Source organism: Physcomitrium patens, chromosome 9, assembly GCF_059467195.1.
Source record: "Physcomitrium patens ecotype Gransden chromosome 9, ASM5946719v1, whole genome shotgun sequence".
In the NCBI taxonomy this organism is placed as follows: Eukaryota; Viridiplantae; Streptophyta; class Bryopsida; order Funariales; family Funariaceae; genus Physcomitrium; species Physcomitrium patens.
Window position 1 is genome coordinate 11,382,991 of NC_143418.1, and position 71,421 is coordinate 11,454,411.

General features: G+C 38.0%; 4 protein-coding genes and 4 long non-coding RNA genes across 14 annotated transcripts; 5 read left to right on the top strand and 3 right to left on the bottom strand.

Moving 5' to 3' along the window:
- Positions 1-10,443: 10,443 nt before the first annotated feature.
- On the bottom strand, positions 10,444-12,943 carry LOC112287122 (serine/threonine-protein kinase STY13). Its single transcript, XM_024529840.3, has one exon. The coding sequence runs from the start codon at positions 12,396-12,398 to the stop codon at positions 11,037-11,039; it is 1,362 nt and encodes a 453-aa protein (XP_024385608.1). The 5' UTR covers positions 12,399-12,943; the 3' UTR covers positions 10,444-11,036.
- A 7,988-nt stretch (positions 12,944-20,931) lies between these two features.
- On the top strand, positions 20,932-22,494 carry LOC149988372 (uncharacterized). The gene is made up of 2 exons (XR_016504764.1): positions 20,932-21,132; positions 21,543-22,494. It is a non-coding gene; the product is annotated as an uncharacterized LOC149988372 (long non-coding RNA).
- Positions 22,495-24,994: 2,500 nt separating this feature from the next.
- LOC141045800 (uncharacterized) lies at positions 24,995-28,193 on the top strand. 2 transcript variants are annotated; one of them, XR_012218234.2, is made up of 4 exons: positions 24,995-25,345; positions 25,675-25,929; positions 26,426-26,746; positions 27,143-28,193. It is a non-coding gene; the product is annotated as an uncharacterized LOC141045800 (long non-coding RNA). The 2 variants fall into 2 exon arrangements; XR_012218233.2 differs by lacking the exon at positions 24,995-25,345 and having other exon boundaries at positions 25,363-25,929.
- Positions 28,194-28,523: 330 nt separating this feature from the next.
- Positions 28,524-29,487, top strand: LOC149988373 (uncharacterized). Its single transcript, XR_016504907.1, has 2 exons — positions 28,524-29,005; positions 29,176-29,487. It is a non-coding gene; the product is annotated as an uncharacterized LOC149988373 (long non-coding RNA).
- Positions 29,488-31,842: 2,355 nt separating this feature from the next.
- LOC112286650 (calcium-transporting ATPase, endoplasmic reticulum-type) lies at positions 31,843-40,059 on the top strand. 4 transcript variants are annotated; one of them, XM_024528738.3, is made up of 10 exons: positions 31,843-32,134; positions 34,203-34,282; positions 34,404-35,865; positions 36,025-36,127; positions 36,420-36,538; positions 37,036-37,314; positions 37,583-37,966; positions 38,169-38,278; positions 38,368-38,596; positions 38,974-40,059. In XM_024528738.3, exons 3-10 carry the CDS (start codon positions 34,507-34,509, stop codon positions 39,544-39,546), a joined length of 3,156 nt encoding a protein of 1,051 aa, XP_024384506.1. In that variant the 5' UTR covers positions 31,843-32,134; positions 34,203-34,282; positions 34,404-34,506; the 3' UTR covers positions 39,547-40,059. The 4 variants fall into 4 exon arrangements, with proteins under 4 accessions (XP_024384506.1, XP_024384504.1, XP_024384505.1 ...); XM_024528736.3 differs by having other exon boundaries at positions 34,419-35,865; XM_024528737.3 differs by lacking the exon at positions 31,843-32,134 and adding an exon at positions 32,169-32,271 and having other exon boundaries at positions 34,419-35,865.
- A 1,510-nt stretch (positions 40,060-41,569) lies between these two features.
- On the bottom strand, positions 41,570-46,523 carry LOC112287017 (hyperosmolality-gated Ca2+ permeable channel 2.3). The gene is made up of 11 exons (XM_024529599.3): positions 46,297-46,523; positions 45,454-45,894; positions 44,937-45,098; positions 44,611-44,674; positions 44,281-44,496; positions 43,936-44,130; positions 43,451-43,755; positions 43,011-43,290; positions 42,622-42,900; positions 42,236-42,469; positions 41,570-42,093 (listed from the first exon to the last, which is right to left on the bottom strand). Exons 2-11 carry the CDS (start codon positions 45,750-45,752, stop codon positions 41,908-41,910), a joined length of 2,220 nt encoding a protein of 739 aa, XP_024385367.1. The 5' UTR covers positions 45,753-45,894; positions 46,297-46,523; the 3' UTR covers positions 41,570-41,907.
- A 913-nt stretch (positions 46,524-47,436) lies between these two features.
- LOC149988374 (uncharacterized) lies at positions 47,437-49,543 on the top strand. 3 transcript variants are annotated; one of them, XR_016504765.1, is made up of 5 exons: positions 47,437-48,021; positions 48,394-48,491; positions 48,703-48,768; positions 48,902-48,986; positions 49,178-49,543. It is a non-coding gene; the product is annotated as an uncharacterized LOC149988374 (long non-coding RNA). The 3 variants fall into 3 exon arrangements; XR_016504766.1 differs by having other exon boundaries at positions 47,722-47,861; XR_016504767.1 differs by lacking the exon at positions 47,437-48,021 and adding an exon at positions 48,033-48,299.
- Positions 49,544-49,724: 181 nt separating this feature from the next.
- On the bottom strand, positions 49,725-51,200 carry LOC112286444 (low molecular mass early light-inducible protein HV90, chloroplastic). The gene is made up of 3 exons (XM_024528335.3): positions 51,111-51,200; positions 50,403-50,827; positions 49,725-50,249 (listed from the first exon to the last, which is right to left on the bottom strand). The coding sequence occupies exons 1-3, from the start codon at positions 51,139-51,141 to the stop codon at positions 49,929-49,931; spliced, it is 777 nt and encodes a 258-aa protein (XP_024384103.2). The 5' UTR covers positions 51,142-51,200; the 3' UTR covers positions 49,725-49,928.
- Positions 51,201-71,421: the final 20,221 nt, after the last annotated feature.

The following is a 71,421-nucleotide window of genomic DNA, read 5'->3' on the forward strand; positions in this document are numbered from 1 at the left end:
ATCCTCAAACTTTGAGTCAAGCAATCGATTTTGCGGTAAAATGTGATAATCGACTTTTTGAATTTCGATCTGAGAATCATTCACGGGAACCTCAACGTTATTACTCAATGGCAATATCAACATCTTTGCCAAACGTACATTCGGAAGTAGAAGACATGCAAATTGACGCGGTACGTTTTAAACCTCTAACTGAGCAAGAAAAGATTCGTCGTCGTGAAGAAGGATTATGTTTATATTGCGGAGAACCTAAGCACACTGCTCAACATTGTCCAAAGAAACGACGCAACTATAAAATGAGGGGTACGACGGTCAAAGAAGACAACATGTCGGAAAACGGATTCGTCCAGCTACAATAGGGACCGTGCAGCTGGAACCTTGTACAATTCCTAATGAAGGTCCTATCTTCTCCTCAGAACCTTCTCCTTGTTTTATAATAGACTTATATTTAGGACCTAAGAATTACAAAGCCTCTGCTTTATTAGATTCGGGAGCCTCAGCATGTTTTTTAGATGAACAATTTGTTAAAAGTCGTAAAATACCCTTTGTACAGAAACCTAAACCAGTACATGTAGAAGTCATAGATGGTCGTCCCTTGTCTTCTGGAGATGTCACTCATGAAACTCATCCTATAAAAGTAACAATAGACAGTCATGATAGCTACATAGCTTTTAACATAATTAAATCCCCGTCCAATCCAGTTATTTTAGGTTTATCCTGGCTAGAAAAATATAACCCTCGAATAGATTGGAATTCGCGTAAACTTGACTTTTCCAAAAGCGTTATTAATAGTTCTACGAACCAAGTAAAAAATTATAAGTCTAGTACAGTAAAACCCATACTGATAGGTGCAAAAGCATTTATACACGCAGCAAAAGAAGGATCAACTTTTGCTATTTATGCTGCACCTATTTCTGAAAACGTAAAGACTTCAAGTGGCATTCCAAGTCAATATCAGGATTATCAAGACGTTTTTGAGAAAAAGAATGCAGATATTCTTCCTGAGCATCGTCCATATGATTGTTCAATCGACCTCAAGGAAGGAACTCAGCCACCATTTGGACCAATTTACAGTTTATCGCAAGATGAGATAGCTGAACTCAAGACATATATTGACGAGAATTTAGCGAAGAATTTCATACGCCATTCAAAATCTCCAGCAGGAGCTCCAATTCTATTCGTAAAGAAAAAAGATGGATCTTTACGAATGTGTGTTGATTATCGAGGACTCAACAAGATCACAATCAAGAACAGGTATCCATTACCTTTGATATCAGGACTCCTTGACCAGTTGAATCAAGCTCAGATCTATACAAAAATAGATCTAAGAGGAGCATATAATCTAGTACGGATCAAAGAAGGAGATGAATGGAAGACTGCGTTTCGAACCAGGTATGGACATTTCGTATATAATGTCATGCCCTTTGGACTCACGAATGCACCAGCTGCTTTTCAACATCTCATGAATGATGTATTTCGTGAATTCTTAGACAATTTTATCGTCTGCTATCTAGACGATATCCTGATCTATTCTAAGAACGTCGAAGAACATGAAATACATGTTCGTCAAGTATTACAAAAACTTAGAGATGCAGGATTGTACGCCAAGATGGAAAAGTGTGTATTTCACACTACTCAAGTTGACTTTTTAGGATACATCATTTCAAATGATGGTCTCATGATGGATTCTAAGAAAGTCCAAACAATCGTGGATTGGAAGATTCCAAGGACGGTAAGAGATGTCCAATGTTTCTTGGGATTTGCCAATTACTATCGAATCTTCATCAAAGATTTCTCACGAGTTGCAGCTCCACTTACACGCTTGACTAGTAAAGATAAATTTCAATGGAATCAAGAAGCGGAAGCAGCATTTGAAGCCTTGAAGACATCGTTTGTCTCTGCACCAGTCTTATATCGTGTTGACTTTTCCAAGGTATTTTTTATGGAAACAGATGCATCAGATTTTGCCTTAGGTGCAGTTTTATCACAAATGGGAACAGATGACAAACTCCATCCGATAGCTTTTCATTCAAGAAAATTCTCAGCAGCCGAGATCAATTATGAGATCCACGATAAAGAACTTCTTGCGATCGTGGATTCCTTTCAAGAATGGCGTCATTATCTAGAAGGCGCTTCTAGTCCAGTCACTGTGTATACAGATCACAAGAACCTCGAGTATTTCATGTCAGCACGCGTGTTGAATCGTCGTCAAGCTCGTTGGAGTATGTCTTTGTCAAGATTCGAGTTCATTATCACTTATCGGCCAGGAAAACAACAAGGTTTATCCGATGCCCTATCTAGGCGTTCTTATTTTGTACCAAAAGAAGGAGATGCAGCTTTTGAGCAACAAAGAACGGTCCTCTTGAAACCGGAGCAATTTCATCTCCGAGCAATGAAATCAACATTGACTGTTGATTCAACTTTTCTCAAGCAAATCCAGTCCAGTATGTCCTCAGACCCTCTTGTTTATGATATCGAGAATAATTCTTCCAAGTCTCATGATCCTTCTAAGTTTGAGTTCAAGAATAATCTATTATATTTTGAAGGACGCCTATATGTTCCAAAAGGAGAAGCACGTTTACGTGTTCTTCAAGCACGTCATGACTTTCCAGCAGCAGGGCACTTTGGATATAATAAGACTTTGGAACTCATATCAAGAGATTTTTGGTGGCCACAAATGTGGAAGTCAGTCAAAGACTTTGTACAATCATGTGATATTTGTTCAAGATCAAAAATTCCTCGTCATCGACCTTACGGACTTCTTCAGCCATTACCTATACCAGAACAACCATGGTCTTCTGTTTCTATGAATTTCATCACAGATCTTCCAAGCTCAAGATCTTATGATTCTATATTTGTGATAGTAGATCGTTTCACCAAGATGGCACATTTTGTGCTATGTACAAAATCTATCACAGGTGAAGAAACAGCTAAGCTTTTCATTGATAATATCTATCGCTATCATGGATTACCTAAAGATATCATATCGGATAAGGGAACTCAATTTGTGTCAAGATTTTGGAGGACCCTTTTCAAGATTTTAAAAGTGGACATAAAGCTATCTTCGGCTTTCCATCCTCAAACTGATGGACAAACAGAGCGCGTAAATCAAGTCTTCGAGCAATATTTAAGGTGTACTATCAACTACCAATAAGATGATTGGACAACCCTTCTGCCATTGGCAGAGTTTGCTTATAATAATACGGTACATTCTTCCACGCAACAAACACCTTTCTTTGCCAATTATGGCTATCATCCACGACTTGATACTTTTGATTTTTCAAAAGTTGATAATCTTGCAGCAGAAGATATGGCAAATCGGTTGTCAGAGTTACATGCAATAATGAAGACACAATTGAAGGAAGCTCAAGAACGACAAAAGATAAACGCAGATGTATATCGTAAGGAGCAACCACAAATCAACGTGGGTGATAAGGTATGGCTTCTTCGTCGCAATATCAAGACTACTCGACCTTGTGACAAGTTGGACTATCGTAGGCTTGGCCCCTTTTCTGTTTCTGAACAGATCAACCCAGTTGCATATCGGTTACATCTACCGGAGTCAATGAAGATCCATCCTGTATTCCACGTATCTCTTCTTGAACCATATAAGACAGTGGATATACAAGGAAGAAGACAAATGCCACCGCCTCCTATAGAAGTAGATAATAATGAAGAATTTGAGGTGGAAGAGATATTAGACTCAAGGCGGCGCCGAAATAAGCTGAAATATCTTGTTCATTGGCGCGGATATGATATTAGTGAGCGCACATGGGAGCCATCCAGGAATCTAGTAAATGCATCAGCTAAAGTCAAAGTTTTTCATCAACGACATCCATCAAAACCAAGATGAAAATCTCTCTTATAAAAGAGACAAGATTGAGGCAAGATAACATTCAATTTCCTATCCTTGTTTGTAACTTCTTTACATTTGTGACTCTAATTAGATGGAGAGCCAACAACCAGCGGATTTAACTCAAGAACCTTCGTTTGCTGACCTGCCGGATGATTGTCACAACCTTCAAGATGACGCAATCGAGATGAAGATCTTCAAGAACGACATGTTCTTCCTCGAACAGATGGTGAGATACAACGCGTTTGGTATCACGATTTGGGAAGGGACTCCCGATGTTTGGTGATTTTGCTAGAGGTAGGAACAACTCCTGATGGTGTTCCGAATATTCTATTCGAAGGAAGTTATGAAGGCCTCAATAATGATCAAATAACTGGGTGGTCTTCCCGCCCTGGTATGGGACACTACCGATGGTTGAGAGGCCCTATCAATCATCTTCGAAGAGAACAGAGATCAGAGTATGTGGCGAATATAATTCGTCGCATCATAGATTTCCTCAACATATGATGACCGCTCCTCGTGGAACTCGTCTCTAGAAGGGGGGGGTAATGTCACGGCCATAATCATATAAGCTAATAATTACATATAAAAATAGGTAGAAGTAAGTAAAAGTAGATAAAAGTAAGTTAATTGTATAATATTTAATAGAGAAGCTTCCTAAAAACTTCCTAGACGCTGCTTTGACTTCATAGGTGTCTTTAATTGACTTTTTGGATTAGAAACGTGGTCAACAAGTTGGCCATGTGCCACACATGTTGTTAGCTTGAAGATCAAGCTAACTATGTGGCCCACACGTAGGAAAACTTGCCTTGTAAGTCAAGGCATGTGTCCTACAAAGTCAACACATATTGGAGGTCCTATAGAACGTCGCCACGTAGCCCCTAGTTAGATAGTATATATAGAGACAAGAGTGAAGGCTTCTTCACTCTTGTCAACTCCTTTCTTGCTTCTAGTCCAGCTTCAAGAGTCTTTAATTTCTTGTCTTGTGGCAATAGCCATTCCAGTTTCCTTTTAATATACCTACTTGTTTATATTTTGACTTATTATATCGAAATAGCCTTTTGGTGTATATTTTCCCTCATCGAGTCTTTGTCCTTGACATTGTATTAATCAACAGATTGCTAATGATAATTCTTTGATAATATAAGTATTTTTAGGTCCATTAAAAATAGTAAAAATATTTATTGAAGCATCATATGTTATAACATCAATTAAAGTATCTATATCATTTTAAGTTTTTTATTTCTTAGGTTTTTATCCTGATTATTTAATTTTTATAAAGAAAAACTTAACAACCACCAAGTTTTATTAGAGCACAAGCACATTGATATCAAATTTTGACTATGATGTATAAAATAATCTTTGGAATAAGACAACACATATAACAATGAACAATGATTTTATGTAGTCTAAATTAGTATTTCTTCAAGCCTTCATGACATCATTTAGAGGAAGATATTTTTTTTGCACTATTACATCATTGCTAAGACTATTATTTACTTCAATATTTCCTTTAATATTAAAAATCAAATTAATTCAGTTAATCATATGTGATACTTTGAGATAGATACATATTTTATTTCGAAGTAACAAATAAGTGATTTACTATTGTAAGACATTATGAATCTAATTTTCTATAATAACATTCAAATCAATAAAATAAACTATGTCATTTTAGAATAATCAAAAGTAAGATATGTACTTCAAAGATACATCACCAAAATATAAAGATAAATGCTAAAAGAGTAACTATTTACTTGTCTTATTAGAACCACTATGAATTCTATTAATTTAACTTAATTGATAGATTGACAAATACTTTGATTTGATTTATTTTTATATATAAAATAGTATAACTTATATATTTACTAATTATTCTAATTAATCATAAAAAAAATATATACATATATTTAAAATTATAAAATTCTTATAAATTTATAAATATTAATAATAAAATTTTAAGAAGTCTTGGAAGATGCTTTTATTTTAACCATTAAAATTATTAAAAATATGAAAAAGTGACTTTATTTTCAAACTGATATTTTTTAAGTATTGATATACTTAAGAAAATTTATTCAAATTTTAAGGATGATTTTTATAATATATTTTTTATTTTCACAAGATAAAACTTTTTCAATTTCTGGATGCTATTATAGAGAATTAGAGCAAGCCTTATAGGTCTTCCAATATTCTAAAGTTATTTAGATCTTTTTAGTACCATTGTACAGTCAAATATAAAAATATAATAAAAGTTATTGTAAAAAAAATTGTTTGAAAAATAGCTTGTGTAGAAGTAAGTAAATAATTTATATATAGATTGTTGCACCTTGGTTTAAGATAGTAACGTATAACTAAGGCCTTAAGGCCTTTTAAGACACATTTTTACACTACTTATTAGAATTAGTAGAATCCAAATCTATAATCAGCTGAACTTACTCTTAGAATAAATTACCACTCTCTTCTATTTCTTTTTCTTGTATACTTTAAACCATTGTGATTTTCTACTATATAATTAAACTACAAGTCTTTAGTATCAATAACAAAATCCTAATTTAATATATTATTTTTAACTTTAAGGGCAACACTTAATTAATAGTACTTAAGTAATTTAAATCAAAGGGTGGATTTTACTCTCACATATATTCATTCATTAATATATTTTTTTAAATTATAAAATAAATAAATAAACTCTAATTTTTTATTTAAAATATCAAATATATATATATATATATATATATATATATATTTAATATAGTTTAATTTTATTGTTATTCAAATACCTATTAATAAAGCTGATGTCACAATTTTATTCAAGTTTATCTACATTTATGCATAACACCAAGGATAGCTTCTTTTTTTTAATAATATTTTTAAAAATCTCTCAGTTTTAATTTAAAACACGTATTTGCATGTTAAAAAATCCAGTTAAGAAGAAAATTATGTATTTTAAAATATTCAAAATATTTATTTTTAAAAAATCAAGAATTTAATATATATTCAAAACTCAAAAATTGTATCGTTCAAAAAAAAATTAAATCATAATACATTTTAATCCAATTTTTGAAGCATCGATTTAACATTCCCCTAAATTTATTTTTGATTGTTTGATTGACCTTCCACGTCCATTCATCGGAAGTAGGGATTTCAACCGGTGGTAGGGTATCACCGTGCATGAGTGCTCTCCGCCAGATCCACCCGCAATTTTGGCAATAACTAAGCGAAGCCATGGACATGATGGACCACACGATTTGCTTAATTTGTTGCTCATTTATGGCACCGACACAGCTGATGTGCCAAGGCTACCAGGAGCTGCGTGGTTGTGGACTTGATCTCCGCAATGGAGGGGGGGTTGCAAAATCACAAGCACAATCAGGAAAATAACACAGAAAGAAACAAAAAAAGACAAAAAAAGCAAGCGCCGGAGCAGTTGGAGGATTGACTCACCTGAACGTAACAGCGGCAACAGCGGGAGGAGCTGTTTCTGTCGTGTATCAACTGGTGATGATATTGACAATGCTTCGGTAGGTGCATGAGGTGAGTTTACTTTGCGTCGGTGCTGTTGCTCGACTTCGACTGAGGGTATTGTCGCTTGATTGCTTGCGAAATATGGAAGAAAATGAGCAAGACAATAAGTTTTTTACGTTGTATTTTGCAGCTCTTTCAGAATTTCTAGGGGACCCACCTCACTTTTTATTTTTAAAAAAATCACACTGACGTTGCTTTTTGGAATCCACGTAATCGTGACACCAACTGTTTCTCAGGATTGAATTGGAGCTTTTGTAATGAAGAATCGTACATAGTTTGGGTAATGGAGTTGCTGTGTGAATCTAGCAGGTTTGGCCACTACCTACATTTCAGATTTGAGAGCGTCGGAGTGGGAATGCAGGCTCAATGTGAAGGTTATGCATGCTCTCATGCGCTGTTTTCTAGGGTTTACAGGTATTCGCAAGCAGTTCGCCTCCAGGGTCGCTTCTCGAAATCTTCATCGACATTGTTGGTAAGAAATGCACTCAGCTGCCTGATGTGTACACGCCATATAATTGCTTAGTCAAAACCCGGGTAAAAGCCAAACTCAGCTTGTGAATGCATAGTGGCTTGAATTGAGAAGCTGAGACGCTTTTTCAACCCACAGACAAAGATCTGACTCATGCAAATAAATTGCGACTACGTTTCGAATGCTTCATCCATCGGTTATCACAGAAATAAACATTGTCTTGTATCACTGGTTTATCCGTTCTAGAATTCCGTGAAGTTGGAAGGAATCGTACTATACACCGCACTTGAAGGAACTCCAACGGAGCCACCTACTGCCTGAATTCACGGGTAGCGGTCGCAATTCCCCTCAGGTAACAAAGTCGGCATGACCCAAAGCAATTCCGGTACGGCAAAGAGTGCAATCAAAGTCAGCAAGAGCCCTCTGCATTGAACTCTGTGATGGGTAGTTGGGAGTCGAGTTTATGAGTAACGGTGAGAGATTAAATGCGGGCTCTGTATGCACAACATGCGGTGCTTACAGAACAACGAGCAACACAAAGCAGACGACATCTGGGAAGCCTTGCTTTTGGAGAAGAAGCAGGAATCAAAGCACCATCTGCTTTTAGGTTCCTGACCGAATCTTGTAGAGGAAAAACAAATGCCGGGGCATTACGTTCACCTTAGATGAAAGTGAGTGACGCGGTTGTCTGTTTTTCAGTCCACTTGTTCCTCCGAGATGCATCTACGGATACATTTAGGGCATTCATTGCAGCACAGCCCAATCGAAGAAAACAAATCGACTCAAGTTACCGCATGAAGATGGACGTGCTTGCAAACCTCAGGGGTAGGTTTCTTTTAATGTATGTTCAGACTTTATTGCAGCTGAAAACAGCGCACATTCTGAGGGACTCTGTACAGTTTCCTGTTGAGGTAACCACGCACATCTAGGTGCCGTTCATGTAAAAATAGCCAGGAATCAAGCTCGGAGTCACAAAGTTCATCTTATTCATGATGTGAAAAACTGCTGCATGACTGTTGTCAACTTTACCGCAGTGAGACCCCCCCCCCCCAAATCGTTACAGGCATCTACGAAACATGATTGTTTACAAGAGGCTTTCTGCAGGGACGTCAGAAGAAAACGACCGATCTTTTCAATTTGATGTAACTGAAACCTTTCTAAAATCGTAAGCAAGCAATGAGTATTTGCAACAGCCTTCAAAGATATTTGCAGTAAGCTGTGGTGACGTATCCCACTGCTTTAGTTTTCGTCCATTGACTCCCATGACTTTACTCTTCAGTGTTACGAAAGCTCTGCAAATCTGACAGTGGTCTGCGAATCTGTTCTGTAAAAAGCATAGCCTATTGGAAGGGTTATGAGAAGTCCACAACTAATGAATGGCGTCACCAGGGCACTAACTTGCAACTTGCAACAAATGTAGGATACTCAAAGCACAGAGCCCTAGAACGTCTTGGACTTCATTATGAATATGTGTTTTTCTTTGCCTCTGAAAAGGTTCGCCAATGCGTCAGAACATAGGCATGGGCAACACCTACATGAAAACCTACATGAGTGTGTCACACAGTATTCAAATTATCCATGGCAGTGCATATTCCCACTTGCAGATTTTCTCTTCAACAAAACACCAAGCTGTCGGTAACCTGCAATCCTAGGATTTTGAAGGATCAAGATCGAATCGTTGAAAATTTACAGTCAGGATTGAGGCCATAACATCGTTTCCTACAAGTTGTGCACGACTTACCGATTCTCTTTTAGAATGCAAAGAAAAACACGCATTTGTTAAATAAACAAAGGCAGTAAGAAGTTGCACAGAAAAATCAACAGATACAGCAGCATGATGGCACGCGAAAAACATTTACAGTATACATCTCTTTGCTGACGAGGCATTTGCTGGGAACTGAGGGGAAATTCTTTTCTTTATCGAAAGGCATAGTAATACCGCCAACGTTTTTTTCACCAGTGGGAAGGCTCTTAAAGAGGCTACGGTAGGTTTGCCCAATAATTCCGATAGAATTGACGACTAACAGCTGCTTTTCTGATCGAACGATATGCAAACCCTCTCAAAGTCAGCAGTGAGTCAGGATCTGCACTGACTCCCGGACTTTGAATCACGTTTCACAAAACAATTTGTGATTCTCAAGTCAAGGTTCCACTAAAAAGGTGATAAATAAACAGATTTTGTACACATGCCATGCACAGGATCAACGGAACAGCAAGCAACCTTCTGGCATACAGCCTTTTACAGTACAGAAGTAGCTTCCATTAAGGACTTGTATCAGTGCGCTGTCCTGTGACGCAGTTCATCTCCCAGTCAAACCTCACGAACCGGACACTACTGTCACCGGTCGAAACAATGTGTAACATACGACCAAATCCAACGACTACTCAGACGTAATTCCTTCTATAGGAAATTCACCAGCTTCAACAAAAACAAGAAAAAGTCTGGCAAAGGGACAAATCTGTACCCACAAATTCAGAGCCCGGAACATTAAAATACGCAGTTCCTAGTGTTGAAATTGTTCTTAGCAAAACAAGTAATAACCAGAAACGAAAGATAGTACAATGCGAATACGAAAATCGATATGCAATGCGCCAGTGCTTCATATAGAATGGTGGGACGACTTATAATTGTGAAAGATAGAAAACTACACAAGTATGAGGAAACCTGAACCAAAAAAATTGATATCCAAAAGGAGCACTGAAATGTATATATATATATATATATATATATCGGAAACATCCATGTCTGCCGACGAAGTAAGTCTAATACATGATCTACTGCTAGTACCTAATCTAAAAGCCTGCATGCTACGGTGCCATGAAGAGATGGCCATCACTTTGCGGCAAGTTTACCTCGTCTCCTCATATACTTGCTGCCGGATAGACAAGCATGGTAGAAACCAATGAAGCTCAAAGGAAGCACGTAACAAGGTGTGCACCCTGGCTTTGAAGTTTTTTTACAAACGTCTGCTTGGATTTGATTGAAATGGGACACAATTGCCTCATTATCAGAGGATCTAGTCGTCTCGTATCCTCACTTAACTGCTCGCATTCGACGCGCTGTACTCCTTCACACCCCCACGTAAGCTTCTCGCAACAGCGAAGGAACTCAACGAAATAGAAGGTGTTGAATCAAGAGGTCACAAGCGCCGCGAATGAGAAGGTTGGACGAATAAAAAAAGGATCATCACTTCAACACAATCCCCAGAATGAGCATGAACTGAAGCAGTGAAACATACTCTTTGGCTTCTCAGCTGCTGGTTCCGTATCAGAGAAGGGGTCATCTTTCCGCGACTTGGTATAGGTAGGGTCCTTTTTGGGGCTGTTGCCCTTGGTAGCCACCACAACTACTGGAGCTGTTTCCTGGAGAGGCTTGGACTTCGTCTTGGGCGAGTCCTTCCCCGACTTAGGCGACTCCTTGCCCGCCTTCGGAGGACTTTTTACCACCTTCGGGGAGACTTTCCCCGACTTCGAGGATTTCTTCTCTGTAGCCCCGGACTTCTTGTCACTACTAACATTTTTCTTCGGCGTACTAGGAAGCGCCTTCTCAGGATCGTGAAGAGTGCTTAGATAAGCGGTCAGCATTCTCACTATCTGCGCGAAATTAGGTCTCACTTCAGGATCCTCAGCCCAGCACGACTGGAGGATGAACACAAGGTCTTCAGGAATACCCTTAGGAATAACTGGCCTTGTGTTCTTGAAGGCTGCCGCGTAGGCTGCTTGCAAATTAGACATGCCTTCAAACGGCATCCTATTAGCTAGCAGCTCCCACAGCACAATTGCAAAACTGTACACGTCCACTTTGTGATTGTAGTGTTTCTTCTCGCCATGGCGGAGGGTGACAGTGCTGTAAAGCTCTGGCGCCATCCACCTATAAGTCCCCGTCTCCGCGGTCATCATTTCCGCGAGGGTTTCCTCCCTGGCAAGTCCAAAATCCACTAATTTCAGAGTTTTGTGATCTGCCGTCAACAGCAAGTTATCAGGCTTCAGGTCTCGGTGGATGATTCCATTCACATGTAAGCAGTCCATGGCCTGGGCGATGTCGAGAGCGAACTTCACCGAGCACCTCAAATCCAACAAAGTAGGCCGCAATGCAAGCATGTACTTCTTCAGTGATCGCCCTTCCATGAGCTCGGTAACAATAACCATCACAGGCTCCATGCATGCTCCCACAAACTTAACCAAGTTCCTGTGCTCAACTCTTGCCAACATCGCAACCTCCCGCACAAACCCCGCCACCATCTTAGCATGGTCGTCAGGATTTTCAGTCGGCTGTAAAATCTTAACTGCCACTTTCTGATCCAAGTACTTCCCCTCGTACACCTTCCCGTGCGCACCTTCTCCGATTTTAGGCCCAACAAAGAGCAACTTCGGATTGATCAGAAACCGCTCCTCCAAATAAAACTGCTTCCCTGTCCCTGATCTAATATTCATGCTTCTACCACCCACACCCTCTCCTCCCCAACCCCATTCTACCCCAGGATCCACCCTCGCACCCTGAAACACCATTGCCTCCCGCTGCTTCACACGATACCGATCATCCTCTAGCCTCATATTCTCTTCTCAAACCCTACTACCCCTACATCAAGACCTCGTACAAACCATCACCTCCACCTTCTCTCAGCAACATCTCCGCTGCAACATTCCTCCACGCTGCCATACGATCCAGCATCTCCATAACCCCCTCCCCTCCCCCCTCTCTCTCTCTCTCTCTCTCTCTCTCCCCTTCCTCTTCCCTCGCTCTTCCCTCCCTGTCACACTACTCTTTGCAATGCACATACCAACACCAGACGCATTGGAATAACTTCTCACACGTTACTAAGCCCAGAAAGTCATTTCTTTCAATGGCTCTCTACCCCGCCATCAAGGAAGGCGAGAGAGGCCGCGTCAACCAGTCAAACGTCCCGTGTTGAACCCCCCGGGGCCTCATTATCACTCACTCTCTCACTCACTCTCTTGCTCGGGACCTCCTCCTCTACCATTAGCAAAGGGCGGGATGACAGCGCCGGAATGGGGCTGGCTTTACGCGAGGAAGACGAAGTTCCCAATGCGATCCCATCTCCGTTCCCCACCGCGATGCCTACAGTTGTAAGAAGAAGCGGAGATGGTGTCTGTCTCTCTCCCCACAACGTTTTCTAATTCCAACCACCTGAATTTCGTTCGAACCCTAATTTGGCCTTGTCAAGGAAGCTTCACTCTTCACTCTTCACTCTTGCGCCCCATTGACAATCCTCTTCCTCCGCCCCTCACCCCCCCTCTTCCTCAGTTGACATTTTGGAGGACTATTCTTGTCATTTCCTCACCATCTTGTGCAAGCAAAGCTGTGGTTGTTGGGTGGCTGTTTGGTGCTGGTCACTTTAATCCTATTTTAACCACTCCCCCCTCTTGCCCTCTATTTTTATATGTGATTCTTTCCTTGTACAAAATTGCTCACTACAAGGTAATTCTAGCTCCCCCACCCCATCACATATGGTTCTGTTTCTCCTTCTTTCCTTTTTGGGGGTTCCTCTTTCAGTTGCATGGTTTTGAAAATAGACACCCAAACAACGAACATATGCTCAAACAAATCGTGTGCATGTGTGTGTGTATATGGGATAGTAGTAGAAGCATGAAAGAAATGTTGTGGGTCTTATGGTGTTTTGTATGAGCATATGGAACCCCATCATTCACAAATGTCTTCACCATCCCCTATTTTTGTCCAAGGACTGAAGGATGTAAAAGAAAAACACATGGGTCAGTTCACTAGGAAGGTATGGGATCTATGTGCCCAAGGACATGGTACCAACAAGGTGCTTGTACCAATGGTTCCCCATGTTGTGAATACACTTTGCAAAGCCCTTTCCTTGCATGCCCATTCTCTTTGATTTTTTTTTACTGTAAAAAATGGTGTGTTTCAGTTTGATTCTTTGCTAAGAGACACATGATATGATGATAATAATGATAACAATGATAAAATAAAGTGTTGAAGAACACATTCCTTTATTAGGATTGAGTGAGTGAAATCAGGTCAACCCATGCTACTTGGCATGTATCTATGCATGGTGAAACATTTAGGGGAACGGTCTTTCATGTGAACATTGGAACATTTTTGTTCATAGAACCCTCGTCCATGAATTTTATCTTATAGAACTCCATTATTGATTTTGATCTTGAATGTGTGATAAGGACATTCTTGCTAAAAACATACACTTGATTTATGTTGTAGAGCACAAATGATTCACAAAGTCTGTCATGTATGCAATGGATTGTATAAAGATCTGTGCATGTGACCTTTTGTGTAAGTCACCAGTGCATAACCAACATAAAATAGTATATTTAAGCTTGTCAAGTGTTGATAGTTTTCTGTTGTTTGCTTGATTGAAAATCATTTTGTCACAATTCCAAATAAATCAATAAGCACCATTTTTTATTTTTTATTTTTTTTTGCAATAGATATGCATGTAATTGCAACAATATCATTAGCACTAAAGAAGGGTCAACTAAATCCAACTCTTCTAAAGGATTGTTACATCATTTTAAAAATTGGTGCATTGTAATTGCACCAGATTATTTTTCATAACTATGTAAAGTGAGAATGCTCAAAAAATATTGATTGCAATTAGAATATATTTTCTCTTTTTCTTGGTAAATGTATCATGAGCTCTTTCTGTATATATATTTAAACATCAGATTTGAGATTCCTTGTTTTTTTCATTTTAAATGAACGATGTTTGAAATTTCCATAAAATCAATGGTATCAATAATAAACAAACTAGCTTTTAATCCAACCCATAGCATCCCACAAACAGTTTCAAAACAATATACACACTATGATGCACTGGAAAACCTCATCAAATCACAATACACAATATTTACTGTGCATGATAAAATAAAATAAAAAAATGTGGAAATGAAGAGAGAGAGAGAGAGAGAGAGAGATCCTAGAGGTACAAAAGTTAACTTTCAAATGTCCCAGGAATTCACTAAAGAGGAAAAATATATAAAAATAATTTGTGCCCTACCTAAAACCTGGTGGAAGCATCTATTGTTTGTGGCACATGCACAAATGAGTAGTCTCTCATTCAATCCCATGTTAGGTAACCCACTTTTACATGCACACAGGATTTGGTAGCCCCTCTTGTGCTATATATCGTACCAAACATATATCATCCATCCACCTGGATGACACCATTATCATCTACTTGAGTACATCCATCCTATGTGGTGTGCCCAAACTGCTTGATGAGCTTGGAGCACATGCATGATGGCCATGCTGGCACAAACTAAAAATCACAATCTACCTGTACTCAGCACTTTTTCCTTCTTCGGAAACATCCCATCTTGTGACTCTCATTGAATGATGCAACTAAACTTCCATCTTCTCCTGTTCTCCTGAACACAAGAACACAGTATATTACAAAAGGAAAAAAAAAAAAAAAAAAAAACGAAAAAAAAAGACAAAAAAAAAAGTGTGAAAGTAATATCTGACCATAAAACACACATACGATGTGAGGGATGAAAGTAAAAAGTTGCAGACCTTTTGAAGTGGATGTCTGTGCTGGTGGTCCTGATTTGTGGTTACTCTTTAAAATGAATAAAATGAGCTCAATAATATTAATAATAATAACAATAATAAAAATAAGAGATTGTCCTGATTTTGCTCTTGTCACTTGGTTGTTGAGGTGGCTGCAGGAGACAAGGACCAGTTTTTTATTTTTTATTTTTTATTTTTTAAGGATCCGACCTGGCAGCAACAAAAATCATGCATTGAACTAATTCCATATTCAGAGAGACTGAATTAGTGGCCAACTTGCAAAAGAGCTCCTCTAACCCACCTCACGATGAGAAGTGGGCTTGAAGATAGAGTGAAATAATAAAAAATATTTGTAATAATAAAAATATTTAATTATAGACAAAGGTTTGTTCCCTGGCAGGATTCTATATTCTTGTGCCATTATATCCACGGAGAGGATCCATTATATTTTATATTATTTTGTGGGGGGGGGGTGGGGTAAAGATGTGAGGCCTTGAGAGACAGAAACAGCCAGAATTGAGCCACGTCTTTGCAATCCCTACCGTTGGATCTGGTAATGCTGCCCAGGCTGTCAAAATGGAGCCCCAAAGGTGTAGGTGAGTGAGGGATGCATACCTCGTATATTCATCCAATTAGGGTTGTATTTTATCATTCGTTTGTAACCTCATCCATAAGGGAGGGACTTATTTAATGGGCAGAGTCTCATGGGAATGAATGTATGTGGTCTGCCACATCATCAATGATGCCCCATTGGAGCCCAAAGTATTGGCAAACATCAACAAAATAAAATCCATCAAAGGGTGGTCTCCTTTCACACTTGTTCCTTTTGGGTTCTTCTCCTTCTTCATTATTATTACTATTATTATTTATTTGGATATATTGGTAGTGAGGTTTTTATTAGTTATTTGCTGCATGATGATGATGATGATGATGAGGGTTTAGTGTGATACAGTTGTCTCTTCAATGAAGCGACAATCAAAATGATGCACTTCTTCAATCGTGTCCTTGTGAAACAGTCCTGCCATTCCTAAATAGCATTTGGTGCACGCTTTGTAATATATTATTATAATAATAAGTTTTTTCTTGTGTGTGTGTGTGTGTGTTTTTTTAAATTGGGCAATCAGTGTATATCATTCTCTTGCTTATCGCTCCATCATTTGTGTACAAGAGCATTGTTACATCAGAACCACATGGTAATAACAAACACAAAACAAAACAAAACAAAAACTGAATTCAATAAAATTTGAAGCCCAAGTATTGTGCCCACTTGAGCCTTCAATTTTTAGCATTTGTGCATGTATTGTGGGTTGAAAAGAGGGTTCTTACAGTAAACTGAATAAAAAAAAAAAAAAAAAAAAAATCACTGTAGAAAAATATATAATTCACCATGTTTCTTCCATTCATCATCTTTACAATTCCCATTCTCTCCACCCAAAGAAAGAAAAGAAAAGAAAAAACAGACAATGAAAGTTCATCATGGCAACTATCAACTACCATGTTCCTATAAATCACACATTTTATAAACTATGCTGTGTTGAAAAGTAATAATAAATGGAGCATCACTCTTTCGTTCTTAAAAACAAAAAATTAAAAAAAAATAAATAAATTAAGAAATGGTGAAAGTTGAGGAGTACTTTTGGGGAAACACCATCAATATGGATGCCTATCTTTGATTGTGCCCCATTCTCATGTTCAAGCAAGTTGTGTGGGGCAGGTGGTGACCACGACTGATCTGCCCCGTCCATTTACAGAGCCCCTATGGACGGAGCAGGATCTCCCCCCCCCCCATGCCTGCTCTTCCATTCATCCACACTGTACATCATCATGCTTTTTCTCATTCATCCACACTGGGGAAGGTGTGTGTGCTTTGCCATGATCAGTTTTATTGTTGGTTCCATGAGTTGGTAGTAGTAATAGTAGTGGCAGTAGTCATGTTTTGTTGTTCTTAGTATTATTATTACTATTACCATTATAATTGTTATTCATTGGTATCATTGCTTCATCATAGGAATAAAGGATAAAAGGTAGAGCCTCGTCAAGTGTATGAATGGTGCCATCATTTGAGCAATTCACCTATGAAAGGGTGTTTTCTTTATTCCCTTTTTGGAGGCATGAAGGATTTGCAACTCAACGACTGCCGAGTTGAACCCCAAGTGCATTGAAATGAAAAAAAAAAAAAACCAAAACAAAAGGGGAATGTCTTCACCCCCAAAGGTCTTTGAATGCACTTCCAACCCAAAAGCTTGTCTCTAGGTCCTGAATTTTCCTTAAACAAACCCTAAAAGGATGGTAGATTACATTTTATGTCTGTTGGTTCAAAACCCACTTCTGAAATGTCAAATTATGTCAAATGGATTGGCCTAGAATATCATCTATTTTTTTTATCAGATTGTATACTGGAAATATGTCTCCTATAGTGTCTATTTTTATCATATGGCCTAATGAAGATTGTCCTGGTGTAATGCCTATTTTAGTTCAGTTAAGAGGAAGAAAATGAACCCTACCCTATTTCCATGTGCTAATATTTGTTTTCTAAATACGTGGTGTATCTCTAATCTCATTCTTGATGATATTACTTTCTTTTACTTATCATGTGTGTTAAACCTCCATCTATATTTAGAAATACTACTTTAACTTGTCTGTAAGTTAATTTTTTTTATTGAAATATATATTTTAAAGTATAGTGTTTTATTTTCAAATTACAAAACCAAGTAGATTTTTTTTTTTTTTTTTTTTTTTTTTGTGCTTGCTATGGCTTGAGAAAACATGTGTGTGTGGGTTCTTTTGTTTTATACTCCATGAAAGATTGATAATTTAAGAGAACTCATATCTTCATCTATTCCACGCAATGATTATACAGTTAGATTATAATAAAATAATATTAAAATTTGAGTTTTTGTGTAGGGGTAACCACCAAATCTTCAGAAAAATGAGTGAAATGATTGCCCATGTCCAAATCCAGTTCGTATTTAAGGCAAAATTTAATCAATTAGAAAAAATAAAATAAAATGCCTGTTTAAAAATTAAAAACGAAATAATTACAAAAAATATGTTTTTTGTTAAAATAGAATTTAAATTTGGTAAGCTACAAAAAAAAAGTTTTGATATCAATAGGGAATTCTTCAATACAATCTATATTTGTGTACTAATTTCAAAGTTAGAAGCTTATAGTATGTGTTAATAATATTGTGTTATGCAAACTAGGGATTTTTTTCTAAAGCAACTTTTTAGAAGTACTTGATAACCACATTATTGAAGGAAATTTTAAAGAGATTGTCTAATTAGACTTAATTCTTAGACTTCTTACTGGATATTAATAAGAAGTTATTAAGTTATTTCAAGAAAACCTATTATGATGCAAGCTTGTAAGAATACAACTTGTTCAAATATCAAATTTCATAAGAAGAAAATAAAACTTATATCTCAATTAAATTGCATATATATATATATATATATATATATATATATAGTGAAATTATTAAATGAATATATATATACTTTTATTATAATTAAGAAAGATATAGGACTTCAAAATCAATATTAATGTCTAATATTGGTATGTGAAAATTACATGTAAATTAAGTAGGTGCTAATTATGATAATCTGCAAAGTTGGTCCAAGCTTATGGTCATATATAAATACATATAAACTCTAGAATTTTCCTGAATTGACTTCCATTTTATCTTGGTAGCTGATATGAAAAAAATTAAATTATTTTAATAAAAATCTTTGAACATTCAAAAATATTTAAAAATATTTAATTAGAATCAAATTATAGATTATAAATAAATCACACACACAGACACACACACACACACACACACACACATATATATATATATATATATATAAATTCATATTAAATGATGTCATATTCTATTTTAAAATAGTTATTACAATTTTATTTAATCTTATTGTAGATCATTGTGATTGCAATGCAATTATTTCAAATATTAATGTTTCTAATTTTGATGATTATAAATAAAAATTAATATTACATATGTATGTATATATGTGTGTGAATAAACATGACTAATAGTATAATAAAAATAGTATTGTTTTTATGAAATTTAAGAAGTTTTTAGGTACTTCAAGATTTGAAGCAGTTTATTAATAAGTCAAATATAACATCTATAAAAAATGAATATGTAATTAAGAAAAAATATAAATAAAATTATCATTTATTGTATCAATTAGAGATTATGGATGAAAGACGGAAATTAGAAAATAAACTAAGAAAACATATTACGATTTTATGAATTGCAAGACCTTGAGTTTGAAGCTTTTTAATCATCATTTAATGAAGAAAATATTTAAAACTACACTAAAATATTAAAAGAATTCATAAAATACTTTTAATACTGGAGGTTTGACAATAGAATTAAAAAGGTTTTGTAACAAAATTTGTTGTTTCTAGAAATTTTTGCTAAATTTATAAATTTTATATTGAAATGGATTTCTCTCTTCTTGAATTAGATAACAAAGCATTGGATTTCTAGTGGCTTGAGTTTCACTTGCAATTCTAAACCATGGCAATAAAACTATGTGAGAGACAATGTTGGAAGCTCAATAGGAAAAGAATAAACAACTTTGCAAATAAATTTGTGTTTTCACTTGTAGTAGGATTTTACTTTTCAAAATCAAGAATTGAAGATTATTTGCAATACACTAATTCAAACTTTAACATTCAATTTATGTGAAAAAGAAATTTAGAAGATAAAAATTACAAATATAATCAAATTAATTAACATATGATCCAAAATGACCTTAAATTACCAAAGGAAGATAAGTTGCATCCAAGATTACAAAACAACACTGAAAAAGTTAGCACATCAAATCCCAACCACAAAATTTACCATGAACTTGCATTGAATTCATTAAAGAAACAAACAAATGAGCAAAAACAACCAAGGAACCCATTGTTGTTATCCACTGTGTGGGGTTGCCCAGAATGTTGGCCCCTATCAAACATGGGATAGTTACCTTGTAATGAAGTAGTGATATCAATGAAGGAACATGCACTTGTAGCAGGTAAAGCTGTCAAGAGGGAGAACATCTTATGATATGTATTTGTGTGGATTCACAATACCACGTCGTAAGAGCTTCAGTTCGAGTGGAGTACTTAATGCAGTTGGGTTGTGATTCACTCCTCAATTAGTAGTAGACGGAGATTAGCCATCAGGTGCACCGAAGCTCATCTTACGGTCTAAATAGTGAGCAGTCATTTTCAGCAATTGGTAGTGTTTTTGCAGGTGTAAATCTGTTGCTGTTAGCCGTAGAGAAGTTATCTAAATGGTGCCTACAGCTACAGCTTGGTGGAAGCTTCCTTTCAGGTTGCACACGCTTTCCTGAAATCCGTTTCGCCAAACAACATTTACTGCTGAGTTGGGGAACAAGTTATACCTCATTGTTGCCTTTATTTCTAAATTGACAAGCTTGAAATATACGCGTTGGGCAGCAATTGAGCATCAGTATTTCATCTGCACATGATTTGACTTTAGTCTAGTCCCCAAGCTTCTAAAGCCGTGCAGAAACTCGCAGAACCTAGTTTTATGACTGGTGGGGATTTTGTAGACTTTGACAGTTCTTCGTGATCTTCTGCGACTGGAACCCTGACTTTCCAAGCTACAGGATGAAGGGTGTAGGAGGAATATGGGCAAGAGGCAGAAGAAGAAGAAACATGAGTGAATCTTTAGGAAGCGGCTGCATTGCCTACCTCGATTCTGACGTCTATACCACTGCCATCGTGACGAACTAGTGCAAATGATTCCGCCTGTGAGTTTCATCTTCTAAACTTTGAGGACACGAGTTACGGTGCTCATTTCGAGAATGATGGTAATATGGATGAAATTGCGTTCTCCGTTCGCTGTAAAACCTCAGATAGAGTGTCATGAAAGCAACTTGGGTAAATTAGATAGAATAGTGAAGGCACCAGCACCGGAGAAACCTCTGTGATTATGTCTCGCTTGCTGTTAGACTGATGTGGCGCTTGAAACATTCTGAAGCTAAGGGCGAAGGTCAGAACAATAGAGGCTTGACTGATGTCTCTCATTTAGAAACACACGCGAGTCAGTGGAAGCACTCCGTGGTCATTCAACGGAGAATATTTTTAGATTGCCATTGCATCGAGTGTAAATTGCAGCTCAAATACCTAAGTTTTCAGAGACAGAAAACTTTGTTGTCAGGGACGAGAATGGAGCAAGTCAACGTGATTTGTTACAAAAATGCAGCAGCATTATCGCATGAAAACTGGACTCGTCATTCAATTGCCTCAAAGGAGAAAGATATTTCAGTGAAGTGAGATCATGTTCCAGGTCATCCAGTAATCACACGATAGAAGTCGAACAACATAACGACGCTCAAAAAGAAGAACAGCATGCTCGTGGAGGTCATGAAGTTTAAGCAAAGAAAGTGAGGGTGCAAGATGTTGGAGCAACTTAGAACATCAGCAACTATGCTTGAAAACAACACGACAACGCAACAAGGACTTGTTTCCGGGACGAATGCGTCTTTTCACGACTCTACATCAACTGTCGTCGAGGCCATGATTGACCCAGTGCATAGCATTACATGTCATCTATGCGGTAGGCCTGCAGCGAGCAATCAAACATGAGACAAATGAGGATCTCTCGGAGACGAAAACACAAATCAGTAGGGTAAAAACCAACAAAGAGCGGGTGTGCACATTCAGAAGTGGATGAAGTGCAGTGTAGGACTTTCTCTACGATGTCTAGATCCGGTAGGGGTTGTTGCTAGTTGGGTTAAAGGCGAGCCAGGGGCAGCAATATAAGACTAGGAACGCAGGGATCTAGATTACAAAGCAGGGATCTGTCTAGAAGTGTCTGGATTTGGTTAAACACTCTAGAAACACAGTGATTTTGGTCTCTCCGAAAGCCGAAGGACAAGAATAGCATATCCATCCAGCTTATTACTATTGACGTCAAGCTCTGAAAACAGTGCCTGCAATTGGAAGCAGGGGATTCTCACCTTGTCGTGTGTATATGTTGTAGTCTGATGGACATGTCTGTTTGGATCAGAGTCGTTGCAAGGGTTATACAAAGCTCGGTGTGCTTAGTATTGGAAAGTTGTGTGGTTATCTAACTCTTTGAAGGATAATGGAAGCCCACATTCTAGTCAGCAGAGATTGCAAGACCTGGTATTAGTGAGATTCTTGACAGTTTAGAATGCCAAAGCCTTGTGTTTAGTTGGCGATGTCAATTTGAAACAACTACGAATGGTATGGATTTTTCAATCGTTTAGATGGTGTGTCTTGTCATAATTGTTTTTGAATATGTTTAGTAAAAATGTATTTGTGTATTATTGTAGTCAATTTTTTTTGTTTGAGGATGCATGTTTTTAACACTGAATTTTAAAGTTGTATGTTTTGCATTAGGGTTTAGAATCTAGAATATGATTAGAATTTAATTTTAGGTTTGGGATTTAGAATTTCAGAATTGACAAGAATTAGAATTTACAACTTAGGATTTGATTAGGATTCCACTAAGATTTTTTATTCTTTATCTTACATTTAAAATTATCTATCTATCTATCTATCTATCTATCTATATATAAACAAAACATACCAATATTTTGCATATTTGTTATAAATTACAGTTAGTAGAAGAATTTATTTGAAATGCATTACCAATACATAAGACATCTAAGCTTTTTCAATAAACAAATGGACAAAAAAACTCTATGGTAAAAACTTGTACTTATGTAGTATTTATATTTATTTAATTTTAAAAAATATTGAAACTTTGATAAATGTTTGATACAAATTATTTAAATATTTTTAGCAATGCTATAATTTTTAGAATTTTTTAATTTAAAAACATTAATAATATAAAATATTTCTAATTTTCATTTTATTTTTTTCAAAATCCACGTCAACCAATCAATAGATATTTAAATCCTTATAAACTTTTGTAATTTATATATATAGAATAAAAAAATATCGTAAATACTTTGAAATCTAAAAAAATAATTTATAAGATGAAAAATATTTCATTTACTAAATAATCACACCAATTATTTAATAATATCTAATACATAAAAATATAACCTTATATATATGAATTGGATATAATTTTATTAAAATATAAAAAATACCATTGCAAAAATTTAAAACTACTTATTCAATAAATAATTTCTATGAAGTAGTTATATTAATATGTCTCATAATGATAAATTTGGTGAAGAAAACAATAGTAAAAAATTGCATGTAAAAAATATCAAATTAATATTTTTAATATTAAATTGGTATTAAATGTAGTAAAAATATGTACAAAACTTATTTTGTAATCAACCTATTTATAGTCAATTTAGAATGTTAGATATTAATATTAAAATAAATAAATTAAATTAATAAAAGTATCAACCAAAAAACCAAATTTATTTCTTTATTGCTATTTGTTTTTAAGAACTATAGTGAAAATAGAAAATAATATAAAGAATTCAATTCTAACACTTAATAGAAGAAATATTGTACTAAATATCAAAAGAAAAAGATTCAATAAAATCATCATATATATTTGTGATTAATAATTTAAATTTAGAAAAAAATTATATAAATTTTCTAATTTATTTATATTTAAAAAATATATATTCTAGTTTATATTGATTATAAATCTATATCTCTTCTTTACTATCTTTCTTCTCAACAATTCATAAGTGTATTATTTATTTCAAAGTATGTCTAAATTTATATACTTGACAAGCAATGGTTAGAGTAGAAATAAATTATATTTGGAAATTTTTATTAGTAACAATCTTTTAAACTATTTTGATAGCAATTGCATCAAGTTATAATTTAATCAAAAGATTTGATAAAACTAATAATTTTAAACTTAATATTTAAAATAACTAGTGTCACATACATAAACCTTGATTTTTTTTATGCTTTTTTCACTAAAATAAAATGTACATCTTAAAGTTCAATTATATTTAATTTCACCATAAAAAGACATAGAAGATGCATTTTATTGATCAATTTGATAAAATTTCTTGTAAATTTATACAAGCAAATGCTTAAATATCACAAATGAACAATTGTTACAAAAAGTATTTTTTTTATAGTTTTTCAAATAAATATAAAATAATATCCAAATTTATTATAAAGTTTCACTTTATTAAAAAAAAATTAAAAATCATGAAATGATTCTGTAAACTACAAATTCATTGAAAAAAACTTATAACAAGAAGAGTTAAATTGAGGCTAAAAATACAAAATAATTTTCTAACAAATTATAACTTTTTATCATTAAAGTTTCCATTACCTTTGTGGTTAGATAATATTATTATTTTGTGGATGTTTTAAAAAATTAATGGTAATGGATTTTTTTACAAAGTGGCTGTTATCAAGCTATCCAATAAAAATATAATGAAAAATATAAATATAAATATATGTAATAATTATGATATTTATGATATTTTAAAAAATATTTAATTTCACCATAAAAGGACATAAAAGATGCATGTAACATAAACATATGTAATATTTATGATATTTTTATTTTAAGAGTAAATTATAAAATATTTAAAATTTTAACACTATTTTTATTTGTAACACATAATACCAAATGATCTCAAATTGATAATAAATTTAGCTACAAATAAAATCAACAAAAAATTAAAAGAAAAAAATGTCATTCTACAAAGAAAGACTATCATAATATCTATATTATTCAAATAAGTAGAATTAAATAAAGATAAGAAATAATAATTTGATGTGTAATAGTTTTTAATAAGATATTGTAGAAATTCATATTTATGAGTTTTATTATATGCATCATGTTGTCATAGAAGTTTTTTGGATAAAAAATGCTGATGTCGAAATATCTTAAAACTTAATCACTTTTCTTCTAAGCCTCATCATTCTTACAAAACTTTTACATGACAAGTTTGGTAGCTAAATTGTACAAATGCAAAATCAAGGCCATTCTTAGTCTTGTCAAACACCTCTCATATATACAAATTTTACTTTAAGGTTTGATATTTAGGATTTTAGGACTGTATTTTTTATTTTTTATTGCAATATATATATATATATATATATATATATGTATGTGTGTGTGTGTGTGTGTGTGCATGTGTAATTTTTTAATTTCTCTTTATCATTCTTGCTTCTATATCTTTTATTTTCTTTTATCAAGTTTGTGAAAATTCATGTCACTATAGAAAAAGAAAAAACCAAAAAAACATAATGAAGACTGTTTTATAAAAGAATCTAATCAAACCTAAAGAAGCAAAGGAAACAATAAAAATCAGAGATTATTAGGGAGAGTAAGCAGAATATAATATAATTGTCATAAACAGAAATCAAAAGAACAAATCAAAACAAACGACAGTGAGGAGACAAAATGGTAAAGGACAATCAAAAGAAATAGCTATCAGAATCAAATTACAAACAATATGAAATAAAGCATTGCAAAAAAAGAACAACATAACAACAAAACAATTGCAAGGTCACAAAGATGACCACAAAATGATCACAAGATCACAAAAAAAAAAAAAAACAAAACAAAACAAAAAAACAAAAACAAAAACAAAAAGCTCAAGAGTCAACCACAGGTATTAAGCCAAAGACGACCTTGTTGTATATCATCTCAAGGCCAAAATTTGTGCATATAATATTAGAAGTTAGAAAATATTAATAACGTCTTATTTGCTTGTCAACACTTCAATACTGTATGCAACAGCTAAAAAATCGTAGATGTTTCATAGATTCACAAATGGGAGGGAGAGGTGCAACCACATATACACCATTTTTATTTTACTTCATTTCATTTTATTCTCTGCTTGGTATTTCCTTGTTTTGAAATTTGTTAAGACCCTGTATACCCACAACAGGGTGTGGTCCATTGTGGATATACCCAGTTATATTCTGTTTGGGGCTTAGGGAGTGCATTTTTGAGACTGCATAGAAATGCTCATCTCCAATTTCTGAATGTCAAGCGCATGAACACAAAATTGTAGGGATCCCCTCATGGTAAGTTGATGGAATAAGACAATAGACGAATAACACAAAATTGTTCATGAGGTGTTTTGACACTGTTCATTGTTGCAGCTGGCACATCAATCACAACACTTAAGGGCATCACCACCTGTGGGTGCCAATGGGGATGGTTGAGGGGTAGATGCTATGGACTCACAGTGCCTTAGCCAAGGCAGGCATGGAGCAGTCCCCAGCCACAAGGCGAGGTAGCCAGCAAAAGCTATGCCTCGCGTCACCCGACTGCCCCTTGGTGGCACCCTTGGGATCCCACTCCAAATCCAGCCACAGCAAGAGGAAGGAGTTTCTATAGCAAGCTGTTGAAGAAGCTCCCTATTTTGCCAAGGCTGGCCTTGCTGGGGCCATTGAATGGGCCATAGTGGAACTTGTTTTAAGGTTGGGACAGTTGACACTGTCATTGATAACAATAGTGGCGATGTCCTGAGCTAAGTTGCGTAATGTGTCTATTGCAACAATAGCTCTAGTGCTTAGATATCCATTTGTTGTTTGAAAATAAATAAATAAATAAATAAATAACTTTATTGGACATAAAATCAAGAAGAAATCTCCATCACAGATTGATTGGAACCTTTGCTGATTGATGTTTAAAACATGCATTAAATGTCTTTCTTGTTTAGGTATGTTTTTCTTGACTCACTACTCAAGCTACATAAGGGCTTTTAGCTGGCACCTTGGTTTTGTCTTCATAATCAAAAGGCTGTAAAATTATTAGCCAGTTTCAGTACTAGAACTGAATTAATGCTTGTTCTTGACAACTTGTCTTCTTTGCAGGTTGTCATTTGCAACCAGGATCACAATGAAGAGTAGAAACCTTTGCTTATGATGAAAGAGAAATTAAAAATTAAAAAAACTCTGATAAAATGCATGAATATGGCTGAAGTACTTTATGCAGTCTACTAACACCCTACATGATGTTTTTGAGTTTGTGTCTCATTTTAGGGTTAGGGTTTTACATTTCAACATATTCAACTGTGTATTAGGGAGCTTGGAAGACTTCAACATAAAGTTTTAACATGGTTTGTTTTAAGTGTATGTGTCAGCATTCCCTTTAAGTTTTGCCACAAGATTTCATCACCTCCCTATATTGGGGTTGCATTATGACTCAATTTCAAGCTCTAACCAAGACGTTCTCAATTCAAAGAGAGATACAAATCTCTTAATCTCATATTCACATGTTCATGAAAGAGTCCTGTCCTCTCATTGTCTTTTCCTTGCATGATAACTTGTTGTTGCTGTCAAGGGAAGCTATCAATGAGTTGAAGCCCTGTTAAGCATTTGCTGAGAGGAAAATATACTTCAGAGGTATGGATGGGTGGACACTTCAGCCAATAGTGAAATGAAAGTTTTTGCAGGAACTTCTACCACCAAAGAAATCAATTGAAGCTCAGAAACACCACAAGGAGCACATCCTTGTCATCTTCAATGGGGCACAGACCTCAAGGCAGTCCTTGTATTGTTGATATTAAGATCCCAGGCATTCTGGTTGTGGAACCACTCTGTCAGTCATCACAACTTTCATGCTTAATGATTCAGTTTCAACACATTCTAAACTTGTAGTGCTGAACAAGTTGCTGTTCAACAACTCCTTTCATGTTGAAGCACACAATTGTGTGTTGTAGACTGTGAATCATATGAAGTAAAAGAGGGGTTTGGCATTATTAAAAACTCTGTCCTACAAACAACAGAGAAGAATGTATTTGGCATGTGGACTTGTAGCTTTGAAGATTTGGTGCAACATGCCCTTTCTTTACTTCCCTGATTGCAGCAAGCTTAAGAATAATTACTCATCAGTGATCTTCATAATCTTGTTTATACTAGCAAATATGTTTGATGCAGATTGTATTGAGCAGGGTAACCTTGTTCTGATGTGTGTGATTCATTGCAGGAAATGTCCACTCTATTTTGGTTGATGAGACCTGAATCATAAAGAGCATCCTGAAAAATTTTGAGAGTATAATAGTGACAGTACAATGGGTCCACATAACACACATCAAACCAAAACAACAAATGTAGTCTTACAAAAACACTATTGACCTAAAGCTGCACAAGACAATACCCTAATACTGAAACAGTGTCCAGTTCATGCTTCAAATTCCTCCTGCTGCACCTTATACTCACATTTACACTCACTGAGAGTTGTCTTGGTGGGTTTTTTTTTTTTTTTTTTTTTTTTTTTTTCCTATTTTTCTATTTTAAAACTTAATCTCATAGTTATACACACAAATTAAGTATTGGAGTATAAGTACAAAGTCAATGCTGATCTGCTGCTGCCCCTGCTTCCAGCTACAACTAGTTTATCTCATGTACAGGCAATAGTGGTGACAAGCAAATCATAGCCACATTTTAGTGCAATATCTTCCAGCATCTCATAGTTTTATTTAGTTTTATTTAGTTTTTAGTTTTTTAGTTTTTTTTTTTAAGTATCACACAAGGGCCAAGAAAGGGTTTTCACCAGATTCACTCACCTAGTTTGTTTTTTTCTTTTTCTTCTACAGTCACATATGATTTCTAGCACACTCACTAAGAAGAGAACAGTAGGTGAAATGGCAATGTAATGCACAAAGGGGTTATTGCCAGTTCCTACATCGAACTATTTAACAATACAAATAAAATCTTCACATTACATCCTTTCAGGTTGGGAGTGTACCCTATTTTCCATCTCTCACCCCTCAATCTCTGAACTCCATGTTTTAATGAATGCTCTTCATTAACTGTCATTGCCCTGGTAACATTAATGCTGTGTAAGTTTTTTCCATCCTGGCTCATCTCATTTTTCATGAATGCCCTCTTTACAACCTTTGCAGAGATTCAAAGCATTGCTGCAGGCTGTGGAATGACCCAGAAGCCTCTCACTCTCTCTCTCCCTCTTTATTACTGGTGATACAGCAGTAATGCCAGTTACTTGTTGGAGTAAATTGAAGACTCCATTTAATTGTAGAATTTCTGAGCACAAGTCTGAGAAAAGAAGTGCTTGTATTACTGCATGAAAAGCAAGATTATTGAAGTGATGTTGAATTGATAATGAGGCACAGACTTATGCTGAACCAGAAAGGACAGTTGCAAAACAGCATTTGTTTTTGAGAGAAGAGTTGTGCATTTGCTATGGAATTGCTGAGGGATCTGGCAGAACCTGCTGCCTGATGAAACCCACAAATTTTTCATGAGCTTCCTACCCTGCAAATCATGCTGTTTGTTTTCCAAGGGTGGGTTTGTTGGCAAACCACTCTCTGGACTTTCTTTATGTGCCACAATGCCAAACATGGTTCTCATTCTTGATTTTGTTTTAGAATAATACATGGACAGTTACACTCCAAGAGGAACTTCAAAGCATTTTGAGTTAGATTGGTTTTGATGTTCATATATATATATATATATATAAACAAGTGTACGACTCATTGATGCAAATCAACATAAATTGCTTGCATCCAGGGACCAAAATATGATTATACTCAACTATAAGTCAATAACTTTGATAGTTGTTAGTGATAATTTTTGTAGAAAGGAAAACTATCGTTTAAGTTTTAATTCAGAAAACACCACAATGTCTTTTTTCAGATAGTTGGTACAACTAGCTTTGGCTAGAATAATTGCCCTAGAAGCTTATCAATGCACGTATAAACTTTCTTTTGTAATAAAATTGAAGCAATTTATCATTTTAAAAACTTATGTAGTCCTTTGATTTTGAGGAACAGAACCAACCAAAACAATTAGGAAAGAAAGAAAAGTAGAAGAAAACACTTGATTCTCATTTTTAACAGTCTAGAGCACCATGTTATTTTTAATATATTGAAAGAGATTTTAGTAGTGAAGCATTATAAAACCAACACTTGAATACCCCATGGTTATTATTTTGGTTACTTTCTAGTGAAAGTGGGATGCTCAGAGTAGAGAATATGAGTGTATCTTCACATGTTTGAATACACTGGATTGGTATGTTATATAAAAGCGTGTTTTCAATACAATCAATGGCAATTTGGCCTAGTTTGTGGTGACATAGCAAAGGGGTTCTCAAATGAGGAAATCATAGAAGAGGGTAGATGACATAGCCTCCATTCACACTGTTGTTAGCTCTGTTTTTATTATTATTATTATTATATATATATATATATATATATTTAATGTAGCCAACACATAAACGTTCATCACTGGCATCGACAAAACAGAATGTGGTTTAATTAATTAATTAATTAAAATTTATTTTATTGTCCTTTTCATTGTCACAATTACCTCGGACTGTCAGGGCTTTTCCTATGGAAACCGAGCCCCTAGGCGTGAGGGAGGCAAATTCCTTGTGGTAAATCCATCACTTTTACCACATGTATGGTAGATTTAGATATATCTACAAAAGATAAAAATATTTTTGGAACACCATGAATTGAATGCAGAGGACCAAATATATCATGGCTCAGCTTCATCGTATCATTTGGGTTCCAGACAACCTCACCACCCCCATGGGAACTTCCTTGCACCTACATCGTTGCTGGATGGATGTATGGATGAATTAAACACTATCATCCATCACTGACCCACACACAACACACCACACACACAAGTGGAGTTTTGGCTCTGGAGGGGACGCAGCAGCTGGGGGGCAAGCTCCCAGAAATAGCAAAATAAAAACATGGAAACAAGTATCCAAAAACTGACAGGAACATTGTTGATTCAGGACACAACAAGGACGTATCATCTATCCATCATTCATCCATAAAATAACATAGCTCCCCCACAACAATGCTCTCTCGTGTGTGGAAAGCATTTTGACTGGCCATAACTTAAATTAAGACTAAAGGTTGAACTTTCTGGGGAACCCACATTCCCAGAAATGGCGAATGCATAACAGTACCGTTCTATCTATCATCCACCCACCATCCACTATAACATCCACAATCATTCATGAATGTCGCTGTTTGTGGGTGATGTTATTGGGCGTGCCAAGCTTGTGGGGAATGTGCAGAGGGCAGAGTGGACTCCAATCCAGGTTTTATTTATTTATTTATTTATTCTCCAGTGCAGACATTTCCTCCAATTCCTTTTCCTGCAGACTTTTCATTTTAGGGTTGTGTGCAAATCCAAATGACTTTTTCCCTTCTTCGGTCACGGGATGCACAGACACTCTTGCAACCATGCATGAGGAATGGCAAACAACACAACACTGCAGGCTCTTGGCCCAAAGCCCAACAGAAACCAGAGCGCATGGCCCTGAGAATTGGGGAGGTCCTCACCCAATAATGCGTCACCGCATTGATGCCGGTCGATCTAATACCCTGTTCTAAAAAGGGTATTATGTGATACACAGGTTTATACCAGGGATGGGACGTATGGGTAGCAGAGCGTTACAGGGATGACAAAGGTCCTAATCGCTGTGCAGCGGTGGGCCCGGTAAAGGAGCCGGGGACGGGGAGCGAGGGAGGGTGTGCGTGCTTGCTTGCTTTGGGGAATGGTTGGACCCCTGGCGGTACTGCGCGGAGGAGCAGCCAGCGGCTTCGGAATCGTTCGGCGCTGTCCGCTAAAACTAGCTGTGGTGGGAAGTAAATGTCGTCGAAGTTACCGTGACGCCGGCTTCGCAGGCTACTGATGGGATGGGCGGCCGGGATCAGTGTGGTTGGGTTGGCAGCAGCGCAGCAGGAGCAGCATCTTAGCCTTCGCCCCATTCGCCATACACTTCATTGTTTGTGACAAGCAGAGGCGTTGTTGTTGTGCATTTGGGTCTGTGATTGGAAGAGGGAGGAGGGGGCGAGGCAGCATTTTGGGTGCATCTCTGAGGTAGGGATTGCTGCCGTTGAGAAGCAGTGAAGAAGAGTATTGGGTCTGGGCGGTTTAGGGTTGGACGTGAATGTTGGCGGGTACTTGTACTGGTTTTTGTCGATAGCTGCTCTCTTCGGGATTTGTAGAAAGGGCAGGTAATTTTTATGTTGCAGGAATTCAGATTGTGTAGACCGTGCTGACAGATGTGAGGGCGTTGTCTCGTGGAAGGGGCTTGAGAGAGAGAGAGAGAGAGAGAGAGAGAGAGGGTGATGGTAATGGTGATGGTGTTGGATTGGTGATTTGGAATTGGTATGAGTCGTGGAGGTTGACGTCCAGAATACTGGATGCTGGGGATCGAGGTTTTGGATGATTTTTTCGCAGACATAGATCGAGCTGCTCATTCTTGTAGGTTAGATGTTTAAGGCATATCTCTTTCTTGGGTAAGGCTGATGCGGTGCGAGGAGACGGCTGGTTTTAGAGTTTTTTGTGCTTGTGCAAGAGATCTCGGGCCCGATACAAAGAATTGCAGTAAACTGCAGGATGGGAAATTTGCATTGTTGTTGATTAGGGCTTTTGATGAGGCGAAAGTAAAAGGCTAAGTGCTGGAGTTTTCAGGGCTTTGTCTGATTATAAAGATTGATGGAAGTCTGTACGTGTGTCTCCGCGTGCGTTGTGAGCGGTTAGCATCGCCGAAGTGCGCGGGGTTCGTGTTTTGGTTTGTTGTTTCGAATGTTTTTCAAAGAGGTATTGGAGGTTCATTTGGTGATCGAAAGTTGATATTTTTGCTTGTTGGGGTTTTTTGATGGGATTACCTTGTTTGTGATTCTGAATAAGGCTGGTTTTGTAAGATATGTCATACGCCCAGAAGTGTGTTTGAAGCCGCTGGTAACAACATGCAACAGACTTTTGTGTTCTGTACCATCGAACATGTTTAAGGTCTTTGTCAGAGGATGGGGTTCTGAGTTTTGTATTCGACATTGGCAGTTTCTCGTCTTTCGCGATAATCGCCACGATGTTTCTGACATAGGTTCAGAAGTAGACGTATACTTGTAAAGTAGGAATTTCAAGCTTATGTTCATAAAGTGCTTCATATTTTGGTGGCTCGAGGCGAGTGCTGCGGGCCTTTTGATAACGGGTGTACGCTACATTGTTGGATTGTACCCGTAGCCTTGGACGAAATTTGTCAATTTGCGTAAATTGTGAGTGATGATCTGACGGTTGTGTTGCGTCTGGGAAGAGGTAAGAGGCCGTATGCCACTGCTTAAGTCGTCGTTCAGGGATGGCTTTTGACGGATTTCAGCGGTTTTGGATGAGGAGTTTCTCGCTTGTCTCCACGATATGTGTGGATTTTCCTATATGTTTACTTTAGGTCAAAATGTAGAGGTCGAACAAGAACAATTTAATGAACTCCCCTAACATCATGCTTCGTAAGGTTATTGGAGGTCAATGGGAGTGGTAACGAGGTGGAATTATCTCACTCAATTGTGGTGACGGTAATTTGTATTGGTGCATATATATATATATATATTCGTCCAGGGTTATTCCTTGAGCAGCTTGCAACGTGATTTTTGTAACCATTTGTGTTCAGTTTGCCTCCTATTTAATCTCGACCTTAGTGGAGGTGGTAGATGTGCTGTGAAGTTATTTGTCACGTCCATTGATTTTGATTTTGATCTGACTAGTCCTTGCCAATCTTGTTGATTTTAAAGTCAAGATCATGTCTGCAGTCTCTTTTAGTGAATTGAAGGTTGTGTGTTCTACTGATCCTGGGTCTTAATCCTTCGTTCGCTCGTTGATTTAATTGACTGCATCACAAGATCCACTAAATGATCTTCTATTTCGGTCCTCGACGCTGATAAAGGGTTTCGTTTTTTACCCGACCGTCGTTTTGCGGTTGCTCAATTCTATGAGGGGAGCTTTCGTTTGAGTCGTACATCCTACTTAGGGCTTCGTGCATGCGAGCGGTTAAATATTCGACATATAGGAGGCACGTCCTGCAGCCTGGAAGGTGTAGAAGCTTGTCGGGCGTGCTCGACTGACTGCATATTGTCATCACGGTTCTCAATTTCCTTGTGGGTCCTTGAAGGTGACCAGCAACAATAAAGTGGAATTTGCGCGCTGGAAATGAAGTGATGTCTATCGGGTGTTTTTCTCACCTTAGGCTAGGTAAGCTTTTTGAAAAGACATTAAGGAATGTTGATACGAATATCTCTTTCAGAAGATCTCATGTGAGACAATTCCTACGTTGCAGCTGGGGCTATAGTTTATTCGCGGTTCTGAGTTGCAGGCCCTTGTTTTTCAGTCCTTGCTCCTACGAATTGAAGACTTATCTGCGAACGCCCGGAATTGTAGCACGAGAATCTTCGGATTCACGAGCTTCCTTCTAAATCATGGCGGGGGAATATTTCCCTGCATGGGCAAGGTCTGTGCAGCAGTGCCTTGACCATTTTGAAGTCGATGTTAGAAGTGGTCTCAGCCAAAGCAGCATTGCAAAGAGGCGTAAGCAGTACGGGTGGAATGAACTGGAGAAGGAGCCTGGAAAACCAATGTGGAAGTTGGTTTTGGAGCAGTTTGACGACATGCTGGTCAAGATTTTGTTGGTTGCAGCGTTGATAAGTTTCATTCTCGCCTACATAGATGGTCATTCTCCGGATACTAGCGGAATTGGAGCCTACGTAGAGCCTTTGGTCATTCTTTTTATACTTATACTGAACGCCATAGTTGGAGTATGGCAAGAAAGCAATGCTGAGAACGCATTGGAAGCATTAAAGGAGATGCAGTCTGAGAATGCAAAGGTTTTCAGAGATGGTAAATATATTTCGGATTTGCCTGCTCGAGAGCTTGTTCCAGGAGATATTGTAGAGCTCCGTGTCGGTGATAAGGTTCCCGCAGACATGCGCATTGTAAAACTGAAGACATCAACTGTGAGGGTTGAGCAGAGTTCGCTTACAGGTGAAAGTATGTCTGTGACGAAAACCAGCTATGCAGTGGAGGAGAATATTGAGTTGCAAGGCAAGGAGTGTATGGTATTCGCGGGCACCACTATTGTGAACGGTTGTTTCCTGTCTGTGGTAATAACCACCGGCATGAAAACTGAGATTGGCAAGATCCAATCTCAAATCCAGGAGGCTTCACTTGAGGAGGCAGATACGCCTCTGAAAAAGAAGTTGGATGAATTTGGAGAGCTTCTAACTAAAGTGATCGGTGTGATATGTCTTCTTGTCTGGATCATCAATTACAAATACTTTTTGTCATGGGAGATGAAGGATGGTTGGCCCACAAATTTCCAATTCTCATTTGAGAAGTGCACATATTATTTCAAAATTGCTGTGGCTTTAGCTGTTGCAGCTATCCCAGAAGGGCTTCCTGCCGTTATTACCACTTGTTTAGCTTTAGGAACAAGGAAAATGGCAGCCAAGAATGCTATCGTCCGGAAGCTCCCTAGTGTTGAGACTTTAGGGTGTACCACTGTTATCTGCTCCGACAAGACCGGCACATTAACGACAAATCAGATGTCTGTAACTGACCTTGTTCTCAATGGCCCAGCAGCTGGAGTGACCCGTCAATTTCATGTTGAGGGCACGACATACAGTTTCTTGGATGGAAAGATTGCTGGTTTGCGTATTGGCCAGTTGGACCCGAACATTCAGTCCTTCGCTGAAATCGCTTCACTTTGTAATGATGCTGGAATCTTATATCAGGGGAATACATTCAAAGCCACTGGCATGCCAACTGAAGCAGCCCTGAAGGTGATCTTTTGGATTTCGATTTCCGTTGCCTACTTATTCTATTAGGAAGCTGTGGTTGTCTAGGTCGTCATGTAACGTAGTCACGTGGCCTCAGTACATACATTTGTGTTGGAGACTAGCGGCTGATTGTAAAGTCTTGTCCATGATGTGATTGATTAGGTTGTGGTGGAAAAGATGGGAGTTCCAGATCCAGCCACCCAGTCAATCATCACCAACCAGCGTTCTAGTGAAGCATTGGCTCTGAACGGGGAAGTGCCTTTGGGTAAGTATTTTCTCTCCTCGCTTAAGATTTGGGTTGCCTGCTCTAGTCTTCTTTTTCATTTCTCTTTCAGGTGATCATGGATTGAATCATCTTCTAGGTAATACAGCATAGTTCCTGATTGATGTAATCTCCGTTGTGATCGGTGGTTCTGTGATATTTATACAAGAGTTGTTGAAACCTAGCTTGGATTTGTAGTCCAATATCTGTAAGTCGCTTTTTCAGTCTAGGGTACCCTGCTGTGCTTGGCTTTTACTGTCCTTAATCCCAATTTTTTCATCATCCTTATCGTCAGGCTGCAATGACTGGTGGAGCGAAAACGAGCCTAGAATTGCGATTCTTGAGTTTGATCGCAGCCGCAAATCAATGAGCTGTATTGTCAGGAAGGATGGAGTCAACAGGCTGCTTGTGAAGGTATGCAGAAGTAAATTTTGAGTTGCAAATATTTTATTCTGATCTGTCATCATGTATGGCTTTCGACACTCACGGATCGTGTTTGCTAGTTGGCTTTCCGTTCTTATCTTGTCTTATTGTTGACTGTGTTTTCCTTTACAATTATGTAGCTACAATGGTATTTTATATTATAGATTGTTGCGGATTCTGACTGACTTGTGTGTTTTATACAAATGATTGACTTTGAGTTCTGAACCAGTGTTAGACTAACACGCAGGATCTCAACGTTAATCTCAGTTGAATCCCTCGCTGATGTCCTTGAAATTTGCTTGATTCCAACTATTGCCTGGTTGCAATCAGACTGCTGTTTTTACCCAAAACTACGTAATGTTTTGACATCGTCATTTACGTGAAACACTTTGCAATTCTATCTAATTGGACCCACTCTTAAATCTGCATAAAGGAAAAAAACCTACTTCATCTATCCATGTGTGTTTACGATTGACGGTTGATACCAGGGAGCCGTGGAGAACATTTTGGAGCGTAGCACTCGTGTGCAACTTTCAGATGGTTCAGTGGTGAAAATGACACAATCAGCTCGTGATGATCTGCTTGCAAAACTGGATAGCTTGAGTGCTAAGGCACTCCGCTGCTTAGGGTTAGCCTACAAGGATGATTTGCAAGATCTTGGTGATTACGATGGAGATCATCATCCCGGTCATGCAAGGCTCCTGGATACCTCAAATTATGACAAGATTGAAAGCGATCTCATTTTTGTTGGCATGGCTGGAATAAGAGTAATTTCTCCACTCTGACCTGTCAGTTTTTGGTAACTTTGGTCGCACATAGATAATTGCTTTTTATTGATTTCTCAATTTATGAAATTTTATGAAACAAATCCTTGGGAACACGTTGCCCTTTTAAGTGTACTACCGAAAAAAATTCTAGACTGACGTCCCACTTTACTTTGATGTAGTATTTTGATAAGGTTCATATTTGTTATACTTGTTTGCTCTCTTTAGTTCTGTTATACTTGGTTTTTAAAGAAGTTGAAAATCCCTGCAGGACCCTCCCCGTGAAGAAGTACGTGGGGCAATCGAAGATTGTAATGAGGCTGGTATACGAGTGATGGTCATAACTGGAGACAACAAAAACACTGCTGAAGCCATTTGTTCTGAGATTGGTATCTTCAAGGATGGTGAAGATCTCAAAGATAAGAGCTTTACAGGCCGTGAGTTTATGGAGTTTTCTCCCGAACGTCGCAGGAAAATTCTTTCTGGTACTGGAGGTCGTGTTTTCTCACGTGCGGAGCCTAAACACAAACAAGACATCGTACGCATACTGAAGGAGGCTGGGGAGGTTGTAGCCATGACTGGTGATGGCGTGAATGATGCTCCTGCCTTGAAGCTTGCTGACATTGGAGTGGCAATGGGTATTGCGGGAACTGAGGTACTTGGCCATATACCTACGGAGATCCTTGCAATTTGCATTTTAAAGAAATTTATGTCACTGTTTCGTAATCCTCTACGATGGATTTCTTAATTCACTTTTATTTTTAAACGTTTCAGAGAAAAGTCTTCGAGGTTGAGTATGCTGAGTGATTTCACTTTCACGTGTGCGAAATAATTTGAAGTTGCATGATGATATGCAGGTGGCGAAGGAGGCAGCAGACATGGTGCTTGCAGATGATAATTTTAGCACGATTGTGGCAGCTGTTGGAGAAGGTCGTTCGATATACAATAATATGAAGGCCTTTATCAGGTGGGTAATTTGATTTAATAAATGAGTTGTATTAGGCTGAGCTTATTAGAATTAAAAATTGAATTCTAACCTGATTTGTGAACCTACAGATACATGATATCGTCAAACATTGGTGAAGTGGCATCAATATTTATGACAGCAGCATTAGGCATGCCGGAAGGATTAGTACCAGTTCAACTTCTTTGGGTAAATCTAGTGACCGATGGCCCTCCAGCCACTGCTCTAGGTTTCAATCCTCCCGATTTGGACATAATGCAAAAGCCTCCTCGGAAAAGTGATGATGTCCTAATTAACGCATGGGTGTTCTTCCGCTATTTGGTACTTATTCACCTGACTCCGGAATGTTTGTGCTGATAGTGTATTGAATATTTGCTGTTGTAAGCATTCAGTACTTTTTCAAAAGGTTCTTGCAAATTCTGTGAATTTGTAATCTTTGTATCTGATACGTGATTTTTTCGGCTGGTCTCTGCCTCGTGGGTTTCTTCGGCTTAGTTTTATTACCTAAAGAAATTGCTGTCTCCAAGAATACGCCTATTATTTGTTTATATGTAGTTAGGGGTGACTACAAAGCTAGGATTTTATGGAGGTGGAGTTGTGGAGGCGCATTGGGCTTTGCACCTTTTTACTGACTTGATATGGATATGGAATCTCGTAGTCAAGGTTCACCACTAATCTGTTTGTCTTGGATTCTGCAGGTCATCGGCTTGTATGTGGGAGTAGCTACTGTAGGTGCATTTGCGTTGTGGTATACTCAAGCCTCCTTTCTTGGGATCAACCTAGCAGCTGATGGTCATACGCTGGTGAGTTTCTCACAATTAACGCACTGGGGCGAGTGCTCTACATGGAAAGACTTCAAGGTAGCGCCATTTACTGCTGGCGACCTGACACTCTCCTTCGATGACAATCCGTGCGATTATTTCACGACCGGGAAAGTGAAGGCAACTACTCTCTCATTGTCCGTTCTTGTGGCCATCGAAATGTTCAACTCTTTGAACGCCCTTTCCGAAGACGGGAGTTTAGTGTCTATGCCGCCCTGGGTCAACCCTTGGCTACTTTTAGCTATGGGCCTTTCCTTCTCCCTTCACTTTTTGATTCTTTATATTCCTTTCCTGGCCAAGATATTTGGCATTGTGCCATTAAGTCTGTTAGAATGGCTCCTGGTTCTTGTTGTATCTCTCCCCGTGATTTTGATAGATGAAGTCCTTAAGTTCATCGGTAGAAGAATGAACCAGCGTGAGCGACAAGCCAGGAAGTTAAAATGGGCTTAAATGATAGGTGACAGGGATGTTTGACAAGGGAATTATAGTACTTGGGCTTGGTTGGTATGGATACCAGGTATGGCTCATTCCACATGCACTTATTATTTCTTTCTTCCCCTCAAACTGTCCTCTACTAAACCTGGGGCACTCTTTTAGCTTATCCAGAGGTCCTTGGCCATTCAACACTTAGACCTCTCATTTAATTGCTAGCACTAACACTGCAACAGCATATAGTTGTCGTTTAAAGTCAATCAAATGTCTGGTTGCGTTAGCTGAGGCTCCTTGCGCTCATAGAAGTGCAAATTGAACTTGTCCATTGTTAGGATTCATTCATGGATATTTTCAAGAAAATTAAGTTAGCTTATTTTGATTGTGAATATTGCCCTGCTGCCCCAGAGATTGTTACAGGACATTTTGGTGAATTCATGAATTTCATACTGGACCCCATTCAACTTTTTACTGGAAGGTCAACTTTTCCTCTTCATATAATTGTAATTTGATACTGCGGTATCGTTGGCCCCATTGTACTGGCATCTCGCACCCGACTGTAAAACAGCAGTATTCTGTGTCGCACATCTGTTTTTGCACCTGAACACACTTGTATAATTTGAGTATTTTGATTTTTCCAGAAATAAGTGTAGATTCGTATTACATATCAGAGTCCCACTTGATGAATGCAGGAGTCTATTTCCATTGCCCTTGATGTTGAGTATAAGCTTGGGGGTTGCTCGAGAACTTTCATCCTTCTCGCTTGCTGCTGCTTTTTTTTTGAAGTGAATTTCCCAAGATTTTTCTTGCAGCAAGGATGAAGAGAAATTGTGGTGAATTGCTGGATGCTTCAGTTTGTTTTGACAAACTTGTTTTAGTTGTGAACCTTCAAGATTGTTTGGAAAGGGGAGACCTTGAAGGCTCCTTGGAGAGTAGCCTTTGCAACAGGTGTGACGGATTAGAGTGCTGTGAGGGAATTGTATACACCAAAGTTGCGACATAGCTACCAGGGTGTGAACCTTTTCATACAATTTACGCATTGAAGAGATTCTCTTAGATTCATGTGTTGTGATCCATCATTGCAATGAAATGGAATCTGCCTTCCTGTCTCACATCGAAACTGGTGCCTTCAATTCATTAGTTTAAGTGTCCACTTAAAATATCCTTAGCTCCTTCATTTGTAGCCTCAAGGTTTGTAATAAATCAACAAAACAAACAAATCAACCTGGAAGTCCAAAAACTTATTTTATTTGCGAAAGATTTTATTATTATCATTATTAATAAAGAAATTATGTAAGGAAAGACAATGAATAAATCATAATTCTTGAATTGTTAGAACCTACACAAGTAAAATTTCTGTTAGAAAAGCCACATTAAACATATGAAGCACATGTGATTACTGTATCATCTAACTCATATAACAATATATGTTACAATACAAGGTTTCGATTTTTTATAATGTGTGATCCATACATTAAAAATTGTGCTGGCACTTCTTTCATACCCAACATTACACGATAGGGACTAATGAGAGAATATCGTGTTTTCGGTGGTGCAACAGTAACTGTGCGATGGAAAGATAATTTATATTTCAATTCACATTAGAAAATACACAATTTATATCATATAGCTAATAGTGATAAATTAATTTTAAAAATATGATCTTTATTACTTGCATCAATTGATTGGGATTGGATAAGCCACATTAAACATATGAAGCACATGTGATTATCATATTTGATGGGGTACAATCACTTCCATACAACTTTTTATAATGACTGTTTTGTACTAATCAGGTATACATTTCACAAAACTAGAATTGAATACTCTTTCGTTGAAGAATGTTCTGCAAAATAATCAAAACGTACACGACAAACTCAAACATGATTCAATTTTGATATTTTTCATAACCGGTCATTCTAAAGCACATGATCATTTATGTAACATAATGATCAAGTAATAATTTGATTTCATGGTTTGTAAGCTGTACAAGCCAATCAACACACCAATCAACAGTCACAACGGATTCAAACTTTGGAAGATGTTGCATAAATAGTTTACACTTCAATTAAGCCTGAGAAGGAGAAACTTTACAAAGGTCATGGGACGAGCACGTTACAATCTACACCTGATATAAAATTACACTCAACACCTAATCTTCTTCTTTTCTTCTTCTTCTTCTTCTATCTATGTTCTTCTCGAACATTTTTGCTTCCATTTTTGAGTTATCATGAAAATCTATAACATGTGGGAAAAATGAGCTTCACGATATCAACCACTCACTGTAGAGAAGTAAAATAAGAGGACGTACCATCGATGAAGTATAGTACCACACAAATAAAAGGGTTTCAGTTACAAAGATACATTCGTGTTCAGTAAAATCTACACAGGTATGTCTGGTTCAACAAAAGCTGAAGACTCAGGAAGCAATCGCTGTGTCTTGGAGTTTTGGTCCACGTTCAAGTCTACGTGACACAGTGCTGGGTGCATGTATGCGTCTCGGATGGAGTTCAGAATCTCATCTTTTCGCCCAGATTCGTCGTCAATCGAGTCCTTCTTCATTGTACTCTGTCGAACGAGAGCATTCGAGAATGAGAAAACAATATTCGTTATCATGTAAGTTTGTATTCAGCAACAAGATATGGAAATGTTTCAAAGACCTCATGAAATCACAAGATGAAGAGTTCCTAAAGATGTCAAGAAAATATACCTCCAGATTGAAATTTTTGAAGATGGGGAGAAATCGCTGGCGGCAGTGCTCGTGGAATAGCCAAGTCAGAAACGGGAGCGGTATGCACGCAATTGAAGCAGATTTCAGTCCCTTCAACGAGAACATCCCAATGAACACAATTTGCATGAAGACAATGCATCCTATGGTTCGGCTATGAATCTCAGGCCAGTATTGACCACCAGTCTCGTAAGCCGGTTCGTAGACATTCAAAACCTGGAAATGCCAGAACGAGCGTCGTTACAGGAGTTTTGATACTGTCCCATTCGAAACGTTTCCATATTTCATTAATATTAGCAGAAAATTATGCATTACAACTAGTGACAGAAACTGATACGGAACGCAAGGGGTGTGGTGTGGACATGTACCTGATTGCGGTAGACGATGTAGCCCAAAGTGAAGTAAATGAGTAGGAACGGAAGGATGAGAGGGCTAACAATCGAATACACCAGACCCAACAACACGAAGAAGAGCACCAAAGGTAGAGTGCGGTAGTATGGCAATGAAAGGACTTGGTCCAGCAGTGGCTTATTCTTTTCCACCGTGTTCCGCTTCACAAAGTTCAATACTAGAACGCCCGATTGCAGGATTTCAAGTGGCATGCCAGCCCATCCTGTCGTCATGATGTACGTGATGAAAAAGCTCGCCTGCGTGAACACTGGTATGAGAAAAAGATGTCATGCGTAATTTTCTGCTAATTTTAACAAGCAGTTTGATTGACTGAGGTGTTTCAAACTGAAGAGGCCGCTGTTCTTACTCGTGTAGGGATGGCTTCAGCGAGGCGCCTTGGGATACCCTTAGGATCTTCTGTGAAAGTTTCACTGATAGTGAGAAGGGACCCACTCAGGACTGAAGCAAGGAAGATGTTTCCTGCCAACAGACTGAACATCTTCGAGGACGCCTTTCGCTCCTGATGGCTTACAGAGGGGTGTCCTTCAATCCGAGAAAGGAAGAAAAAGATACTAGGCACCATATACAAGAGCAGTGCGAGCAGAAGCGCCGGCAGGTAACCCTGAACCAAGGAGCTTATCGCAGGACTGCAACAAAGAGAAACCCCAAAACAGACTAGCACATTATTAGTACATAGATCATTGTTTCAGTTATGTTGATGAGAGTTCAACCAATAGATATCAACAGGAAATAGCTTCAGAACCTTGAAATTCAATTTGGAGTTGGAAGAATATAAAAGTTGCGTACATTTCCAGGACGTTCGCTACTATGACATTTGGCAAATATTTCTTCACGTTATCCAGATTATCCAGAAGCTGTATTGCAGCCACGATTGGGTAATAGATTGCAGTAAGTGCTAATGCCAGTACCGTCGATACAATCCTACGATAAAAGAGCTGATCATAAGGTATTTCCATGTTGGGCCAGTCGATGTCTCGTGGTTCGGGTGCCCACTGTGTGACCCAATGCATTGGGTTAGTTGATTGCTGTGTCTGCGCTGTCACAGTTGCCCCCCAACGTGAACGCACTGTTACGAAAGCATTTGGAATCTCCTGCACAAGTTGGATTCCGAACGATCATTACATTGGAGTTAGACATAAAATACTGACTTGTGAAATAAGATTCTCTAACAGAGCGTGGAGCTCACTTAACAAGTAATCAGAAATCAAAACAATAATTCAAGAACTGTGACAACTTCTTGCAAGACCTCATGAGCCCAATCCTCTCACTACCTTCTTTTTCTGTCGAAACTCCATCTGGCATTGCCGAATCTGATGATGCACGTCCTCCAACTTTTGCATGTGAAGTTCAACAGGATCTACAAGTGGCCCATAAAGTCCCAAAAGACCTGCTCGGCGAGGCTTTCTTTCGGTCGGTGGCTTTTGCTTCAGCTCGAAAATCTTTAACTTCAGTTTCTCCAGCTCGTTCTGTTCGCAAAACCCTGGCCCATTAATTCAACCTCACCCTTCGGCGTCGAGCAGTTTGCACGCGACATGAGACAGAATCTAAAATGACCAGCTTCTGATGTGACCAATAGGTTTGTATGCGTTTCGTGTTATCATAAGTGGAGGACATACCAGCAGGCTTGTGACATGGCCAGATTTGTAAACCATGTGATGTGACAAGTATTCAATTGGGTGAAAGCGACGGAAGAAGTCGTCCACATTGTCACTATAACTTAGTTCTTCATTTTCAGGCTGCGGAATAGACTGAACGAGCACAGTGAACTGATCGGGCTGGGGCAGTACGGTGTCAAGGTATTCTAAACGCAACTTTGAGATGTGCTTGAACTCCTGTGCAAAGAAAGAAAGCATTAGATAAGAACATGAAGATGATGCCAAATCCTGTTTCCTGGTGGTTTATAAGAAGCACTTGAACCTGAAAATCTTTCCAAAATTTGTCCTTACAATGTACAACAACGCGTATGCACTGAAGGAGATAATGTACAGAACCGCAAAATGAACCCACAACCTGTACAGCACAATAACGAGAATGAATACTTGCAAAAGGCGAACATAAGTTCATGGTACACATTGCTCTACTTCAAGGTTCATAAGCTCATGTTTGCTACAGTGAGTTTCCTGTAACACCTTGATAAATACTATTTGCGGCATCCTTGATCATCTTCACTTAAACCCTTGCCTATTTTAATGAGATCAATTTCAAGTGAACAAAACCTCCACTCTCCAGAATCAATTTAATATCTGATTAAATCATAAATCACTGTGCTTACCGCATTGAGCCATAAGAGATGTTGAGGATGGTAAGTTTCTCCAGAGTCCCATACGCATGCTCCTTTTTTTCATCCGGGTTATCAGCGAGGTAAGTGTCCGTGTAATTTAGAGGCGCCAATGCCCCGAATGCAACAATCGTGCAGATCATGAAAAAGCGCATGCTGGTGCCGAAACAGATGCCACACCAACAGATGTAAGTCAGTTCGAATTACATAACGAAATGCCGTCAGCAACGACTCAATCCAACAATTCGAGTTGGTTGATAAGGTTAACAAGCAAGTAGGGAATCGTACTCCATGAGTTTCTTTGTAATATGGTCCAAGACCTTCAAACATTCGGAGTAGCTCTTTTTTTGGAGACGCCAATGATAAAATCACTAGACTAATAGAGAAATAAAGCCATGGCAACCAGCTACGCAGTATCACTAGTTGAATTTCAGAAAAATATCTTGTTAAAGATCTTTCCACTTGTTTCAATATTTTAACGAAATACGGAATGATTCGAACCATAACGCACCAAAAGATGAAGACCCTCAGGAAGACTACTGCATCGACACCAGATGATTTAAGAATGTCTTCTTCGGAAGGATCCAAAGCACGCTTCACCCAGGTTGCCGATGGGACCAAGTTCTCCAGGCTAAAAGTCTCCTTCTCTTCGCCAGTAAGTTTCATCCGCTGTCGCTCGCGCAGCAGGTGGCGAGTAAAGTACACCCCAGCATTCGCATGTTGTTTCCGAAACACAGAATACAGGGTAAAGAACAGGATGGCTAACCCTAAGTTGATCCCCGCCGAGGTTGCCAAGTATATGATCTCCATCCTCACAACCCAAACTCCACCACACAATCAATTAAGGCGCCACGCAATCTGCCCAGCTATGACACACCCCACCGACACTTCTACCATCCTGGCACCCACTAACTCTCGAGAATACGCAGCATCGCACCATAGGAATCCATTCCTGTTCTCGAAAAGAAGATAATAAAAATATATATGTTAAAAAAATAAAAAATAAAAAATCAGCTCCTCGAGTTGCATCGAACTAAAAAACTACAAGATTCTAGGCGCTATCCTTAGAGGCAAACCACAACGTGACCTTTCGAACCACGAACAAGCATAGTACCACACATCAAAATTTTCCGCTAACAAACATCGACAACAAATACACAATCAAACTAACAGTTCCTCAAAAGCAGCCACAAGACCACACACCGAAACACGTTTCCAGTCCTACTACCGTAATCTCCACTGACAAACACATTCTTAAACAGCAAAAAAAGCTCTACGCTTCTCAAAATGACGACAATAACCAACACACACGCACAACAACGGCACACACACACCAGTCAAGCGAAACTCGCACCTCCATTCACCGACGAGACCGCATGAGACCGAAGTGAAGCAACGTGGGATCGGCGGACGACCCTGGCGACAACAACAACAGCTTCACCCAACAGCAATGACTCGAATCGCCTGGTTGCCGCCGCCACCACCACAACCATGTAGCAGATTGAAGGCGAAGCTAAATTCTAGTGAGGAAGGAAAAGTTGGGGGGGGGGGATTCAGAGAGGGAGCTAGACAGAGACGCCAAAGCTGCACTGCACCAAGATGCTCTCTCTCTCGCTCTCATGCAATCCGTGGAGCTTCCTTCGCCGGGATGATGAGCCAATCCCATTGCGACAAGCAGCCATGTGCCGCAGAGGACGACACTTGTCAGGAACCCAGCGGGGCCGGCCACTTTGTGTCTCCCACCCCCTCCCCGCCCCGCTGGACGTTCCAACGTTCCCACGTTCTCTCCATTGACGGATCCCACGCCACATCAGCGTACCTAGCTGGCGTCCCTCATCGGATGATGCCCACTGAAGAACTTTGGCCACTGTAGAATTCATAAGTTTCATAATTATTAAATAAGTGAACTTTTTATAAAGAAGAAACAACAACAAGAAAAATCATTTGAATACTTCAGAAGCCAGCCAATTTTTATTCAAAAGAAAAACTAGTAGAATTCTTGTTGTTGTTTCTTCTTTATAAAAAAAATATAATACTGAGTATTCATACATTGTTAGATGTAAGTAATAATTTTTTCAACAAGTATATAGATTTCACACATTAATTGCTCTTAAACGTCCTTATCTCGCACACAAAAAAAACTCCAAACCAAGACTTTCACGAAGGTTGGCCAAAAGCATGAGATGCAAAATCCTGAAACACTATCTCCTTGTCAAAAATCCACAACAACAAAAACAAAGAAAGGAAGAGGAGGCAAATCCATTGCCACGTCACATTACAAACCTGTCACAATCCACACTAGAAGGGAACATTACCCAGTTCGGAAGCAGACCGTTTCACACTGCACTCCGTTAGGGAACCGTGTGAGAACCACAGCCATGTTTTGACTATAGAAAGAGAGGGAAAATACAACACAAAAAGGCAAGAATAAGCAGAAGAGGAAAATGAGTAGAATAATATCAAACAAAAAGAGTAGTTGGGTACTACTGCAAATAAATCCTTGCCCCGGATTCAACCCTTTTCTCCCCGTGCTTTGGGGTACGCAAAGATCAATATTCGGGAACAAAAACCCCATTCGTTTGGTTTAATTCAATACTGGATGAGTTGGCCCCTTCCATGGGCTTGACTGCAAGGGCAGAAACTTCCGACGATGAGAACCCTGTTCACACCGCACCTGGTATGCAAGCGTTCAGCAGATTTGAAGTCGTCTGGCTGCGGTGGCTGTGAAGAAGGAGCAGCGGTAGCAGCAGCGAGTGGGCGTCGGCGCATCACCTCGCGTCTTCGGAACAGTTGCCCCTCAAGCAATCCGCCAAGCAGCGCTAAGAAGAACCCATTGTTCCCCGCCAGAGTGCGGTGCAGACTTTTTGTGCAGACACCCATTTTGTGCTATTTATAGCAATCTCCGCTGTCTCTCTCCGGGTCAGTGAAATAGATCCACGCCTCTTGTGTGTGGGCGAGGCAGTGGGTCAGTGAAGTTCCTTGAAATTGGCGGGGTCGGGTTTCTTTCCTATTTGCGCTGAGGCGTAGACTGTTGGATTGTTGGACACTTGAGTTCGCGCGGCGCTCTTCCTGCGAGCGGGTATGTTGGGTTGAGTTTTCGTGGGGAATGAACAGAATGGAGGTGGAGGGTGATTTCTTTTGTGTTGTTCGACGAGGATTGGAGGCCTTTTCGTTGTTTGATTGTGGATTTGCGGTGTGAATAGCTGTGTGGAATTTGGATATAGAATAGGGTTGTACGAGGACATTCCGATATGTAAATGTTGGAAGGATTAGTGGGGTGCGATTGGATTTGTAGTTAGAGATCCGTCGTTATTCCGGGTGGTGGAAAGTTTTCATAGATTTGAAGTGTTTTTCGAGGTGAGGGCGAATTATGCCTCGTTCTTTTTAGGATTTCTTCTATCATGGACCCCGCTTAGGCGAGTGCATTTACCATGTTGAATTTTCTTGACAGGCGAATATAAGGGTGTGAAAAGACGCTCAACGATTAGAAGCAGATCGTGATACTTGGGTGCTCTTCCCAATCTTCCCCACATGGCGTCCCTTAATGAGGTACATGATGAGAGCTTAAGAGAATGTCTCTTGTTCACGTATCTAGAGTCCAACATAGTTGAGGATTTATGTTTCTTCAGTCTGGAGCGCAGGTGTTAGTCCGGGGTCAGTTTAGGAAATAGGTTTACGAAAATCGGGTGTTGGAAGTAGAGTGCTCATTCGTATGATCTTGTTGCTTACAGAAATCTAAATTGGGTCTTCTATTTTGCAGATAGTTGGTTATGAAAGGTGTTCAATGGTAATACCTACTCACTCTTACGAATTACCACCATATCAGGTAATCCAAGTGAAAATGCAACTATTTTGTGTGTGAATCGGAGAAACCCAAGGGATTGTCTATTTGTTGCATGACTCACTTCTCGGCGTTGCCCTAGATGTTCTTCTCAGGGTGGTTTTCTTGTACTTCGCAGCTCGAAATGAAAATTATAGCCAAGGTGCAAAATGCGAGTCCGAAAAAACTGGAGAAATTAGACTTCTACATGAAAAGGACAAAAGGTATTAGTTCCTGGATTTTGCAGAAGAAAAATAAATGCATCAGAGAGGTTTGCTATGAAATGAGCCATTTTTCAAGTCGTTGCTGCTGCTTTTCGTTCGGACTTTTTAACGTAAGAAAAGTTGACAGACCTTGCGAGAAATACTACCGCATCGCTATCTTTTTGATGATGGTTGCCATTTTGTCGTGGCAGGATATGCTACGTGTGAAATCGACCAACAGAACAACACCATCAAGATTTGTTCTTTCTCAAACCTTCATACTAGAGACATTTTATTCTACATAACCAATCACCTTGACCCAAATGCGCGTGAGACGTGAAGACCGAAGGCTACAATGTTAAAACACGTTGGAATTGGTACCATACGATTGTGAAAATTCAGGAGCGTTTCACTGCTCTGATTTATAATTCATGTGATATAAACTTCGGCTAGTTTTGCAACGGAGTGTGGCTTTGCAAACGTATACACACTTCGTAGTAGGTAGTTTACATACAAGAGTTTTGGTACTTTTAACTTCTCCAATTCATATGGCTAAAATTTCGGTTTTCTTTTTTTTTCTTTTTTTCGACGACAATTGGTCACATTTTTTTCTTTCTAACCGGCACATGTTGACTTGTCAGTTTTACATCTCCTTTACCTGCATTGTGATTCGCTCATCTCCATGATTATATCGTTAATTAATATCCCCCTCAACAAGCAAAAGGAAAACTAAATCTTAGGTAATACAACTGCATTGCGTTTTTCGAGTTCAAAATCTTGCAAGTAACCTTTATGTCAGGAATTAGAAGTATTCCAATAATGTCAGAAATTTATATACAGCAACGGCTCCGTTCAACCCTGCATTCGACATACTAATTCTTCGTCATGAAAATCGAAATTTATACGCTCTCTAACTAGACCACATGTCTCTTTAGAAGACAATAATCCTTAAAATGATAAAATCTAGACTGGAGGCACAACGCTGTTGGCAAACAACTTCAAAATTGGTCCTTGAAGGAAAAGTTCGGTGACGATGAGGGAAAAGAATCCGATCATAGCTGCACGCCCATTCCACCTCTCTGCCTTCGCTGTAAAAGGACCGAAGCTGCGAGCATCGGTTGACTCTTTGGCGTTAAAAATCGGCACCAAGGATGCATACGTGAAAATTTGAACAGACGCAAGGAACCAGATTAAACCAGTGCTTCCGGGGCTGAAAACTTGGTCAATCACCGAAAGACCAGTGGCATTCTCCCCAACCAATGCCCACACGAACCCCAACATCGCCTGCAGAAATCAGCGGGACGTTGTTAGGTTAAGACACAGGCTTAGCCGAAAGAATAACCATTTCCACAAATTTCAAACATGTTTCAAAATACAACAGTTAAAACTGATCTTAAGGTATGCAGCTGAGTGTAACTGAGCAAGAGGGCGTCATACCAGTCGGCCATTGATCGTCTCAGGCGCAGCACCATCAAAAGCAAAGACACTCCAGGGCGACAAGTCTCCGGTCTCGGGTCTCCGCTCGACCTCAGGACGGCCATACACGGACCCAGGAGTGGGCTTAGCACCAAAGATGGATCGCTGCTCAGACTCATTGGTCGCCTGATTCTGCAGCACCTCTTCCTTGGTAATTGTCTTCTTAGTCGCTCGATCAAAGGAACCTGCCACTCCAGGAGTGGAGGTGGGAATGGGAGCCTTAGGCCCTTCTTCATCCACCTCACAACGCACTCGCCCCGCACGCCGGGTCAACAAACGAGGAGAGTTCACCAACCTCGCAGCTTGAGAAACGCCCGCAACTCGGCAAGGCAAATTGATCCCACCCAACATGGCACCGGTGCCGGCACCCACTTGGGACACGACGGCTGCCATCGTCAACAACCCAAGAAAACACTAGCAAATTACGATCTCTCACTTACAATACTCACACACTAGCAACGATCTCAAACTCAAATTGGAAAGGCTCTTCGACACACACAGCAGACAGAAGAGTAACTCGCTTCGGGTTGAATACTACATGTCCAGAGCCAGAGCCAGACGGCGAATATATAGCTGAGTGAAGGACCCGTGAAGAAAAATCCAGAGGGTACCATGAGAGATTGGAGCCGTTCAACGAGCCATCTGGTGATTCATGCATGCGTTACTCACCTCGACGTGGCCGCCGCGCTGCTCGGGACATGGAGCCTGGGTGAGTGACGAGTCCAGAAGGGCTCCCGCTGGACGTGGTCTCGCCCTGGCGCCTCCTTTTGTTTTGCCCTTCCCTGCCCCTGCTTGCTGCTTGTCGACGTCGCTCCCTTTTGCTTTTGTCCGACGTGGCACATTCAACCTCTGATGAATCTACGTGGCTTATCCCTCCCTTGGCCTCTGTCCTACGTGGCATACTCCCCTCTGGATGACAGTGTGTTCATCCCACGTGGAATGGTTTTTTTCATCCCCGCATTCAAATTTGCTGGATGGTGACATTTTTTAATATGCTCAATGATGTTGTTGTAATGAAGACATTGTAATTTATTTTAGTTTTGTGTCGTTATTTAATGCTGTTGTGAATGTATCATATTGATATTGCTGCTGAATAAAGACAGTTTAGTTACAATGAATGTTAATTCTGTTTAAAGTTTGTAATATTTTTGTAACTGTTTTAAAATTCTGATATTAATATCTTCATTGCATCAATTAGAATCAGTGGGTTGTGGAAAGCGCGAATAAAAAAGTGTATTTCTTTTATTTTCACAATATCATTCAACAAAATGGACTATAATAAAATCAGGTGCTTCATGTTAGATTATGCCACTGCCGCTGCCCCTGCCGCTGCCGATACCTCCACTGCCGCTGACGTTACTGGCATCGCCGCCGCCCTTGCCCTTGCCCTTGCCGAGACCAGCGCAGAGGAAGACGACGTTTCATCCGGAGGACATTGATTGATAGTGTCAACGATCAGTGCTCAGACTTGCATGGATTTCAGGTCTTGGTCGATCGAGAGACAGACGCGCACTCGGGTGTTCATGTCAACTACTTGAGGACGGGTCTGGATGGCCATAGTTGAAGAGACTTCGATTGTTATGAAGCGAGAGTTTAGAGTGGAATTTGAGTTGCCTTGCCACAATTCACGAACCAGCTCTTCCCACACACAGACGGGGATTGCACAAGGCATTGTTGTTGAGATACAGGGTGAGATCAGCTTTGGTCTATGTTCTAGGTTAGACGGCTGGAGGACTGAGTTCACTTTCTGGATGAGGGACTTGACGTTTCTGAAAAGTTGCTTAGCAACCAGTTCGTGAAGAGATGGTGTACTTAGAACTAGACAGACAGGGAGATAAACCCAACCTCACCTGGGAGAGGGTATGGACCTGGCTTCTCTGAATGCATGCGCCGCGACATTCGTGTAGGGTGTGAGCTTTGGCCTTTGCGATCGACACATGTTGGTAATAGACGTGATCATCACCATCAAAAGGTTTCTCTTCTGGTTTACTATTCAATGCATTTTTCGGGTTGACACCAAAGATTGCAGCATGTGGGAGGATAGATGTTTTAAAAGTACTCTCGCTAAGGCAGGATCTGCCTTGTGCAGGCAAGCGGCAGAGCGGGGTTTGGGCTCTTCCAAAACGAACTCTAAACATGAGTTGCACACGGGGACACCCCGATGAAACCAGTATTGCATGTTTTGGGTAATTGTAGATTGTGTTTCTTCAAAAGGCACCAATTCTTTCATAATCCCAACTGTAGGTTGGTGCCTAATATGACTGATACAACTCCAGCCATAGTTGCTGCTTTGAATCAGCTACAACTGGAACAGCTTCTCTACGGCGTTAGCTAGAAGGCCATCTTTCTCAAAAAAATTGGGCTATGTAGCCAAATTCTTCCATTGATTTTTGAGTATTAACAGTTTTGAACAATCTTGCGGAGGCGCATTGAGAACATGGTTACTTAGACATTGTGTTCTGATTCTTGCCGGCTATAAATCAAGGATGAAGGATGCTATTGAGTTCGTCATTAAATCGACCCACCTTTTTACTAAATATGTGCCGACTTGCCAAAATGCCGAGTCTATCCTTCCTGCTACAGGAACACAGTCGTACTTGATATTGGGATGATCGCTTTGGTGAGACTTGAAAGAAAATCATTTTCAACGATTAAACACGCTCGAAGATCACGCTAGTCACGTGATGAGTCAATTTAGCAATTCCCATAAAGTATCTATAGATCGAAGTAGCGAAATATTCAAAAACCAAAGCGGTATATAAACATCAAACATCGAATGTTTCTACCAGTTGTGATCGTCAAGGACCAAAAGTTGGCTCTTTCGACCTGTCCAAGCAAGAGCGTGCTGATTTGTGCAGTAATTACCTTTTGGAGCAATAGGTGGTCGAATTCTTGGGCGTGGAGTAGAGAGCATTATTATCTCTGAATAGACATGACTAAGAAAGGTCTTGCAGAAATCTGAAGACTCCTCTGTACACTCGCTCAGGTTCTTTTCTTTTCTTCATGTAGCATGTGAAAAATTGTACAATATACTTGCGTACATAAACATACATACAACATTAAATCAAAAAAAATACTACGATGGATGTATGAAACCAATTAAGATTTCGATAATCAGGGATAGTTGTGATTTAAAAGAGGGCTAGAAAGATCTCCTACAACTTTTGTGTTCTCTATGGCATAGGATTGTACTTGAGTATGTGTATACACAAACACACACACACACTCTCATGATCTCTTTTACTTAAGTTTAAGAGAGAGAGCGAGCGTTTTCACATTTGGGGCTGGCCTTGGAGACCAGCAGCAGGGGGGAATCCTCGTCTCGCATGCTGAACTTATCTGGTTGCTGAGCAGCAGCAGCTGCGTATTTGATTCCTGCGATTGGCTTTCTCGAACCACCTGAGCGGACAATCACAATGTCGAGACCACTTGAATTAAACAAACAGAGGAAGACAAGGAGGATGCGTCAAGTTTATCAGATGAAAGAACACTATGCACAACCACGACACGGCCACCGCGACTACAAACTTCGGATGCGATGAGCTTAGAATACCCAGACCAAGTTTAACCAGAAGCTCCTCAGCATTCGTAAACTTCGACGACGATGACGGCACTTCTTCACCTCGCGGAATCCGATCCTTGGCAGTCTGTCAGGGGCCGTCACTGCATTGTCTCACAATCTATAGAACGGGTAAATTAGTTAGTGCTAAAATTTTGACTTTAGTAGATTAGAACCGGTATTGATGAAATCAGGAAACCAATAGTCATGTGAAAGGTTCCAAGATACAGTTAACTGACAAAAAAAACCAGTTGGAATCTGAAAAAGGGTATAGTAGGAGAAAGATTGATTAGCTTAGGGCCAGACTTGTGAGTCTTAGAGCCGGGGTATGCTTGGGTGCTACCTCTATTTTTTCTATTTCTTTTCTTTTGTATTTTGATGTTTCGTTGTGTTTACAAAGAGAAGTTTATGAGAATTGTGTGTTGATCACAGTGTTACAGTGAATGCTGTATTGGACCAGAATTGGTTCTATACATTGCACATGAAATAGTGTTATAGATTGAGAGATGATAGTTTGAAAATGATTGAATGACCATTGAGTTGGAAAATATAAATGAAGTTAGAATTACAAAGAATTGATAAGAAATTGAGAATGTTGTAATTGAAGTTATTAAATTAGACATGGTACTGAAGAATTAATATTATACAATTCAGTGATTGGGAATTAACTTATTAAATATCAAATGATTATATTCAATTAATGGTGACCTTAACAATTAACTCATGCGACAGTTCTTTCTCTTGTGTTTGAACCGATTTAAACTATACTTAATTCAGAAATTGTGGCAATTTGGATTTCCTGACTACATTTTGGCGCCGCTGCCGGGGAAAGACAACAGTTATGAGTGTTGAGCATTAATTGAGAAATTTGATATTGAATGAGGAGTTGTAAGATTGGAGAATTGTGGTAATTGTGAAATGATTAAGAAAGAAGGAGATTATGAAATAAAAGGGAAATGATGTTATGATACATCAACATGATTTTGATTATGAAAGACGTATTAAACAAAAACGAGACCGACAATTGAGATTGGCCGCAAGGAATGTAAACCGTATTGTGGGAGAAGTATTACAGAAAAGGAGGAGACGACAGAGTTGGATTAAACTGTGGTTGCATGCATGTCGACATATACGATCATATTCAGTTCTTGAGAGGGAGGCAATATTTCAGAATTACATTTCTTTCTCTAAATTACCTCTTTCATTGGCAGGAGACTCTTCTAGTTTAATAGTTAAGTCTGTTAAACGATTTGTAAAGAAAAGAATATTTACCAAAGAATTCGGCTCATTATTTCAAGGAGCATTATTGCCAAATAAATTTAAACAATTGGAGTTACCTGCTGAGGTATTAAGTAGCCCGGTGGAAGAGATTATTAAAGACATTGAACGAATTACGGAATCAGAAACTATCACACTTCCGATTTTACCACCAATTGTATTATTACCAATGGCATCTGGAGGTGTACCCAGTGTTCCTACAGGACCACCGGTACCACCAATAGGGCTAATTGGACCAGCAGTACCAATTTCTGTTCCAATGGGCCAAGTAGGAGATCGAACTACAAGTATAGCACCACTACCAATTTTTAGCGGATGGCCCGGTGCTGATCCAGATCAACATCTATCCCAATTTTTGACCGCTTGTGTAGCCAATAATGGACGAACAGAAGATGTGTGGTTAAGATGGTTACCTGCAACTTTGAAGGATACCGCTTTCGAATGGTATAATCGACAACCAGCGGGTTCGTTTCCAAATTGGGAAGCTTTAAGAGCTGCTTTTCTTCTTCATTTTAGACCAATCGGATATGAAGACCGATTGAGAGAACAATTAATGCGAAGTCATATGATACCAGGAGAGGCTGTGGAGTCATATTATGGGCGAGTAGCTGACATAATTCGCCGTTGGTCCAATAATCATTTACCTAAAAATTCCATTTTATCAATATTGATCAATGGGCTCTACCCACCAGAATTGAAAATGTTTGTTAAGGAAAATCAACCCGCCACAGTTGCATTATCGCTTGTTAGAGCCAAAGTGTGGGAGGAATGTCATTATGACCGAATTCTAAATTCAAACCCGACACTAATTCCTACTCAAGGATCTTCTAAGTTTCCAAATTGGAGTAATTTAGCCAATAGTATTACTGGAGCAATGGCACCTGCGACCCATTCTACCGTACCAATCCAAGGGGTACTTAACCCAGTTCCGTTACAAGCTGTACCATCTCCGATGGCGAGCACTTACCCTCAATTTGCACCGTATCAACCGCCTGGCGTTAATACGCAGGAATTACCTATGTTACCAGGTTCGAAAGAAACCAACGAAACGCTGTTATTGAATTTAACCAAGAAAATGGAAGAGTTGGCAGTAAATATGGAGAAAGAAAAAGAGAAACGATCAAAGCAGACCAATTTCCGAGCCAATGTATGGTGTACCAATTGTAAGGGACAAGGTCATATGGTTCAAGATTGTCCTTCACCAGGAAACATGAAAATTCAATGTATGAATTGTGGGGGGAAGCATCCGACTAATAACTGTTGGTATTTGTCAAATCCACATTTTAATAATACCATGTCACCATCAATGTCATGGGATGTAAATCAAATTCAAGGGAACAACGGTAATGGATGGAATGGTAATCGATTTAATAATCAAAACTGTAATTATTCTAATAACCAAAATTTTGGACCTAATTCTCAGAAGTTCCACCCAAATCAACGAAATTATCAAGGAAGTAACGGGTTTATGCCCGAGCCTTCCTTACAAACGGGTCAACCAGGATCATTTACTCAGGCTACTTGGAACATACCAAGTCATTACATCCCAATTGAAACTTCCAATATACCCAGTGGGATGGGACGAAAACCAGTTCGTTGTTTTCGATGTCGCCAGTATGGGCACTATGCGAATGAATGTTCTAACTCTAGTGCTTCGGAAGAATATGCACCAATTTGTGGAAATTGTAAACAATCAGGACATACAATAGTCCAATGTAACGCACCTTTTAATTTTAATAATCGCAATCAGCAGGTTCAAATTCAAAGTTCCCAAGAGGATACCAATCCAGTTCTTCAAGACTCTCCAGTTAATCATATTGAAGTGGTCCAAGCAGTACAAACTCGAGGTCAACGGAACCTTCAATCAATTCTTAAAAAGGATAAAATTATTGAAGAACAACCTGAACCAATTCAAAAGAAGGCGACTATATTCGCAAAACCAGCGAACCAATTGTGACCAGTATTGGTTCCTACCGATTCATTCAATTCGACTCCGATTGCACCAGGAGGAGTCAATTCTCAATGTCCAGTACAATCAATTCCAATAGAAACAGTACCAACGTTATCGCGTATTCCAATATTTGCACCAATCGAACCACCTAATTCTGTTTCGCAATCTAATAAGGTTCCGATATCCAATCCAATTCAGAGTATGCCAATTTCTAAGGGATTGAAGTTTCCAAAGACTCGACGGAAGAAAGCGTTTGGCATTACTACTGATTTAACTCCATATGATATATTAAAGGATCTTGATGAAATCCAACCAGCTATTACCATGAAGCAATTATTGGCTATAGCACCAGAGTGTCGTTCTACTCTAACTTCTTCATTGATACGACGAAGACATCGAGACAAAGAGATTCATGAGGTGAGTTTAAATCCGAATCCTGGAGCACCTACAATTGATGTTACTATTGACGGAGTTTTAATCTCAGGCGTCCAAGTAGACGGTGGTTCTAGCGTCAATCTGATGACAGAGGATACCATGGAGAAATTGGGTTTGACTAGGTTATTGCCTACTACTTTATTACTACGTATGGCAGATCATAGTAAAGTCCATCCGATGGGAGTTCTGGTAGATGTGGAGACAATTATTGCTGGAATTGCATACAAAATCGACTATGTAGTCTTTCAATTGAAGAGTTCTGCGTTATCATACCCAATTCTATTGGGTAGACCTTGGTTATTTCATGCGAAGGCTCGTAATGATTGGGAACGGGGGACCTTGACGATTGGAAAAAAGTGCAATAAAATTATTTTGCAAATGTATCGAGTTTCCTATCATGGCAAATCACAAGTACCCTGCATGGAATTTACTTCAGAAGGACATAGTGAATCAAGCGACGATGAGGATCCATTTCATGGAAACGAACAATATGAACAAATTCAATCTCTTACAAAACATACAGGAGTTATTTATCAATGTGGTGGACCAGGGGGGCACTTAATTCACCAAGAAGATACTGACAATTCTGACCATGCCATTGCAAGATGGATGAACAATTACGTAGTCAACCATATTAGTGCGATGGAGCCAGAAATGGATGGTGCCAATTCATCAGAATTGGTAACGGGTTCAGAACCGGATGAACAATTGGAAGCACCGGAATTAGTAGAACCAGTTTGTCAGGAGATTAATCTGGGATTAGAGACCCAGAGTCAACCCATTCAAGTTTATGGTGGTATACAAGGACGAGAGCTTCAAGATTGGATCAATTTTTTCCATAAGCATAAACCTGCATTTGCTTGGACTTACAATGATTTACGAAGGATACCGACGGAAATTGCAGAACATAGAATTGTGTTAGAAGAAACTGCGAGACCAATTCGCCAAAGACAACATCGGCTGAATCCGAAGTATTCGCTGTTAGTAAAAGAAGAATTGGATAAATTATTACGAGTTGGATTTATTTACGAAGTTCCATATAGTGAGTGGGTTTCTCCAATTGTAATGGTACCTAAAAAGAATGGAAAAATCCGCATTTGCCAAGATTATCGCAAATTGAATGCTGTTACTAAGAAAGATTATTTTCCATTACCCTTTACGGACAGTATATTGGATGCAGTCGCTAGACATGAGTGTTATTCCTTTTTAGATGGGTTTTCAGGGTATAATCAAGTAAAGATTGCTAAGAATGACCAATTAAAGACCACGTTTACAACTGATTGGGGTACCTACGTGTATACAGTTATGCCATTTGGGCTATGTAATGCTCCAGCTACATTTCAACGTGTTATGACTCAGGCTTTTCATAAATATTTGCGCAGTTCCATGGAAATTTTCCTGGATGATTTCTGCACATTTAGTAAACGTTGTGACCACTTGAAATGGCTAGGCAATTGTTTGGATCAATGTGATCACTTCGGTATATCTTTGAATTCCGAAAAATGTACGTTTGGTGTTCCTTCAGGGAAACTATTGGGGCATATTGTTTCCAAAAAAGGAATTGCTACTGACCCAGATAAAGTGAAAAAAATAGCCAATTTACTTAGACCCGATACAGTTGTTGGTGTGCGAGGTTTTGTGGGACATGTTAGTTATTATCGAAGGTTTATCCAATCATTTGCAGTAATTTGCCAACCCTTAACTAATCTTTTAAAGAAGCCAACATCCGATGGGATGAGTCCTATTTGGACACGTGAGTGTACCGTTGCTTTCGAGGACTTAAAACGCAGATTGGTATCCGCTCCAATATTGGTCTCTCCTTGCTGGACTAAAGTTTTTCATGTATATGTGGATGCATCCAATATTGCAATTGGTGCGGTCTTAAGTCAAAAAGATAAAAAGAATTGTGATCATCCAATTTATTATGCAAGTCGGCAATTGGTTGCTGCTGAACGTAATTATACCACCACTGAGCGAGAAGCTTTGGGAATGGTTTATTCAATTCAAAAATTTCGGCATTATCTATTGGAATATTCTTTTGTGTTCCACGTAGATCATGATGCTTTAAAATATATGATTAATAAACCTCAATTAAGTGGACGAATTGCTCGTTGGGTATTATTGCTACAAGAATTTAATTTTACAGTTATTATCAGACCTGGTAAATCTCATGCCAATGCCGATCATTTGTCACGATTAACTAAGGAGATGGGAGATGACCCCGTTCCAAATTCCCTACCTGATGCTAATTTGTTTGCTGTTGATATAATTTCGGAAGAATATGTCGATTTAATTCAATATTTAACATCACAAACATTTCCTATAACTTTTACGGAGACAATGAAGAAGCAATTGCTTTATAAGAGCACTCCTTACACAATGATTGGAAATGTACTGTATAAAAAGGGCAAAGATGATGTCTTACGACAGTGTATATATCAAAGTGAAGTTGACTTAATTTTAGAAGGGTGTCACATGGATAGTTGTGGTGGTCATTTTGCTGGAGATGCTACGGCCCAAAAGGCCTTATTGGCTGGTTATTGGTGGCCTACAATGTTTGCGGATGCCCATCAATATGTCCGGCGTTGTAACCCATGTCAGCGAATTGGTAGACCAACTGTTACGTCTGCAATGCCACTAGTACCAATTCTAGCTCAAACACCTTTTGAAAAATGGGATATTGACTTTGTGGGACCAATTGCACTGGCTTCTCGCAATGGACAAAAGTGATATATATTGGTCGCTACGGATTATGTTACAAAATGGGCTGAGGCTGTTGCTACTCGAACTCATAGTGCTGCCACTGTAGCCAATTTTCTGTATGAAAATATTATTACCCGGTTTGGATGCCCTAAGGAATTGGTCAGTGACCGTGGAACTCATTTTATTAATAACACTATCGCTGCGTTAACAAATAAGTACGAGATCAAGCATCGTAAAACTTCTCCTTATCACCCTCGGGCCAATGGTCAAACTAAAAAGACTAATGGAATTTTATGTAAAATATTAACCAAGACAATTTTGGGTGCTGGCACCGATTGGGACACAAAATTGTTTGCGGCTTTATGGGCTTATCGTACTGCTTATAAGATTACGACCAATTCTACGCCTTTTCAATTGGTGTATGGGCAAGAGGCTATTTTACTAATTGAATTGGAAGTACCCAGTTTACGGATTGCAGTGGATGAACGCTTAGGTGATATAGCGTCGCTTCAATTTAGGTTATCTGAATTGGAAAAATTGGATGAGAATCGAGCTCACGCTTTGATGGTTATGGAAGCCATTCAAAAATGACGGAAAAGTTATTACGATAGCAAATTACAATTGAAAACTATTAAACCCAATGATTTGGTTTTGCTGTATGATAGCCGGTTTCAGAATTTTCCAGGAAAATTTCAAGTATGATGGCATGGACCTTACAAAGTTATTGACTGTTATCCTAATGGATCAGTACAATTGGAAGATTTTTCTGGCATTAAATTGCCTACACGTATTAATGGTTATCGATTAAAGTTATATCAAATGTAATTGTCTAATCAGTCCAAATTCATTATTATTTCCTCTTAACCCGAGGACGGGTATGTTTAATGATGAGGAGGGGAGACTTGTTAAGTATGCCGTAATTTTGATGTAACCCATTGCAACTGATAGGAGAGGGGCACTTCTGAATCAGTACCTCCATTCTTGCAATTGTAGCCGAGCAATTGAGTACACCGAAAGAGGTGTTTTTGTGTTAGGGTGAGAGGTTTTGTTATTAGGGTTTCACAATGGCGAGACGTCTTAAGCGAACAAAAGAGAGGGATGATAGGTCAAGGAATGTGAGGTTTAGGAATGAGTTACCAGAATTGGAGCTGGTAACGTTCACAAATATGGAGAATTGCCAAATTGACTTGCTGTGGCAGAGGAAATTCGAGAAAGATTTCAAAGAGGCGGACGTTTATGGTTTCTTGCGATATTCAAGAGTTTTACCGCCATTAGATCCGTCTATTGTAGAAGAATTTGTACGACATTATGACCCATCAGATGGTTCGAGTGTGGTGCATAATCGTATTGTGGGATTGGAGGCGCCCATTCTACAAAAAGTTTTGTATTTGCCAATTGGAGAACTGGCCGTAGGATCGGAGGTGACGGTGGAGTTCAATCCGGAGCTATATTTTCGTTCGAAGGCCGACGCGTTTGTGAAGGGCCAGGGTTGGAAGGTACTAGACGTTCTTAAACCAGAAGTGGGAGAGTGCTTATGATTTGTTCAGAAGAGAATGGCGTTAAATAGACATACAACATATATTGCCAAGAACTTGTTGTTCGCAGTAGTAGCTTCAATGGATGGTATGAAGTTTAATTGGGCAGAGTTTGTAGCTCAACGTATGCATAACGAGTTATCATACAAGAGGACGTTAGGGAAGGTTACTACATTACTTTGTTCCAATTACATCTCTGAGGTAGTGAAGTATCAGTTGAAACTCCCTCTACAAGAACAAGAGAAGGCGAGGTTGAAGAAGTCAGGGAAGGTAGTCACCCTTGAAGAAAGACAGAAGGAGACTGAGCGAGCCAAGTCACCTGAGCAGATAGTGCAAAATCAGCAGGAGCAAACCAATCAGCCATCAATCGCGGTGGGTACCAGTTCTAAGGGCAAGGAAAAATTGGATCAAAGAACAGAACCATCTTTAGCTTTGGTTTTACCAAACCGGTTGACTGGAGAGACATCTACCCAATTTGAGGGTCAATAGAGTTCTGGTGATAAATGGGGAAGTGCTAAAGAGATGTTGTTATATCAAGTGGATACACTCTTACCCCAATTCAGCAGGTTGCATCGAATGGTGTACGAATTACAAGATAGTGATGAGCTGAGTAAAGATTTGGAGAATCAGAAGAAATTGGTTGCAACTCAACAGAAGACAATTGAAGAATTGGAAGAGAAGTTGGCTGAGAAAGTGACGAAGTATACAGAATTGGAGGTTAGGTTAAACAAAATGGACAAGGATTGGCGGATGGATAGAATGCTTCATCAAGCTGCAGAAGATCTTTCGAAGCAGGAACGAGATCTAGCAAGGACACAATTGCAGGAATCCCTAGAGAAATGTGCGAAATTGAAGAAAGACCATCAACAGACGTTGTTAGAAGTTGCTACAATACGGGATCGCATTGGAAATTTGGAAGCAGAATTGGATTTAACAAGACAATCGGTGAGTACTTCCAATTCTGAAGAAGTTGCAGAATTGAAGACCAAGCTTGATGACCATCAGAAGTATATTGCAAGGTTGGAAGAGCAAGTGCGAGTGTTGAGATTTGCCAATGAAGACTTAACTGAGTAATTGGAAAAGGCAGAAGAAGAAGAAGAAGAAGAAGAGGAAATCGAAGAACCCAATTTTCAGGCGCAAGCACCAGTTGAAACGATCTTATTGGATGAATTATCGGAGCCAACCAATGCTGACAACCAATAATATTAGGAGAATTGGTTCTAGAATTGGATGTTTGCGAGGACGTGGCACAGTTAGGAGTAGGGCTATGTAAAACGGGTAAATTAGTTAGTGCTAAAATTTTGACTTTAATAGATTAGAACCGGTATTGATGAAATCAGGAAACCAATAGTCATGTGAAAGGTTCCAAGATACAGTTAACTAACAAAAAAAACCAGTTGGAATCTGAAAAAGGGTATAGTAGGAGAAAGATTGATTAGCTTAGGGCCAGACTTGTGAGTCTTAGAGCCGGGGTATGCTTGGGTGCTACCTCTATTTTTTCTATTTCTTTTCTTTTGTATTTTGATGTTTCGTTGTGTTTACAAAGAGAAGTTTATGAGAATTGTGTGTTGATCACAGTGTTACAGTGAATGCTGTATTGGACCAGAATTGGTTCTATACATTGCACATGAAATAGTGTTATAGATTGAGAGATGATAGTTTGAAAATGATTGAATGACCATTGAGTTGGAAAATATAAATGAAGTTAGAATTACAAAGAATTGATAAGAAATTGAGAATGTTGTAATTGAAGTTATTAAATTAGACATGGTACTGAAGAATTAATATTATACGATTCAGTGATTGGGAATTAACTTATTGAATATCAAATGATTATATTCAATTAATGGTGACCTTAACAATTAACTCATGCGACAGTTCTTTCTCTTGTGTTTGAACCGATTTAAACTATACTTAATTCAGAAATTGTGGCAATTCGGATTTCCTGACTACACAATCCCACGTGAGAGATCCCGAATCTCCCAATCTACCGCCTCTTGGAATCCTGCAAAGTTGTAGACTACAATGCACACCGCTCTCTCCTCCTCCGGATTCCGCATGTGGGTACCGGCTCCCGTCTCCTCGTCCACTCGTGACGCACACTGCAGCCCATCTCCTCCTGCATTTTCCAGATCCTTCGAAGTGATGCTCCCGAACTGAATGGCTCAGGCAACAGGAACTTCCAGGGCAAGGTCTTACCTCCAGCGCTAGCAATCCGCCGTGTCGTCTCTTTTTCCAACTCCTCTTCGATGTCGAACTTCGATTCACTGGTGCTCCATCTGAGGTTTTCACTGATCGTTTCTATGGCACCATGCCTCGGATCTATGGTGCCATAGACCCGAGGCATCTATAGAGCGCAGAATTGCATTCTGGCCATGACCATCTCAAACCCCCTCGTCGTCGTCGCTGGTGCACAGACCATGTGCTTTGTGAACTCTTTACAGATCAGAAACATATCGAATGGAAGCTACTGTTGCTGCTGGTGACGATGATCTTCGACGGTGTGGTGCTTGTTTGTGTGAACTGCAGTTTAACGACACGCCGAAGTTTGATGCGTGTGTGACATCGCAACAGTGAACTTGCAAATGGTGTCGCAGATTTAGCGATGGAGTGAGTAAAGTGGTGTTTCTGTTTGTTTTTAATTCAGGCGTTTTTTGAATTGATTTTTCGATGAGATTGATTTTATTGCTTTATGACTTTAGTTTTGAAAGTGTTTAGCCGATGAGAAGACAAATTTTGAGTTAAAGCAACAAGTGTAGATATCTGTTGGGCAGAAGAGGAAAAGTGTGATAGTAAGAAAATGTTTCCTTAAAGTCCTTTTAGAGAATCGTATAACAGACTGTGTAATTCACATCTGTAATTAGTTTTGAACAATAAAGCTGAAATTGTAAAAACTTGCAAACCAGTCTTTATATATATATATATATATATATAATCTTTTCAATCCTGAATGTGTTTGTAAAGAAATGTCAGAACAAATCACAAACATGTTTCACTAGTAGGATGGATGTTGTGAAAAGTAAAATGTCTTGACTTTCCTTCAGAGAAAGTAAAATAAAAGTAGTGTTTTAAAAAGTGGGGCATCGAAGCCACCGACACAATTTCACGGAAACAACTTCACCGACACTACTCATCCTGTGTGTCCTGGATATAAGTCCAAACCGTTTAAAAACTTGACCTAAAACGCGTGATGCGTACGTATGTGACTGAGTGACTTGAATTTTTAGAGTTGGTTATTGAAGTTGCCACCATCTCTCCCTTACATTTGCTGATCTTGGATCTACAGTTCAAGCTACATCGGATGACATAACCAGGTATGTCACACAAGAAGTTGTATCACTTGGAAGGGTCATGTCCAACCTCTCAATGCTGAAACACAATCTGACTTGAGTATAACCTGAGCAGTTCCACGATGAAAAACGTGTAGAGTGTTGCTCGAGACAGGATGGAATGAAAATTCAATTGAAAAACAAGAAGGGGTTGAACATATGTAGTATAGAGGTGATACTACACCGCGGGTGTTAAGACTGGGGCTGAGTTTGCGCTCATGTGGCAGATAGATGGTCATAGTCATAGCATGAGGTCTTTTGTCAGGAGAGCACCAGCATCCAACACACCGTCTTGTTCTCATAACATGTTGGACATTTTAACTTCCTTCTCTGATTTGCTACTTGCAATGGACAATCAGAGGTGCAATAGGGATCTATGAGAAAATTCTATTATGTACTTTGTGGTTATAAGCTTGGACTTTCTACTAGTTGGGATGAGTGCAAGTACAAGGGTTTTCATAGAGCCAAATTCAAGGATTATAAGACATTAGCTAAAGCTAAGCCTTTTGTGATCAACTAAGTTTAGACTTACTACCTTTAGAGCTACTCTATTATTTTGTATTTTCAAACTTCATCCTCAATTTTAAAAGTGAGCTAGTCCCTACAACTTTCAAATTTTACTTTGCTTAATATTTTTGTTAAGATATTTGCTAATTGTTCTCTGGTTGGAATAAAGTTTTTTTTTTTTTTTTTTTTTTTTTTTTTTGACTATTTTATCTTTAATCTTTTGCCTCATGAAGGATATGTCAATTTCAAAATGCTTGGTCTTGTTATGAAACATTTGATTCTTAAATAGTTTTATCAAATTGTAGTTATCATATTAGATAGTGGTTGTGATTTGTTTTTCAAATCTAACTTCATATATTAGTTTCTTATAGTCTAAGTGAAAATATCTTATCATTGTATATTCTTTTCTTTTTGGAAACCATAAATCTAGTAAAGAATGTTTGAGTAGATAATGAAGAACATAGTAGATTATTTATAAATGGAATTGTTAGGTATTTGTATGTATATGCTTAATATGAAGACAACAAAACCAATATCCCATCTAGTTTTAATTAAGTAATTCAATTTGCTGATAAGTCTTTGATATGTCCAAATATCTATAGAATTGATACCAATATCTTTGTCAAATTTAATAGTATTTAATAATAGTACGGCTTTGAAATGGGCATCCAACATAGTATGCTTAGTAAAAATGGATATAACACATTTTGTTTGATGGAAAAATATACCATAAGTGGTTTGCATAAATTAGATGCCAAGAAATTTTTGCATAAATTTAGATCAGCTATTTCGTATAGATTGGTAAGTTGATGTTTAAGTTATTGTATTCTTATAGTATAAAACATATTATCATATGTATAAAGTATGATGTTATTCTTCATATTATCAATATTATCATATGTATAAAATATGATATTATTGATTAAATCTTGATAGTAGCAAAAATAAATGTTGAAATTAGCAACTCTTTTAGAAAAACTCTAGCTTTTTAAGTTGGTATTAATTCAACTATATCAATTCTTAAAGCTTTGTTTCAAGTTGTAGAAAGAGTGGTTCAACTTACAAGCTAATTTTTTGTTGCCGAGTTTGACACATCTAGTATTGTGTGGTAATTCAACAATATGGTAAAAAATAAAAATATGGATGTTATTATAGAAGAACTTAATAGAAAGATGTAGTAGAAAAAAAAAGATAAATAATAGAAAGATAATAAAACATTTAGTCTTAATATTGCCTTTTATAAAAGGGACTTCTATTTACTTTGTAAAAGCATAAAAGTCTCAAAATAAAGTAAATAAGATAAGTAAATAATATAAGAAACTTTAAGAAAGAATCAACAATAGATTTAAGTAATTTTTCTTTCAAATTACTAAAAATTGATATCCAAAGAGGATCGGTTGTCAACCTAGGTCAAAATGAGATACCAAGGCACAAAACCATGTACCTATGGCAATTCTAGATTTCTTTTGCAAGTTGGAGAGTAGGATTTATAACAAACTTGAGATAAGTTTTTCAAATATTTATTTCATTTCATTTGGATTAATATTGAGATTTTGAGAGATTTTCAAAGTTAATGATGTATTTGATGGATTTAGATTTTGATAAAATAAAAATAGATTTATAAATTTTAGAATATTATAAATTTTGTAGAATATTTATAGGTGAGAATTAAAAAATTTATTTTTTTATTTTTTGTAAATGTGTGTGAGAAATTTGAAGTCAATTAAATGGTTAGATTAAAGAATATGAGGATTTTTGTGGGTTATGGTCTTACATAATTGAGATTTAGGATTAGTGAGGGATTTTGTAATTTGGCAATAACTACTAGTTCAATTGAAACAAAAATTGGTGAAAACAATTTAAACTTAAATATCTATACACAATCCAAATTGTGGAGTAATTGAATGGTTTAGCAAAGAAAAATATTTGTTGAAAAATCAACATTCAAGTTGTAGAAGCAGGGCAACTAACCATCAAGAGATTTTGGGAGCTTTTCTTGTAATTGGTATGTGCAATCTTTTTCAAATATTTTGTGCTTATTGCTTATTTAGTTGTTGCAAGGTATGAAAATTTTAAGTCAAAATCAATGATTCAATCATTAGTTATTGAATTTTTAATGTGCTATAGGATTATTAAGAATTACTTAAGATTTAGAGATTAATAAAGGATTAATTAGGGTCTAGGATTTACTTAGGATTATATATGGTTTGATTAGGATTTAGGATTTTTTTAGGATTTGGTTAGAATTTAGGATTTTGTTTGAATTTGATTAAGATTTGATTAAAATTTGATAAAGATTTGTCTAGGATTTCATTAAAATTGGTCTACGATTTAAGATTTCATTAGGGTTTTATTAGGTTTTGATCTAGATTTGATTAAGATTTATTAGAAATTTAATTAGAAAATTAATTAGGATTTGATCTAAAATTTGGTTTAAAATTTGATTATGATTGGTTTAAGATTTTATTAGGATTTTTTCAAGATTATATTAGGATTTTATTTAAATTTAATTAAGATTTTTATTTTTGATATTTTTTAAAGAATTTTATATTATATATATATTTTTTTTATTAAGGTTAATTTATTATTTATTTATATATTTTTTATAAATTCTTTTTTTGGATTTAATTAAAGATTGATTAATATTATTGTAATTTAATTGGAATTTATTTAAGATTCTATTAGAGTTGTTAGAATCATCTTGTTATAAGTTCTATTTTTCTTCCTATACCAAGGATTCTAATGCATTCTAAAGCAGACTTTACATAATATGATACTACAAAATTATACTATTTAGATATCCTTTCTGAATTTGAGATTGAAGAATGCAATAGTAACATCCATATATTGGATTATTCAACTATAATATATGATTTTAGCTATGACTGTCATGGACATATACATTTATCTCAATAGTTACTTATATGATTAAGTAGAAGTAGGTAAATATAGAATAATTTCATAAATTCTTCTAGAGAAGCTTTTTAGAAGCTTCATAGACGTGGTTTTGACTTTAGATGTATTTATAGGTTAGAAACTTGGCCAAAAAGCTAACCATATATTGGCAACTTGTAGAACAAGTTATCTCCATGTAGTAGCTTGTAGAACAAGCCAACTATGTGGCACATACATAGATAACTTGCCTTGCAAGATAAGACATGTGGCTAGCAAAGTCAACACATGTTGGAGGTCCTGTAGGACATCACCATGTAGCTCTTAGTTAGATAGTATATATGGAGGCAAGAGTGAAGCCTTCTTTAGTCTTGTCAATGCCTTTCTAGTCTTAGGCTTATTTCAAGACTTTCTAGTCTTTTTGTTTTTGGCAATAGCCATTCTAGTTAGTATTACATCACTTTTTGAATGACTTTCTACTTCTCTTCAGTGATAGAAGAGTATATTGAAATTCTCTTTCTTCGAGATTCATGTCCTTGATAGTTTGACAAGAGTGCTAATATATTATTTCTATCTTATTTTAGAAGTGAGTGGATTACTCCACTTCTATTGTTGTATTTTCAAGGTTGCGAACTACCCACCTTTAAACAAAAAATCTTATTTTTTAACACTGATCTTTTCTTTAAAGAGAGTAGATTATCTATCTTTGTAGGATTTATTTTTAGAAGTTGTAGATTATTCTCTCCTAATTTAACTTTTGAATTCATTTGAGTTATTTATGGAAGGAAAGATTATGGATGCTACTGTCAAAAGAGAATAGATTTGTAACTATGGCAGATCTTCATGAGCTTGTCAACACTCTAAGAAATGAAATCTCACGTATTTCTAATATGAATCATGGAAGTACTATGCCTACGCATATGGAAGAAGTTCAGAGTCTGCGGCAAGAAGTTGTGCAGTTGAAAGAAGCAAGTAGATCAACGTCACAATCAAATCTAGGGAGTGTTGTTTCTACAAGTATGATAAGGATAAGGAATAGTATGCCTGAGTAGTTTGATAGAACAAAATTTCAAGGATTTTTGCAACAAGTCAAGTTCTATCTAAGGTTGAACCCTTTCCAATATTCTAATGGATTTACCCAAGTCAAATTCATATGTGTACTACTATAAGGAAGTGCTCTCTCTTCTTTGTACCTTTAATAGAAAAAGATTCACGACTACTTTATGATTTGAATTCATTCTTAGAAATATTTATGGCCACATTCAGAGAAAGCGATCGAGAACAAGTAGTAGAGACCAAGCTTTTATCCTTACAAAAACAAAGAGCACGATCAGCCACTATATATGCTATCAAATTCCAAAACCTCACTTGCAACGTGGACTGGAACAACAAAGCACTTATCAACCAATTTCAATATGGGTTGAAAGATATATTTTGAAACATATTTGTCAAAGTCAGAACCAATGCAAATTGATATGATACATTTTAAACCTCTCACGAAGCAAGATGAGACTCAACGTTGCTAACACGGTGTCGTGTTGTGGTTTGGCTACTATATGAAAATAATATAATTATGTACTTAATATATAATTTATTAAGTAACATGGTGAGAGCCATGTTAGTAGATTTTAATTAATTTTAGAATATAATTTGATTATAACCTTAAAAAGAGGTTGTTTAAAAAGATTACTATAGAATTTATATAACTTTAATTTCTTTTGATAGTGGCTTTTAAGATTGATTTTGATTGATAGTAACTTATAAATATATAGAATCATCTTTGTTAGACATTAATGACCTTTGGAAACTTATTTTTGGTTCTTTTATTTGATGTTTAGAGCATAAAATATATAAATCTTATAAGAAAAAGAATTGAAGAAGGATTTTGGTAGCAAAAGGAGTAATTAAGATACCAATATAGATAAATGGAGATGAATGATGAAAATCTCCATTCCTATTGGTCAAAAATCATGACCAATGGACTTTGAGGAGGCTGCCCGAGGCCATATTAGGGATTAGGGTTAGTTTCTCGGGGCCATTCGAATTTTGAAGGCTAGGATCAGAAGGTTTAGGTTTTTGGCTATGGTTTTGGTACAAGTTTTGTATGGTTTAGAGTTTATATGAAGGAGATCAAATTTCTTAAAGTTAAGGTATTAATTTGAGAGCTACTGTCACTCTTTTTGGCATAACACACGCGTACGAACAGCAATTGAGGATTAGCAACCACGACTGGAGAGAACACTTTTGCAGCTATACTTTTTATAGATTGATTACTCGATTTCAAGTTGAAGTAAAGGAGTTATTGGATTTTGAAGTCAGTGCATGCAATCTAAGGATAGTAAGTAACCCGATTTAGTAGTGGTTGTCTCTTGAGCTATATCTTGAGTAATTTGACAACGTCTTGGCTCAAAATTTTAGGGAATTTTTAATTTTATGTTAGTAAACTTTGTACATAAGTTTTATGATATTTCAATATTGGATTCTTGAGATATTAAGAAAATAGTGCTCGGGTGCTTATAAATTAGGGTTTAGAGCATCTGCTAGGATTTCTTAGATGCCAAAAGATTGGAAGTGAATTTGTGGTTGTGGTTGTTGTTGTTGTTGTTGTTTTTTTTTTTTTTTTTTTTTTTTTTTATTGTGATAAAAGTTAAACGTGAATTATACTTATTCTGTAAATTTGAGACAAACTGAATGGTTAGATCAAGAGTTATGATTTTCTAAAGTTCGGGACAAAAAAATCCTTTGCGGGAAAAATATGTTTTGAAGGGGTTTTGTTATATTTTGAGTTTTA

Excerpts from the sequence above, each read along its gene's own strand:
- LOC112286444 (XM_024528335.3), bottom strand. The coding sequence starts at position 51,141 with ATGTCCCGAGCAGCGCGGCGGCCACGTCGAG. Across the intron at positions 50,828-51,110 it reads AGCGCGGCGGCCACGTCGAG|CCGTCGTGTCCCAAGTGGGT; the intron begins GTGAGTAACGCA and ends TGACGATGGCAG. Across the intron at positions 50,250-50,402 it reads AGACGATCAATGGCCGACTG|GCGATGTTGGGGTTCGTGTG; the intron begins GTATGACGCCCT and ends TGATTTCTGCAG.
- LOC112287017 (XM_024529599.3), bottom strand. The coding sequence starts at position 45,752 with ATGGAGATCATATACTTGGCAACCTCGGCGGGGATCAACTTAGGGTTA. Across the intron at positions 44,131-44,280 it reads GCCATGTCACAAGCCTGCTG|AACGAGCTGGAGAAACTGAA; the intron begins GTATGTCCTCCA and ends TTTTGCGAACAG. Across the intron at positions 43,291-43,450 it reads GTAGCGAACGTCCTGGAAAT|TCCTGCGATAAGCTCCTTGG; the intron begins GTACGCAACTTT and ends TCTTTGTTGCAG.
- LOC112286650 (XM_024528738.3), top strand. The coding sequence starts at position 34,507 with ATGGCGGGGGAATATTTCCCTGCATGGGCAAGGTCTGTGCAGCAGTGC. Across the intron at positions 36,539-37,035 it reads TCAACAGGCTGCTTGTGAAG|GGAGCCGTGGAGAACATTTT; the intron begins GTATGCAGAAGT and ends GGTTGATACCAG. Across the intron at positions 38,597-38,973 it reads GGGTGTTCTTCCGCTATTTG|GTCATCGGCTTGTATGTGGG; the intron begins GTACTTATTCAC and ends TGGATTCTGCAG.
- LOC112287122 (XM_024529840.3), bottom strand. The coding sequence starts at position 12,398 with ATGAGGCTAGAGGATGATCGGTATCGTGTGAAGCAGCGGGAGGCAATG.